Below are 72,089 nucleotides of genomic sequence, written 5' to 3'. Positions count from 1 at the left end.
GAGTAGCACTTAGGGAATGCTACTTTTAAAGTCATGCTAGCTTTACCCTGCCTTTAAGGTTATTCTGACAAAATACCATACCACATTTATTTATATAGCACTTTACATACAATCAGCATTGTGCTTTACAATATACAAATACAACAATCATCCAAAGACCAATCATACAACATACAAAGCCACAGAATATCCAATACTCATCATGAAACTGTTGGGAAAGCCCGCGTGTATAAATGAGATTTGAGGCATGTCACCTATACTCTAAGACCTGAAGGGTAGGAGCTTGTTTTATACTCGGGGGCAGATTGTTCCAGAGCCTAGGAGCTGCCACAGCAAAGGCCCGGCTGCCTCTGAGCTTCCGCCTGGTTTTGGGGACTGAGAGGAAAAGCTGGTCTGATGATCTAAGTGACCTTGAAGGAACATAGGGTTCCAATAAACTTGATATCAGCAGACAGTATGTCAGACTCCGTGTTAGTACGAATTTGCATGAATTCGTTCATCTTGATAACTCCATTTTGCTCATTTTCTCATTGGATTTAAGCAGTAGAAACAACTTCCATCCAACACTCTGACTCTACTAAAGTAAGTAAGTAAGTAATGCAGTTAAATCACTTCGGCGTGTCTGCTTTTTTTGGGTCTAACATCAGAGCACTGGGCCTGTGTCTGAAATCGATGTTTACAAGTAGTGGGCTCAAGGCATATTTACATTTATTGATGTGGGCTGCCGACCCAGTCACAAGTTGTTTATTGTTAGCCTGCTTGACTGTGACTGGTGACCAGCCATTCTTCACAAATGGAGGCCCTGCAAGTTTGCTGCTTGTCTCCCTGCTTTAGGGAGCTGTTCCATGCCATGTTCACAGCAACACAACCATGAGCTAATATGTCATTGTTGTGGATTTGATACAAACAAACAAACAAAAAAACATCTTAAATGCTGTTCCTGTCCCCCCAACACCCCCCTCAATACCCCCCCTCCACCTAAACGATGTCTACCTCTCTTACTGTGTGGGTATGAAGTGAATGGGCCAGGCAGGCTCTCCCCTCTGCATACATTTAAATTAATTGGGGGCATGAGATGCAAACTCAAGTTTTCATCTCCACAATCCAATCAGGTGCATTTAGCACACCAAAAGACTGACAGTTAAAATGTGTGCGCACACACACACACACATGCACACACACACACACACACGCACACACACACACACACACACACACACACACACACACACACACACACACACACACACACACACATTGGGAGTGTTAATTAGTGTGCTGAGCCCTTCTGTGCACTGCTTCTAGTTAAAGGTATCTGCAGTCTTTTTTTCCTCATTTTTGGTGCTGACTGAAAATTATCACCTTACCTAATGTCATTATTGTGTCTGCAAAACTGTGTTTAAAAAGATACATCATTGTTTCTATTGTTTCCCTTGGTTTCCTGTTATATTGGTTTACAAATAATTACTGTGCAACATATCCAGATTTGGACTCATAGATCCTGTATGAAAATAAAACCTCAGACTTGTTCTTTAAGAATGAATGGAGGAAACTTTTCTCTCCAGACTTTTCATGTTTCTTGAAAACTTGAAAACCTTTTCAATTAGGTTGTCAATGATATGTGGATTCTGATAACCACAGCACAATCCGATACAATAAAGTATAAACATTAGGAGACATGCAGTTTGTTCCAACACAGTGTATTAAAGTTAAGTTGGATTCATCAACCTAATGCAGTCTATTTTAACTTAATGTCTTGGAAGAAATTAAAATCTTACTTTTTCCAGTTCCCTCAAATTCTGTGACCAGGAAATGGGCCAATACTCTGATACTTGACAGAAGTTTTGGCACTATTAGAATTAAAGACACTGAAACAAAAGTTTTCAGTTTAATCTGAGTACCAACTCTAAAGCGAGGACAGATAACACCCTTACTCTCTGCCATGGCACAATACAGAGTAAAAGCATATCTCCCAAGCCAAATACAGAGCTTTTTGAAAGCTAGACTTGTCTCTGGCTTTTTTCATTATTGCTGCTGCACCTTGTATCGTTGGTTGTTGGACGTTCCTATAGCTCTACAGAATGTGTTGAAATTTTCAACCCTCTGGGCTATAAAATCTGTTGAAGAGGCCTGAATAATTTACTGATGATTTGAAACCACATCAGTGAAAGTGAAAGCACTCAAACCTCATCGTAATATGCTTGAGGAATGTGAAGTTTTTGTCCTTGACTTTTGCATAAAATGGTCGTGACACACAGAGTGAAAAAAAAACAACAAGTTCCAGCATAAAATAGAAGAAAAGATGTTGCCAGAAATCCAGAATGACTCATCGGTGTGTTGTCCCTGTGAGATGAAAGCCCAGGTTATCATGTTCTGTACGTCTGCTGCATGTTTTCTATTCCATGTTGTATGCACAGACACACATGCAGGTGTACTGTGCTTGAGTTGTTACAGAAGAAGATTGGCCTTTTCTTCTTCCTGAGAGAGCAGCCATTGATCTTCAGAGTCAACACAACACCTCACACCTCTCTGATATTTGCACACAGTTTGCAAACAAACGTTAAAACAGGCACACACACACACACAAAACGAAAAAATGAACACAGCTCTCCCTTTACATGGACACACACACACACACACACACACACACACACACACACACGCACAATGACACCTTGACCCGACAAGATTTTCATTTAGATAAACAGAGATGCAAAACAGTCTTGTGTCCTGCTCACCTTGTTAGAATTGAAGACATCACGTGCTTTCTCTGGGGTTGATTCACACTCACTTAAAAAAAAGAGCATCCTCCTCTCTGTGTTGGACAAGGGAACATGTTTTTCTTCTCGGGGTGCTGCTTACCAAATGTTCTCCAACATGTCTGGCTTCCTTTGGTGAACAGAATTGTGTTTTCACTGACCGCCCACTTTACACCTCCCATTCAACTCTATTTAAATCACTCTTTTCAGCAGCTTATGGCAAATAAGTCGCTCTATTTTTGCTCTCGCTGTTTTCTCAGTGTCTGCCCACTTCACGTCTTCTGTGTAGAAAATTAACATCATGTGCAAACACCGGTCAGAACAGTTTGATGGAGTAAATAAAAGCTTTTATTGAAGACACAGAATGGGCTGTGTATGTTGGGACGGCTATGTTGAAGTTGTTCAGTTCATATCGTCTCTTAGATTAATTAGCCAATTTGTCCGTTCATTATTGAATCTTTGTCACAATAATTGTTTTAGAGAAAGAATTTTGTTCTTTTTAAACTTTTTGATCCTGTAGCTGTTGCCCATGAGCACCAGAGTGAAACCAAAATAGACTGTTTGGTGACACCTCTGCCACAGTGAAGCCTCTATTATATCTATAAACCCCCCTGCTCCCCATTACACACTTTGGTTAGCTCATAGCTACGCAGTGCATGCAAATTTACACACAGTGTGCATGATCTAAAAACTTACGTGACATTAAAATAAGCAACAAGCCTGTTATTTTTCTTTTCTCAAGTCCTTGACTCACCTCCACCTCACACCTACTGTACGCTATGTGCCCCGCGGTCCGTCCCATGAACAGCTGTACACACATCACAGGAGAACTACAGTACAAGGTCACAAGGGAATAAAGAGAAAAAAACGTGCAAACAACATGTTGCTTTGTTGCCAACATGATCACAAGTCTGTATATTTAGTTTTATTTTGAAATTGACCGGATGTTCTGTGCATTTCCTTGTCTGAATTCCTTTCAGGCTTGTCATATTCTCTCTAGCTTGATGTGTGTTTGCAGCTCCAGAGCTAGACGCAGCGCCCGCTGTGTGAGCACAATGATTGACTAGAGTGGCAGCGAACTACGGTGTAGCGCGAGGCGCTGACGGACTGCAGTGTGCACAGAGTATGTTTAAATTGAGGGGAATATAGCTTTCATATGGAAGGGGAGGAGTTGGTTGCCCAGTGATGTAAACACGACTCCGACAACAATACAGTCAGTGGGACTTGAGTTCCTTGGGGCGGCAGTAGCTCAGTTAGTGGGGACTTGGGTTGAGAAGCGGAGGGTCATGGTTTTAAGTCCCGGTGCGGACCATGACATGGAAGTTGGTCTGGTAGCTGGAGATGTGCCAGAGTACTTCCTGAGTACTGTCGAGGTGCCCTTGAGCAAGGCACTGAACCCTCACCCTCTCTGGTGCCCTCCCTTTCTAGCAGCCCGACTCTGACATCTCTCCACTAATGCATGTGTCCAAGTCCTGTTTGTGCATGTGTGGGATTCGAACCTATGTGTGTGACAAGCATGTCTCTCTATCACAGAGTGTTCACCAGAATTTCCCCTCATCAAATAATGAAAAAATAATATTTAAGATATACTTGATTTCTGCTGTAGTTATGAGTAAAATGTTGCACATGTTCATGCAGGTTTTGTTTTCAGTTTTGGGATCATGAAACCATTCCTCCATCATAATCTCTCTTTATTGAAGCTACACCTGCCTTACAGCTTCATATCTACAAATATATATTGGTGTCTCTCACCTCTTCCAAGCTTCTTCTTTCAATTTAACGCCCTCACTCCTGCTCTCACACTCTCATCGTTTCTCTGCCTTCAAACTGTCGCGCTCACAGATGGGTGGTCTTCTAAGCTTTAACCCTCTCACCTTTAATCATTATCTGTCATCCTTTGTGCGCTGGTCCCTTTTTTTTTACACATGCCTAGGTATACATGGATGCTCTCTGCGTTTTGTCTTTCAAATACCTGGCTTTGAAAGACATCAGAATAAGGTGTGAAAATATAATATATACTTTTTACGTTCAGTACGAATGAACATCTAAACCTACAAGTTTTTAGTTTGAAAAAGACAATTTCTCTTCTTCTTTTTATTCTTAATAATGTCTTGTTACTTTTAACTTTACAACTTATTTAAATTGAACTTGACTCGCAGTCATGAAGAAGTTTTAGACAGACTATTTGATTTCTTTTTTTTTTCCCCTGCATCATATGTGAACCCATTCACATTCACGCCTTCTTGTCTGCAGAGCAGGTCAGTCTCTCTGGAGGAATAGATATAAAAGGAGTAGCTAAGAGGGATTGTAATCAGGTGTGAATTATTTCGCCCTGCACAAAAAAACCCCAGGGCTTCTGACAGGTATTGCTTCAGTGTTGAATGTGAGTTCTTTAGTTTGAATAGGGGTTTCCTAAACTTCACAGCTCACAATCCCTAAAGCAAGGGTGCCAGGGACCAGGGACCCCCCTCTGTCCCTGCAGATGTTAGAGGCATATAACAAAGTACGCTCACTAATAAGTCACTGTTAAAGCTAATTAACAATACAAAAGAATGAAATCTTCAAATATGCTCCATTATATTGCATATATTCATGTCAATATGCAACAAGCACAAAAAAGAATAAGAACAAAGTGTGAAAAGCTTTGAGCCATTTAGTTCTAGATTAGCAAGTACGAGAAGAGCAGGACTGCTCCAAAGGTGAGAAGGAGGACAGTGGATGAGAGAGAAGTGATGACAGGTAATTTTTCACCTTTCCTCTCCTGACGGCTGATGTTATTTCCCATCCTCCTCGGACACACAGCGGATCTAATCTAAGGCTTCTCTGGACGCCCCTTCTGCAGCCTCGTAACCAAATGAAAACCTTTATTACAAACACCTTACACACACACACACACACCTGCACACACACCGACTCACCAAACAATGAAAGAACACGTACCACATATCCCTACAGAAAAATGAAAAAAAAAATTATATAACATTGGGTTTAGCAACTGTTATATTATGTGCAGCGTTATAATAAGCCATCTAAGGTCTACAAATGAATCAATGTTCCAAGCCCTGAGTGGTACTCATATAATTGTGTGGGTGGTGTATTTAGTGTGCTCAGTGTGAACAGCATTTATGTTTAGTGTGTGTGTGTGTTCATAAAGCTGAGGGGGTACACTTGAGACATATACAGTAGACAGAAACACCATGCATGAACATGTACACGTACTCACTCACTGGAGAGCCGTGTGTGAGACCATAAAACTAAAAGCCCACAGCAGACATCTACTTTGAGTACTGGTAAATAATTATTCTACCATTTCCTGCCTCTCTGCCCACATGGATTTTCTTCGTCTCTTTTTCTCTATAGTCACCCTAATATCTCATGTATGTATGATCTCCAGACTGTGCTAACAACACATTTATTCTCATTCTTGAAATAAGATTGGGACTTTTAAAAAGAGACGCTCACAAAAAGTAGAAGGCCCACACAGAGATTTGAGTGAAATCTAAATGATTGAGAGAGCGGGATTCAGAGTAACAGGCGGCTCTGGGTAGAGAACGAGGGTCATAAAGGAATACATGAGGAACTCAGAGTGACTGGAAGAGAAGAGAAGTGAGAGAAAGAATAAAACGGGATGAGAGGGTGATGACAGATAATCATATAGGTGTGAGAGAGGAGAATCAAGGTGACTGTTCTCTTAACACAGCTCTGCTATATCAGATTACTTTAGTCTATTAGAATGACACAAAGAAGGGTCGTGCTCTGGGAACTGTGGGAAATTGAGTCTTTGTATGCACTAGGGGTATGTGTCTGAATGAGAGAATAACATAAAGGTCAAAATCAGACATCTGCCTCTGACATTTCTCACATGCACAAAACCAGATCCTGTGATATGCTTTTATGTTATCTCATCCCCCACACTGTTTACACAAATCTATCATAAAATCACAACATTTAATTGCATGCATTGCTATAGTACACATTTATTTACATCCTAGCTTGAGAATTGCCTTGGCTCTATATTAGTGAGCCGTGGGCCACATACGGCCTCCCGAAGCTTCCCTTCCAGCCTGACACAATGCAAAGCATTTCAGGTAATTAAACAATAAACACAGAAATAAAACTCACAAGGCTGAAATACTCACATCAGATGTATAAGGGGAAACTAAATTTCCCTCTGACACCAACTTCTTCACATTGGATTTGACAGCTGTCAGGCTTATGTGCAAGCATTTTTGGTATTTTTCAATTTATTTTTGGGCCTTCATTGGAGAGATGTGACAGTGGAGAGAGAGAGAGAACCTGAGCCGCACGCTTGGAGGACTTTACCCTCTTTACATGGGGTGCATGCACTAACCACTGTCCCACAAGCACCCCATCCATTTTCTAAAGTCCAGCCTCCACAGTGTCCACCTACTCAGTGATAATATTTTCAGCTCCCAAGACACTCGAATCAAGAATATTTGTTTGAACTGATTCAAGATCATGCTCTAAAAACCTTCTGTATAAAAAGAGCTGACGAGCAGGAGCAGCATCATGAATGTTTGTGCTGATTGTTTGACTTCTATGTTGTCTATAAAACCCACAAAATCAAACTCATATCAAGGTTTCATCTAAAAATTCTGTGTTTATTTAGTTGGATCTCTGAACAAGATAAATGACTGGTTTCATTTAAATTCATAGCTGTAGGTCGGCTGTTGAGTCCCATAGTTTCTCCAGGTCGGTGTCAATACAGGTCCTCTCTCAGCTGCAGGCTTTACCTGAGTCTTGTTGCTCTATTTAAAAGAGACACTCTGTGCACACCACAGGCATCGGTGCCGATTTCTTTTCATGCTGGTGGGTGCCCAACACCAAATGTGACTTTTGTAAAGCAATTAAACGCATGTATTTTGACACCTCCATATAGGCAGCAGCGGCGACCGATCTGAACACACACACACGGTCAGATACAAGTACACTGCACAACACCAAAAGTAATAATTAATTACTGCTACCCAATAAAGCCACATGTTCAAATCAACAACAACACAGAGATATGGGCTATTCCAAGCTGGAAGGCCACATTTTCCAATGTAAGCACACTTTAACGTGGTGCTACAGGTCAGTAAACTATAAAAGCACACATTTTTCAGCACCTGCTCCAGCCATGACGAGCTTAAGACCACCAGAAAACCCAGTTCAACACAGCCTTAAAACATTCGTTATTTCCCCCATTAAAAAACATTCCAATGTAATATACAAAACAGAAAGATAATGCAGAAGAGGAACCTTACCTTACTTATGCTAAGCTAAGAGTCTCATAGCTAACAGTATGCTTGCAAGATTCATACCTTTGTGAACAGTTGACATGCACTAAACAGTTTTTAGAGCTAGAACTGACCATGTGATTGTCCCGACACCTTAATACCTTCCGATCTGCCATGCTTAATACATGGACTTTAAATAAATATGGATGTAATATGTAAAATAGGTGGGCCTTGAGGCCCGAACTTACAGCTAGAATGCACCCACGGGCCTGTCAGATCAGCCTCGCCTCTTTTTATGAATTACTCTTAGCTTTTATATCATCAAAACAGATGAGTTAAAACAAACAGTACAATGCATGCTATAGCTGTTAAACTGTAATGGGTTGACTAATCCCGAGACACAACATAATCTGTCTGCCACCCTTGAAACACGTAGTGTGAATGTCTTTGAGCCATCTTTTACCTGAAGTTCACGGAGGAGCTGAACATTTCCCAACCAGAAAAATGTGTTGAAAACATGTTCCCAAATCCTTTGAACGAATAACAGCGACACTCAGATAAACCTGCCCTCAGGTAAAAAAAGACTGTCAGACTGTCCAAAGGTTTACTGTGAGAATCATTGAGGCCCCGCAGCTTTCCAACTGAAAGAAGCACAACCTGAGCAGTATTATGAGCTCTGAGCTCTGAAGTCTGACAGAATTCAAGATTTAGAGTTTCTCTCTTTGGATACCCTTTTAAACACTGAGGAGAATGGACTGAGGATGTGGGAATTTATCACTCATATCTACCGGTTAAAAGCATGTTTCTATTATCAGATCGTCCTTTCCAGATCAAAACGACACTACAGCTGTGACTTCACTTTTCCTTTACTATCTAAACATAGAAAGAAAACATATGCACTTACGGTACAGTTTCAGATATTGTAGGATTGCTCTGAGTGGGTTTACTTTGTCGTTGATCGTAGATGGATATCATGTAATATTGATGGCGAGTTTCTAAGGGACTTTGTTGCTTGTTTCTGCTGAGTGCTCTCTCCATGGTGAAACAGAGCAAGGCTGCACATAAAGAACATTTTCCATTAATTCCACAGCATCATTAAATAAAACCTGTATGGACAAAAACACAACATTTTTGTAACCATTGACCCATTTTAATATGCTGCTGAAGAGAAAGGCTGGTTAGAAATTGAGTGCATCACTTGCTTTGAATGACAATCTGGTGATTTGAAATCAGTCCATTTTCAGCCTATTCTGTTGTGATTGATTTTATGGCTGGTCCTCTCAAATGTATCCGGTTCTGTTAAGATGTCAGATTAAAAGACATGAGTTACATGTTTCATGTCATAAGCACAAAGACACAAACACTACTGTAACACCATACACTCACAAGCTAACATATTTGTAGTGTAGACATGTAGCCAATCAGCAGAGGCGGAAAAAACATTGACATTAACTCGTTCTCTGTAAACAGTTTTTAATCATGGTCTTTTTATTATGACGTGTGCTGCTGCCCTCTTGGCCAGGTCACCCTAGTGAAATAGATCTTGAAGTACAGTACATCTACCATTTTTTCTTCATCCACGCTGTCCCTATGTATGACATAAGAGCCCACTTTGAATACATTCAGTTCATTTGCTGTTCCTCATTTTGGAGCTGCATGTCTATAAATGCTGATTACTCCATAGGCACTGGATATATGCCAGTGGTTCTCTTCCTATATACGTACTCTTCTTCCTTGCTGGACTGTAATTCTCCTCTAATCAAGATCACTTTTATGCGATGAAGAAAAAATATAGAGAAAGAAATCAGTCCATAAAACTCTAGTCCTCAGAAACCTTCCCTGGGAAGCTGTTGTTTGCTGTATATAACTTTAAAGTTCTCCTTTTGGTTCACAAAACACTTGCAGGTTTGGCTCCACCGTACATTTTCAATCCCAGTAGATCTTCAGTCACATGGTTGAAATCTCATCCATGAGCCTAGGCCAGGTGAGCTGGCATACAGTATTTCAATGGCTGAGGAATAGAACTGTTTTTCTTGGCATTTCTAACCAAACGATAGCCTTTTCTTTCCCAGTCAAGCATTTCATACAATTTATTTGTATGTTTGAGATGATACTCTTCAGTGGCACCCGCTACTTCGTTGGTGGCGTATGAATATGTATTAGGGGGATTAGTTACTTCTAATGGTGACTTTATGTTTGTAGAGAACCCTGCCGTTAGTGTGTTAATGGTTGTCAATGGGTGTGACCTACGGAGTGAAAGTGCTGTGAGGAGTCAGAACACTAGAAAAGTGCTGTACAAGCTCAAATACATGAACCATTTAACATTTATTTGGCCGAGGTCAGACATTAGACAAAATATATCATACATTTTAACAGTGGTGCTAATATTCTGTTAGCAGGTACAGTCTACACATTTCTTTCCATTATGGTATCTTTTTAGACATTACCTTCACTTGAAACTGTCAGACATCTACATTTCTTCATAGGAAAGAATTACCCTAAGATGGCAGACAGATTTAAAATCCTGCATTCACAAAGCCAATCTGAATGACTTCATGAAAATACAGTGTACTAACAATGTCCGTCTTAAATGAACATGCATCACAGGAATTTAGAGCCATGCAATGTGATGGCAAAACAATACTTAAAACACGCCATAGGCAAGTTAACAGCTTTTAAGTCAACACTTCCCCATTAACGCATCTGCTGGATGCCTTATGACAGTATTTTTGAAGTCCCTCTCAACCACCTTCACTCTCCTTTCACACATGCTGTAGTTTCCAACACCTGGGTGGGCTTTGTACGATGGTTTTGTGAAAGCCTTTCAACAAAAAACAGCTGCCTGCTGAGGCTGAAATAAAGGAGATTGGGAAGGTAAGAGGAGCTTAAAAAACCGCCAGGAAGTTTAGTCAGCTAATTCTTTGCAGAAATTTTGAACAGTCAGGATACAGCAAGGTCCAGTGTATGCTGATTATTGCCGAGCATTACATTGCAGTATAACATTAAATATTGCTAATTACAATATCTGTTAAATTAGTTTGCAACCCATGACCATGTCTGCTCCCTAACTGTGATTTTTTTAAATCAATTTTCTCGCCTGGTTTATTCTGCACGGCTTTACGCCTCCACTCAACACTTTATTATATTTAAAAGTAATCCTGGATGTTTGGTAGTAAAAGTCAGCATCATTGCTGTTTTTATATAGGACGTGACAACCTTGCACCACACTAGTCTGTCACACCCAGCAACCGTCAGCGCCTCCAATGTCCTGTCAACCAAATGTAATCAGGTTTAGAAAACGAAATTAGAGGCTGCACTTTACATATCTGATTTGATTATTTCAACAGAAGTGCTGGATGCGGTGACAGACCATAATTCACTTAATGCAGCACTGCTTCAAAAATATGCCTATAAATAGCCAAGAGTGTATGTTAATTAATGTTACAGCAGGACAACTGTATATTAAATAACTTATTAGATTTGTGCCAGCCTGCTGCATCAGAACATCACAATGCTGAAACATCAATAAAAACAGGAATAAACAATGAGACTGCAGGGTTTATCAAAGAGGTCAGCAACAGGTGTGACACAACCGCCAGATTAAAATGGTAACTGTCTCTTTAAATCACAAGTAGCATTGTATGACTGTCGAGAAAGAAAATAACAAATAAACTCTCAATTCTATCTTTACACACTTTACAATACCATTACATAGGGTCACATATTAGTCACCTTTTCAAGTTTAGATAACTCTCAGAACTCCCCAGTGAATGTTCTTGCCAAAAATCCACTCTGATCCTGTATTTGATCATGCCTATAAACCCCTTTATCTCTGCTCAGAACAGGCTGTTTCTGTGTCTGTAGCTTTAAATGCAAGTGAGATGTATTTGACCACGCCTCTCTCTGGAAGGGCTATGGTGAGTTGGGGGTCATGACCTCTGATATGTCAGTATTTTCTTTGCTTTTCCGGTAATGGTATTATAACACGACATTAAAGTATTAAAGGGATCGTGCATATGAACACATATTCAAACACTAAGACCCTTTCTCCCCCTTAAAGAAGCCTGTTTCATGGGACATCTAACTCATTTTATGTAACTAGTGAAAGATGTTTTACACTGTGCTTTTAGATGTCAAGCTTGTAACTGAATTTGTGTGGTTTTAATCTTCACTTCGCTCCTGCATAGATGTGTTAACCTGCTGCTGAAAACACCACATTTCCTGACAAATCGCTATCAAAATATTAGCATCTCAACACCTTGAAAAGTGGGGATTTGATAGAATGTGTTGTTTTTAGGCGCCGCAGGGGAGCACACCCACTTAATGTTGCTGCTGTTTGATGAAACTTTTAGATGTGCTGTGTCACCGCTTTCGTTGTAAACACTGACACGAGGGGGGCTGTGGTTAGGGCACACCCCAGGTACGGAGGCTATAGTCCTCAAAGCGGCCCAGGTTCAAATCTGACCTGTAGCTTCACTTCGGCATGTTATTCTCTGCTCTGTTCCTAATTTCCAACTCTTTCCACTCTCCAAACGACACGAGGAGGAGGAGGCGGAGCTGGAGACTGCTGGCTGTGCTGTGAGTGCACCATGATGGTTCACATCAAACCCCACTGAGAGCATCTCTGAACTGTAACGCAGCATGAAGTGGCTGCATTGGTGAGCTCATTGGGACAGCACATACAACACACAAACACAAATTGATAACTTTTCCTATAAAAGGGTGGTTATGTCCAAATTGACTGGGACAATATGCTCTGCTCAGCTTTATGCGTGTCGGATGCAAGCTCTGTCGTAAATGGACAAACATATTTTATATTCAATTTATTTGCAGCAGAGAGGATCTTCTTGGATCCTTCTTAGCAGTGTTTCCTGTGGAAGCAAAATCATTCACTGTTCATCATTCAAGTTTGGCTTGATGAAGATCAAAAGGAAACCAAAGCAAAGCAACTCGCTTAGTGAAGCCTGCTTAAAACAGAAAACTACTGGAGCAATCATGTGACTGAAAATGGACTGATGTCACACAGGCAACACTTTTTGAAACTCTTTTAAATCAGATACTCTACAAACTTGCTCATTGCATAATCATATTCATAACCACTTCATTATTTTTTTTAATTTAGTTTGTTCACAGCATTGCCTAATTCAGAGCTATGACCATTTTAGACTTTTGAAATTCTAGACTTCTCCTACCAAAAAGTGCTCTGAAGTGTTTTACAGCTTGTTCCCTGTCCCGCTGTGTCAGATAGAAGTTAACCTGTAGTAACGGCATAAATAATCTTACAATGTAATGTGATGTAAATACCCCGTTTTATTAAGAAGAGCATGGAGAGATTAATGCTGCATTCAAATGCAACTCTGTTGATCCCAGTTTCTGAGTCGTAATATCGTTTTTCTGACTTCAGTGCGTTCATGTTGTTTTCAGTTTGGAAACTCTGAATGTTGTTACATCAACAAAGAATGTGGATGCTACAAAGAAAAGGTGTGAACGTCTCTTTTACAAGTTATATTCCAGCACAGAGGTAATGTGCAATACATGAATTAATCAAAAGTATCTGATAAACTAAACATATTTTGCCCCTATGAGATGACGAATATGATGGAACCTAATTCCTCCCCGAGTGTCTGGTTTGTTGTTCCGACTTGAGAAGGCGTGCGCGTACATTTTCCAATCTCAGGAACTTGTTTTTCCAATATGTTACGACATCACATGAATGCAGGGCTGTGCATGCAAAGACGTGAATGACCATCTGCTGTTGGTGGAATAATTGGTATGAGACACAGTCTTGCTGACAGCTCCTGTGTCTGCTTCATCATTGGCTCCTAAAATGCTAACTCTATACTGTTCCAGTGGTGGACTGCATACCCTGCTTATTTAGTTTTCCCTTCATGTTCAGTCATCTTCTATTTCTAGAAAATGTATAAAATCTACAAGCAAGAAGAAATCAGAGCTAAAGCTCCCATATGAAATACAAAGAAGCAAACAGAAAGCAGAGGGCAGTCGGTTTATTTCTCTTATTTCTATTTCTTTGAGACAGTCAAGAAAAAAGCCAAACTGTACCTCAGGCAACGGTATGACGCAATGAGGATGCATGCTCACATGAACTCATCCCTACACACAAACATTGCTACAGTGTAAGTACAGGGTCTCAGGAGGGAGGCCACCTATCACCAGACAGCACATCCCACTGATGCCTGGTTAACCTCGATCCCTCTGTGTTTACCTGCCTCCATGTGTGTGAGCATGCATGCATGTGTGGGCGTGTGTGTGTGTGTGTGCACGTTTTGTTCTGGAAGACTGCTCCTGTCTGTGTGTGAGCTCTATGCTTGGGTGTTTTTGTGTGTGTGTGGGTGTGTGTTGTTTTGCAGAAAACTGTGGGACCTGAGATTTCTCCTCTGAGATGTTCTTTTTAGCTGACAACAAATCCCAGAGAATGTCTCTTTGTACGTATCCGCAGCACTTTATGTGCGAGTATCATAGAAATGTATTCAAACATTATTTCCACTCCTTGTCTATAATTAACACTATACCTTTAAGTAGCATGTTTCCTTCAATGTCCAATCTAATTGTATTTTTGGTCGGCAGCGGCGCTGCCAGTCAACAGGCAAGGCAGGCAACTGCTTGGGACGCCTGTCCAGTAGGGAAACCACAACAGTGGCTCAGAATGTGCAAAGTTTACAATGACACTAAGAAACCTCCCTTCGGGGACCATCCTGACAGCACTTACTCTTTCTGCGCTGCTAAGCATCGCTTGTTAATGCTTCAAGGGTGTTAATAAGTACTGTCGTCTTAGTGCGGCCTACTTTCCCATAGGGAAACAAATAATTTAAGATAAATACAGTGTTCAGGTGTTTGATTCTAAGCTTTTCAAAACATGTTTTCTAGTCATTCTGCGTCATGAACACTGTTCATTTTAGAAGAGCAGAATTAGTATTTTTTTAATAACTAAAAACTGCATTTGATTGTTCATATTTGAAATTACAAGGTTTTTTATTGTTTTTTTATGTTTACATTTTGAAAATAATGCTTATGTGAACTTTTGAAATTATAAAAGGTTGACATTTTACAATTCTTTTCTTGGTGTCAGATCATTTTTAACATAATGGCGATGAACTCTGGTTGGAGGGGCCCACTGTGAATTCTCGCCCAGGGCCTCAACAACAGGATCACCCCTGCTGGTTGAGTTGCTTTACACTGTGTTGGAAGAATAATGTTGAAGGTGAACCGCTGTGAAGATGGTATAATTAATAATGATGTTAGTCAAAATCAGCGATGCATCTTGTTACATGTAATTAGTAAGTGAAAACTACTGCTTGCTGCTAATCTGATGACCATGGATTATCCTCTATCATACTGTTTCCAACAGACTGAGACTCTGTTAGTGGTGGTAGGTGACCAGAATTGTTAAGGTTTAGAAGACTACAGAGGATCATGGCTGACCCTCCCTTGCGTTGGCATTGGTGGCGTTTTCTTATCACTACAGACTGACGTCTTCTGTTGGGGGAAAAAAAGGCCCACTAAGATTATTTTAACTGATATACACCTGACAACAATAAAGGTTACAACAATGGATGACAAACATTAAACAGTGCTTAAAAATATACTATTCACAAACCGAATAATCTGGAATAAAAACTTAATAATTGTATTATTGAATAGACAGCAAGGTTGGACATGTCTTTGTCTGATTTGCATGTGAAAATGCTCCTGTATGAGAGAGCTGAAAGCCGAGAGGTTATGTTGTGCCCCCCATGTACTGTGGCTATAGTCCTTGTCGCAGCGGCTGTGTTCAGATCCAACCTCCCTTTTGTCTGTCCTGCATGTCATCCCCTTCTCCCTACTCCCAATATTTCCTGCCCCTCTTTACAGTATAGCTGCCCTATCCAATAAAGGCAAAAAGGCCCAAAAAATAAGTTTAAAAAATGCCATTACATTCAGTTACATACTGTAGAAAATCAGCTCTTTGTTTGTTTTTATTATTGTGAAAAGAGATCAATAGAGAGAGAAGATAAAATGACTTCTTCCTGTTGTAAAGTTTGGGCATTTATATATGGGACCTAAATAAGACAGTACACTGGAGAAACTACAGTCATTTGCACCTATAGATTCATAATTTCTTATCCCTTCCACATTGCTTTGTTTCGTGATTTTGACTGAGCGTTGTTCATTTCTGGGATAGGTCGGGTGTCCATGTTGAGCTGTTCCAGATGTCTTGAACAGCAGAGGTTAAGCTCTGGTCTACCTACAGGCTCTGTCTTGTTTCTTCAGACTGCCTCTTCTGTCAAATCACATTTCTTTGACTGAAAGGTGCCCAGCTGTTGGGAGCTACATTTTCTTAACAGTTACACTGCGTGTGCAATTTTGAGAAGCTTCGTGCTGAAGCAGCCTTCACTTTAATTAAGTTTAAGGACAGCCTTTGTTCCTTCAGTAAGTTCTGCATGGTTCATAATAAATGACACAGAACATGCAGCATGCATGCATGAAATGGAATCAACCACTTCTCAGCTGTTAATCTTGTTTGCTCTGCATGTTGTGCCAAAAAATCCAAAGTAATGTGATGTGATAATACTGAGGAATTTATTGTATTTGCACCCACATCTGTTTTTAGCCCCTAACAACACCACATATTTAACACCATGTCAGGTTGTTTCTGTTTGGTGAGTGTGAGGACTAGATTTGACCTGCAAATAGAAACAGTGATTCTTGTTCCTTTCAGCATTCACATCTTCTTACCTTCCAAACACCAGCACATTTTAGGCTATCAACAACAATCCTCTTATCAGACAATATGCCATCCTGCTGATGCCATACTTTCATATGCCATTCTCAAACGCAGGATTCAAGGAATTAGTATATTACACTCAATTGCTTTTATTTGATCTTTTTTTTTTCATAATCTTAACCCAAAATAAATGAACTTTGGTGATCTCACTTCCTAAATGTCATGGCTGCACTGCGCAGCCTCAGAGTCTGAGGCTAGAGAGCATCATCGGCCAGCAGGCAGACAGACAGACAGACAGACAGACAGACAGACAGACAGACAGACAGACAGGTACTTAGACTGGCAGGTGGACAGACAGGCAGCCAGAAGAGAAGATAGGTTTAGGTGAGCTAAAGGCTGGTTAATGATATCACTGATCACAAACCAACACACATGGATAAAACCTACACACCCACAGACCCTGATGGACCTGCAGACGCACGCTGAGGTGGACATAGTAGGTGTCTGGTGACAGCTTGCAACTGTCTGTCAGTTGAGTTAAACTGCAGTCAGGCCAGTGTCACCCTGACAAACAATGAGCTCTGTTCCTCCTGTGAAGCTGGGACAACCTCAGGCAGCTTACACACACACACACACACACACACACACACACACACACACACACACACACCAATTTCAGTTGTGGTTGAAAGAAAGAGAGGGAAATTGGGATTTGAGTATATGACAACATCTATATTTGATTGTACAACAGACAGGCCGATCATGTGAGAGAGAGAGAGAGAGAGAGAGAGAGAGAGAGAGAGAGAGAGAGAGAGAGAGAGAGAGAGAGAGAGAGAGAGAGAGAGAGAGAGAGAGAGAGAGAGAGAGAGAGAGAGAGAGAGAGAGAGAGAGAGAGAGAGAGAGAGAGAGAGAGAGAGAGAGAGAGAGAGAGAGAGAGAGAGAGAGGGAGTAGATGTGGCTTGTCCCTTGCATCCTGCATCACAGAGAAGTCCTTTTGGCCTGTCATTCAACGTCAGCTTGTATTAGAGACTAAAGAAAACCCCTGGGAGAGAGAGAAAAAGCAACAGAGAGACGGGGGGAGAACTGCAGGAACAACAGTCGGGGGGTGGGGGGATTTAGAAAAACAGACAGGGAGAGAAGAGACAGAAGGAGAAAGAAACCATGAGAGATAAAACCTGAAGCAAAGGGCAAAGAATGGTGGGGAAATGTAGAGGGGGAGGAAGGAGGGAACAAAGTGCAACATGGAGGAGAAACAAAGAAAGGGCTGTTACTGCAGAAAAATCAAAAGGAGAGTGGAAAATAAAACAAAATAAAAAGAGCAATCAGGCTTTTACTTTGTAGTCTATGCATTCAACTGTAAACTTTCTGTCTGATCCACTGATGAGCCAAGGCACATCACTGTGAATCCAACATTTTCTTTTCTTAAACATTTGTTCCTCGTAAGGTACAGAAGACAAGATCAGATGTACTCGATAATTCTGCAGGAAATGTTTGTATGCAAGATTTTACATCCCATAAGGCACTTTCACATACATACAACTATAGCACTCTTAATCCATCAAATATAAAAAAATGTTACATAGTTAAAATAGGTGAATAAAGTGACAACTATATATATCAGCTAAAGGCCTTCAAAATATTATGGAGTTTAAAATATGGATATTAGAGGTAGATATTTAAGATATAATAGATTATTTTGTAAGCCTCATGCAAGTCAAATATATCAACCTTAAACTGAAAAACCTTTTCTTTCAGAGTGAGTCTGACTCATCAGGATATTCTGAAAAATTATTCTCATTTCTGTTTCCCTGCTGGTTAACCCAGTGGTGCTCATTTAACACACGTATGTACACACACACACACACACACACACACACACACACACACACACACACACACACACACACACATTCAAGGTGCATCCTTCCTATAGTATCCTACATAACTCTGTCTTTAAAACTAAGCTGTTTCAGTGCAGCATTAACAAAAATCCCTTGAACTTCAGATTTTAGATTTCACATCAGCTTTGGGGATCATTAGACATTCTAGCACGGTTTCATCTCTACAACTAATAAGAGTCCTTGCTGGTTGCAGCAGAGCATTTTAACTCCGTTTTGAGGCACTCTTCTGCTTCACTGATGGTGACGCTGATGAACAGTGAGGATTTGGAGCGACTCATGTGTGCTCATCCTATGTCTCCCCCTTCAAAGCGGCTGCAGCTCTGTGAGGTTCTCCTTTAAATTACAGAGAAGACACTGTTAGGTAGGTATAGATAGATAGATAGATAGATAGATAGAAAGAAACGAGACAGGCAGGTGAAAAGCAGGAGAGCAGGAGAGAGAGAGATGCTAGATAAAGCGGTGGGGCGTTGAGGGGGCGTTCGGCACGCAGTGATTGGAAAATATCGAAGACGCGTACGCGCTAATCCGATGATAGGTCTCCGTTACTGAGGGGAGGGAGGGGTCTGTAAAAAAAAAAAAAAGTAGGACCGGGGCGGGAGCATCTTGCGCTCGCGCGCCGCGTCCCTTCCTCCCGTGCCTTTTGTGTTAGAAACTCTCATATCTCACATATCAATAATTCAAGCCCGGGAAAGAGAGAGAGCAGACGGAGCTCCCCCCGCGCGCTATGAGTTCTGCTGCGTCGTCACTCGTCCAGGGCCCCTCCGCACCGCGCGTGAATCCCGCGTATCGTGTTTCCAAGTGACAGAAAAGCTGCTGAGAAGTGACAAAAAAGGAAGAGGGCAGGTGAAAACTGGTGACACGAGCGGAGATATAGAGGTTGTTCAAAGATTATCGCAAAAAAAAAAGGAGATACGCCTCAAAATATCCTGTTCTGTCTCGTCCAAGAGATTCCGCGAGGGAGAAAGTGTTTTCTTTCGGCTAATTAATTCAAGCTGGTGGAGTGGCATCTATAGTTGCAAACAGCAGCCTGCTCTAGGTTCGTCGGGGGAACACGGGGAAACTCTTGCCACCTTACTTTTTCAAAGGGGAGTAGACCCGGGTTTTGAGGTGTGAAGACAGAAGTTGTTCTTGGTTCTGCTCCGGTATGTTGGCGTTTTGCCTGCTGAGTGCCGTTTGGCTCGCGGCGAGTCCAGCCCGCGCTCAGAACGAGACAGAACCAATCGTCCTGGAGGGGAAGTGCCTGGTGGTGTGCGACTCCAACCCGACCGCGGACCCCACGGGCACGGCACTCGGGATCTCTGTGCGCTCGGGCAGCGCCAAAGTGGCGTTCTCTGCTGTCCGGAACACTAACCATGAGCCCTCCGAGATGAGCAACCGAACCATGGTCATCTACTTCGACCGGGTAGGGAAATATATGATCATATTTTAAGTCATGTAATTGCATGAAATAACTAAGAAACGCAAGGTTCTAATTGTGTTTTCCGTTTTATAGTCTTATTGTAAATAATACCACACTTAAAGAAGGAACAATGTAAATTAACGCATTTAAGTTTTAAATGGCATATTTGCGTGCATGGCGTGCAGCCCACAACCTCGTGACAGTTGTCAAAAAAGCATGGACAGAGGACAAACTGAGCTTTGGATGGATGGAAAGTAAACCAAAATAAATAATTTGAGATAGTTTTGATCTCGTTTTCTGTCCCGTTGTCTTGCCTTAACTATTTTATATTGGCTTTATGCACATTTTTTAAATAAAGAAGAAACACTTTGAAGTTTATGTGAAATAAAGGCCGGATTAAGTCTGAGGTACAGCTTTAAGTATATTTAAAGTCCTCTAAAACAGGTTAAACGAGCTAATGGATGCAAAGGTCTTGTATTTGCAGAGAGCAGCTCCATTCTGAAAGACTGAAACTGGAGCGGAAATGATCCGTCTCTGTAACGATTCTTTTTATAGGCAATACGTTTCCGAAGTGCCTGCGAAAGTAAAGCATGGTGGACCAGACCTTTGAATATTTCAACTTTTTATATAGGAAACTGACATCTTGCCAAATAATTTAGTAACGGCAGGTCGCGAGGTCGAGGTCCTCACCGCCTCCCGTTAAAGGTTAATTCTCCCTCAAACTGCCGTTCAATTACACGCCATAGTTCGCCTCCTTCGCCTCCTTCCATAAAACCAGACATTTGGCTGCAGAAATGCATAATTGAAAATTTCATTTGAATGATTGATTAAGTTCCCTTTCATTCCCCATAAAGTTTGGAAGTTCTTACAAGGGGAAAAAGCCGAGATAAAAGCCTACAGTGTTGAAGTTATTCTACTACAACACTGAATATGTGGTCCAGGGCCTTACGAGCCTTTTATAGCCCTCTATCACACAATGCAAAGATCAGAGCGGGATGAAGGCCGTTCTGGAACCCCAAAAGAAAAGCATGCCATATAGTAGGTGGATACTTAAAAAAACCCAAAACAAAACAAAAAAAAGATTCTCTAAGACAGGAGTCTTTTAAGATGAACTGCGAATTAATTTTGTGTTAGGGGTTTGCACAACTTTATTAAACCAAACATTTTACCTGCGTTGTTAAATGTTGCCAAGTCTGGACTGCTTTGCTTATTTGGCAGGATGTGCAGGTTAGGCCCAAAAAGAAGTATGCGCCCTTGTGATATTGCAAATACTTTTTGAGTGCAATCATTTTGAAAGACAACCACCACTCTTTTCTTTCTTTCTTTCTTTCTTTCTTTCTTTCTTTCTTTCTTTCTTTCTTTCTTTCTTTCTTTCTTTCTTTCTTTCTTTCTTTCTTTCTTTCTTTCTTTCTTTCTTTCTTTCTTTCTTTCTCCAGGTTCTAGTAAACGTTGGGAAGAATTTCGACGAGGAGAGAAGTAATTTCATCGCGCCACGTAAAGGGATTTACAGTTTTAACTTCCACGTAGTGAAAGTCTACAACCGCCAAACTATACAGGTAGCACATTTTCATTTTTGTCCGTTTCATGTTTGTGTTTGCTTGTGTGTATGAGCGTGCGTACTTCCCCCCTCCTCCACTCTGCGCTGCTTTTCTTCTCATAAAAGTTGAATATCACGCGCGATGGAAGTCATTCGTAGATGTTTGAAATGTGTTTCCCGGGAGACAACGAGTGCGGGCCTCAACAGATGAAAGCTAGTCGACCGCCACCCGTCGGCCCAATCATAATTAATCAATACACGCTCAGGGGATCGCGCCAAAATGAAGCGCGTGCAGCCGGCAGGAGGACGAGGTGCTGTGGTGAGTGCGAGGAGGGGCACGCGACTCTCAGCAGCTTTACTTTTCAGCACCATGGACAGCGACGTCTCCTCCACTCTGCCTCTTCTCATATAGAGAGAGGCAGCAGGCAGGCTGAGATTTTTGATTATTTAGAAGATTAAAACATTAAGTACATTTTGAACAAAGCAAACAGAGGCAGGCGTTTTAATTTTCTCTCTCTTTCTCACAAACAAATAAGAGCTCACATGGGTTTTCATGTAGGAATAACGTGTTTGCTGCTTATTTGCTTCTCACACAGTCTCTCTCACACGCAGCCTGCAGCCCTTTTATCCTTGTTATCACCATGCGTGGATGCCCACTTCTTATTCTTTTGATGTGTCAAGTGATGAGCAGTCTTAAGCTCATTTCCAGCATTTAACATGCACTTGATGAAGCTTTACAAGCAACACAGCGTTAATTACAATGTATCTCTTGCAAATTAAACTGTTGTGTAATTATGCTGTTGGTTCCCTGCGGCTTCAGCATTATGTTTTGCTACTTATGCTTTATCATTGGAGTCTTGAATTAATTATCAAGGCAGTGACAATAACAACTACAAGGAGGCTGGGCGTGCGATTATGTGAGAGGGAAAAGCTATGTCGAGCCCGCCGCTTACTCCTGGTCATCTTTGTGTGACTGAACGCTACACTTGACTAATAGTTGCGTGGTAATCAAATCGGTCAAATGAAGCAGAAGACAAGGGAAATGGAGTGTCATGCCACCATTTGTTCTGCATTTTGTGGCAATGTGCTGCTTTTGTTTTTAGAAAGTTTTGTTAATAAAAAATAAAGAGGGATGAAACAGAAAACGAATTTAGAAATGTTTTAAATCTTTATAATCACCAGACCAGTGAACTTCTTGTTTTTCAGCCTTTAAGAGTGAGTCCGGTTTAGTTTGAAAAGCAAACGATTGTTTTAAACAACATTCATTCTAAAGGAGTAGAAAATGTGAGGTTTGTGTTACTGGCATGAAGCAGACAGGTGTAGGTTGTCCTCTCTCCTACCAGCATTCAGCCTGCGTGCTGCTCACCTTCAACCTCCTCCTCCCATCCATCCAGCACATCTGCTGTGTTGAAAACTCCCACTGTTTGATTGCCTTAGAGGCAGCTACTGTGGTGCATGCAAGAGATGAGAGACAGCAGGAAAAGGAGGGCAGCGGGGATGATGAAGAATTTCAAACAAAGACAGGATGAGAATGAATGAAAATTGGTAAAAGGGACAAAGTAAAAAGAAATGGAATGAGGAATGGGGAATTTTTGAAATATGAAAAAAAAGGAGAGCTGAGTAAAAGGGGAACGTAGAAATGAGGAGCTGAAAGGTGGGAGAATTGGAGAGGGCAGAAGAGAAATCAGAGAGTAGAGGAAAAGGGGAAAACAGACACGTCAGATAAGAGCAAGACGGATTGAAGGTAAAGAAAAAGAAAAGGTTAAGGTGAAGAGATAGACAGGAAAAAGCCAGACATTGTGAGGAGCTATTGATCAGTGGATGCTCGGTACAAAAGGAAAAAAAAACACATTTTCCAACTCTCATCAGTGGGTTCCTTATGCAGGGATCTGTCTGTTTGTGAGGGGTGAGAGAAGTGATGTGGGTTTCAAAAAGAAGTAAAACCTATCACACCTCCCTTTTTTGTCCTGCCAATTATATTCAGATATTGCAAATTCATAATAGCGTGTTCTCTGAGCCAAAGGGAGAATTATCAAACCATCCACAAGGCCAGCCATGGGCAGTGACTACACCAACTAATGGTTCACTTTCTTACTTTGCATTAGGACAATAAACATATCAAACACTTCCTTTTGTTACATGATGTGATCTCAAGTACAACAATTTACATTTCCTAGACGTGCCAGTGCTCTCTCTGTTTTAAATTAAATGTAATCAAATCAATTTCCTCTCCGTGAGTGAGCATCGTGTACCTGCAGCTTTAATGGAGAGTTTGCAGTTCAGAACGACCGTGCACAGAGTGATTGGTCAGAGTTTACTGAAAATAGTTCTGAAAAATGATGGAGAGGAATATTAAGGAAATAGACATATTATAGTACTGTTTATTTTTGATTTGCACTGGAAGTAGTTGGTATTTCACGCTGTTTTTTGAGCACCTGAGCAGTCTGAATTAGCATCCAAAGAAGCCTCAGGTCACAGCAGCTCTGTCGGGGTGAAAGCTTTACAAGGAGCATGTCTAAAATGCTGCATGCTGCGCGTATATCAAACCTTTCATTTTCCTGTCAAGAGAAGAAAACCCAGAGGCGCTGCCTCAAGCTGCTGATAGCACACCGCTCTGATAATAACTTATTTGAGCTTTTATGCTGTGCTCTTTAGTTATTAAAACGTATTTTACATTTGGACTCAGAGCAGCTGCTTCTTATTCCCTCTTACAAAACAGAATCCTTTTGGCTGATTCACTGCCAGACAATGTTTGTGCTCTGGTTTCCAATACACACATTTTTATTCTCCAGCTAAGGTCACTGGGTCACCCCGTGTAGTAATGAGATATTTCTCCCCTGAGAGATAGCAGACATGCTTCGTTTTCAAATGTTGTCTACTTCATTTAGAACAGTAAATACTGTCTCTGATAATTGTACGGCATGAAGATTGCTCGCCGGAACAAAACAGTTGAATTTAATTTCAAATGATTAAAATCATGCCTCTTTGTTTGTTTTTTTACTGAGTGTTTTGTTCAACAACTTCCTAATTGGTGCTCTGCATGTAAAGGTATAATCCGACTTTCAGAATAAATGTCCGCTAGATGTCGCACTTTAACAACAGTTACTCAGAGCAAAACAAAGCTGTCGCTATAAGACGACACTGTGCATGTATTGATTATCTCCTTGACTGCTGTGATAAATTCAAAACACCTTCAACATAACTAACGATATTTGCTCACAATAAAAACACAATCACTGTTGACTTTGGGATTCAAGAGACTTCCAATAGGGACACATAATCTCTTCATTCTCAAGATTGAACTGGCAATGAAACTCAGTATTAGTCCACAATTATTTTGTCAAAGATACAATATGTAGAAGTTTATGACACTATTACATTCAAATATCTAAATTAATAAAAAAAAAAAGGACCAAACCTATGTTTTATGTGTTGTGACATTACTGCAAATATTTCCATCACTGATCAAAGACAAAGGGTACATTTTTTATTTTGTAACAGGAAGTGTCTTGTTGTTGTGGCGGCCATGAAACATCATGTCTGTACAGTCGTTACCAAGGAAACACAGGTTGTTGCATTGAAGACCGCTACATAAGGAAGCCTGAGCTGTTTCTGAAAGCTGCTGCACTGTTTGAGTATGTGTTGCTGTAAGTTATGCATCGTATGAAAACATAATCTCTTCCTCAGGTCTGATTTGCCTGGTTCTCTTTACTATTGTGAACACAGTATTGGTTTTCATTGGGGTTAGGGGGGAAGCATAGAGAACTCCCATGATTCCCCGTCTCAGGCTCAACTTCATGTTTTTGTAATTGTTTTGATTAAGAATTTACAAACTCTGCTTTCAAGTTTCATCTCCAGTTGTGCACTTAACCAAGTAAAAGACTGCAAAAGAAAACTAGCTTGTGTAATCTTGACAACAAGTTTCCCTTTGTAATGTCTAATGTAAGACAACAATGTGACAGCCAGTTGACGACGTAGATTCCTCTTGCGTCTGAGATCACGTTGGATCACGCAGGATGTTGTGAGATCTGGTGTCTGTGTAATCGCTGCTGTGAAATCGTCACTACAATCAGCAGGTGTAATCTTGTGTTCAAATCTTCCAGTGTGCCTTCCAGGATTATATTACTGAAAGTCTGTTAAAACTGACCTCATGTCTGTGGTCTGCTCTCTCACAGTTTTAAATTGGTTAAGATTTGACATTTTTGACCACAGTACAACATACTGAAGCGTTTCTTCCCACGGTAATACTTCTAAAGCTATACTGTAAGAACCAAGAGCAGATTATATAAGTAACAAATATGTGTCACTACAAGTACAGTGTGCTCCAGCTATGTACCTGAAGGAAGTGTGCGTCCTGTGCTGTCGATGTGTTACCCAGGAAGTGTAAAGAGAACAAGCAGCAGAAACAAACCCTCTTTTCTGGTGTCATCGGCTCAGACAGTGCTCATCTTGTACAGTGGAGACGCAGGGAAACAAGAGGCAAGTCGGAGTCACATAAATAAGCACCTTATCTGTTCCTGCGTTCTCTTGCCTTTGAGACGGTGGGAGGAGAAAGGGGGAAGAAAGGACATGATAATGGAGTCTGTTTGCAACTGGCCAGAGCGACTGTATATTCTAGGAGTTGTCAGGCTCTTTCACAAAGACGATGTACTTCAGCCTTTCCTTTGCAAGCTCGTTTCAAGGGCAAAGATGAACAGCTCTGCTACACAGAGGTCATTTACAGCTGTGTTGCTGTAAGTCTCATATTCAGTATTTTAATTTTGTACATCACCTTTTTGACTTTTGTGATCCCTTTGTCCGTTTAAGAAGCCAAAGATATAGTCTTGTGAAATATCTCACAACTCATCAATCTACTTTAATTTCATTTTAATAGGCTGTTCATTGCTGCACTTCAGCTGTTTTCACACATTCCCTCTGGAAAGGTTCGAGAGAGTTTCATTACAAGCGACCCGTTAAATCTTCCAGACTGTTCTTGCTCACAGCAGGGGGCTGTGGCTGCAGGCGAGACGGGGGGGGTCTAGGGAGTCCGACACTATGATGACAGTTTTAACCTTTAATAAATGCAACATAAAGTTTGATATATATATTCAGGGTATCGACGAGACATTTGAGAGAAACATAGTGGTGAACAGAAAGCTTCATGAAGCAGCTCGTGTCGGTCAGAATTTAAATGTCCCTCTCACTTGTGCAAGAGAGGTAGGTGGTCTCAAGAGGCATGATGTTAAAGGATGACGCAGACACAGCCGAGTCCGAATCGTCAAACACTAAGCATGAAGGTGCTCTGTGATGGCACCGGTCGCCGCCTGTCTTGTGCTGGTTGTAGAATGTAAACGTCTTCACCTACCTCTACTCACTTGCGCTGAACTTTCCTAAATATTTCCTGCTGTGTTGTTTACATCAGCTCTCCCCGACGTCACGTGAACATCTTACTGCGGGACTGGCTGGAAAAAGTTTGGATCAAGTCAGAGTGAAAAAATGTGGCTGTTTGCATTCACACATGCAGCACACCTCAATAACGTTGTGAAGTTTTGCACATGTGAGAAGGGATTTTCGAACAGTTGACTATAATGTTACCAATACTAATATGTTGAGCAACTCAAGGTGGATAGCTGGAAAAATGTGCACACAAGTTCACTTTGTAATAATTTCCCCTCCTCTTGAGCTCGTGGGTCATACTAGGGCCGTTTCTTTCTGTTGTCTTCAAAGTAAGACTCAGAAGAGTCTTGGGCTCATGGGAAAAAGAGGGATTTCTTCCTGTGGTAGAATTGTCTTTTTAAAAGGTTAAATCTAAAAGCTCACTTTCAGTTAATATAACAGCACTCTGATGTGACATCTTAATAGATCTATTTGGGGAGGAAATGTGGTGGTGACCATAACAGTGACTCATTCATTCTCAAATCATCCTTTGTCAGAAATCGAAGGATCTCATTAATGGGAAACAAATGTGAGATTACAATTACAGAGTGGGGATGTTGAGTAGGCGAGTTTAAGTGTGACTCATACATTCATTCAGCCTTTCTGTGTGCTTTTCTTCTCTTCATTAGTTTTTGTGTCTGAGATGAGGCCTCTAAGCTCCTCTTTGAAACAATGACGTCATAATGTTTACATGCACACCTTCCATTAAGGTCCATATTCTGGTGAAGGCAATATTCCCAAAAGGTTTTTACGTGACTCCTACGCAATCAGAATATTGTCATTATTTCACTGAATACAGGAATATGGTGTGCATGTCATCGTAGTCACTGTCTGCTATGTGTCAAAAACCTCTACACGCGTACAAACCAGGATGTCAGGGGCTCTGAAAGCCACAGGGTTGGTTTGTAATTTTCCTTTTTTGCAGAACGTTAAAGTTTTGGGGTGGCTGTGGATCAGTACAGTCAGTCAGCTCTCGACTGAAATGTCAGGGTTCAATCCCCAGCTCCTGCTGTGTGAACACATGTCCATGTGTCCTTGGGCAAGGTACTGAACCCAAAGTTGGTCCCATATGTATGAATGGGGTTAGTTTATACTGATGGACACTTTACAGAGCAGCCTCTCCCATCAGCGTGTGAGTGTGTGACCTGCAGTGTAAAAGTTTCTTTCCAGATTGTCAGTTGTTTGTTTTTTTATACATATATTTTTTTCAAAGAACCAACAGAGTCAACTCATAGGAATTGAAGGCATAATTCCCACAGAGAATGACATTTTAATGATGTGAAACTTTTAACAGCTACTGCCTCAGCATTTCAGGAAGACAGTGGAAGTCTTCCTGCAGCGCAGCCGAAGGTTCTAAAAGTCTGGGATCACATCCAGAACACAGCTGGCCTGGTTGGTCAGATCGAGCAGGTCAGGTCCATCTGTGACCTGTTAGCTCAGCTCAAGAAGTCAGGACGAGACAATCTGGGGTTCTGTGTGACGTGAAAGTTGGCTGAGGTAATAAAACCTTTTCGATAGCCAAGCTTCATCCACAACGTGTCAGCTTTGACAAAGTCATTCCTAGAAGAGTGAATGCCTATGTCGGGGTCTGCTGTCACTTTATCAGGAATATAGAGAAGATACACGACAGCTGTGGATTATTAATCAGTAGTCTATATGGTCAGAGTGTTCACTTCTGAAGAAGATATTTGATTGAGCTCATGATGGATGACATTCCTGTTGAATTCAGGCATAACAAGTCCTCCAGTCATTTTTAAGACACAATTAAAAACCACACTACCAACAATATTTTTATATGCAAAATTAATGTATTATTTCTGGAAAAAAGATTTTCACGTAAAAAGATCAACCAATGAGTATGGAGGCATGTTCGGGCAAATAAGGAAACACATATTGGTCAGGTCCCTCAATACTTAAATTACAAGAATTGTTTTGTATTTAATTTAAATTGACATTTTATATATTTTTTCAGTTTATTTTGAGTCTACATTTTATCTTCCTATTTGAGCCAAGTACAGACATTTTGACTTGATTCAGAGCAGTGTTAAAACAGACACAACATGTTTCTCACTCACATTTATTTAACTTCTTTTTTAACATCTTTTTCAAGTGTAATTCCCAGCTCAAACACTACTTTACACATTTGTACGCAGGGACGTTGCTCTTAATTCTGGTCCCCATTAAAATATCTCATTACATCTCACACAGCAAACCCTGCACCACCATTATAACCACACCTGCATTACACTAACCTGGCAACGTTCTGAATGAGCACATCTTTGTGTGACACTTTTTGTGACCATTTGACTTCAATGTTCGCAAGAAAGAAAATACATCGTCAGCAACATCTGCTCTGTAGAACAAACACATTTCACACATTTTACAAACCAGTGTGTGTGTGTGTGTGTGTGTGTGTGTGAGGGGAAGAGAACAACACACACTCTTTACACTCTAAGCATAACTTACTTGTAACTCCCTCACAGAAGTGAGCTGAACAGTCTCTCTGTTACCTTCTGCATAAAGAATCAACTCAACCATGTCCTCTTCCTTGACTCTCTTGACTGTGGGATCAAATGGACTCACACAGGGTGGACTCATTGTTGCATATTTAGTAGGGGTGAGAGGGGTCTCAGAAAGCCCCTCCCTCTGTTTGGGTCCCACCGGTCCTCCCACTACGACGCCCCTGATTGTACGCGTTGTTAAGCTTATTTTATTATAAGAAAGGAGAGGCTCTTCAGCTTCACTATCCTAATTCCTTAAGTATTTTTAAGTCGCAAGTGCTTGAAAGAATCACAGCACCATCTGCTCTTGCAGACGTTCTCAGCTGACTCACCTTAATACAGTTTGCAATTTTGGTTTGGTTTGACATTCAACAAGTTTTTCCTTGAAACTTAAGGAGATGTATGAGAAGTGTTAGCACTGGGATTTAACATTGACTAATGATGTTGTTCCCGGAGGCAGTATTGATGAAGACAGAAAAATATTTGACAATTTGTCATGTGTAAGCTCTCATCCCATCCTTCAGAAGATTTCTCTTTGCATATCTGTGCCTGATGTCTTCTGCACTGCAACATGACTTACTGTGTGTACACAAGAAGAAGAAGAAAAGATTTGCCAACTTTGTGACATTTGTGACTCATGACATTTCAGACAGAGACTTCAAATGAAATTCAACAACTTTTAGTGTACAGCTTGTATGCATGTTTGTGGAGGTTGTTAGAGGTATCTAATTAAGTCCAAAACATCCATTTTATTTATTAAAGACATATAAACGCAAGTTACACTTTTACTCATTTATTCATTTCATATTTTGGCCTGTCCTCAGTTTCACCCATGACTCAAACTAAGGTAACACTGAAAATACTCACCAAAACTCTGACACTGAAGTTCTGCTTTTTGTCAATATTTTAATTATTTGCTTCATTGCATTTCCTTCACTGACATGTCAACGTGTCTTCTGTGACAAAGCGTTTACTACATTTATACCTCTAAATCACTCAAAGGAGACCATACAGATACCAATTCAAAAAAAAATGAATTACATTTAGAATGTCCCTAAAAGTAAGACACTGATTAGAATGATGACAGTAGTGTCATCACCACTGTGTCAGCTTTGGCAATACAAAGCTCTATTCACAGTATGCACAAAATTCCTGAAAACGTCCTGAAATGTTTTGCTGAACTTCATATGTGACAGCCAGGTATTAACTCTGACTTTACCCAGAATGTATCCCCCCCAAACGATCACGTAGTGTGTTGTTATCATCTGTTATTAGCTAACCAAACAAAGGTGCACCTGGAGGCGTCCATGTTGCTTTTTTGACTTGCAATTGGAACACTGTTATTCAGGTGTGATGTCATTCCCAATTCTGAGCTCTGAGGTCATTTGCTCCAATAGAATAGAAGCAGATGCATTAAAGGCAGGGTTGGTAATTTTCTCCAGATACACTTTTTAAGACTTTTGTTGAAATTGTTAGTTCATGTGTTCTGACGGCGAAACAGAAAATCTGTCATCAGTAGCATGGAAAAACTTCGACTAATGTCTGCACTCGGTATGAGTTCTATGAACCAATCACACCTCCCCGCCTCCCTGCTCGCTCTGTACCCCATGCATGCATGAGCCCACACTCGAAGCATGAGCTGAAAACCGCTTCTGGACCAATGACATTAATGCGTTTGAGTTAGGGGCGGGGCTTTTGAGGTAGCACAGAGGGGAGGGGGTGAGTGAATACGGAGAACGAAGAGGATGCTTTTCAGAATCATGCTAGTTTTTGAAAATAACCAACACTGCCTTCAAGGTAAAATAAGGATTCACAGCTGTCACTCTCCTGGAGAAGAGCTTTTAAAAGCTGTGAGGTGACTGTGGCCCTTAAGATAAGTATACTACGAGACTGAAGAAGCAATGACTGTCACTTGTTCTAAGTGATGGGATTGTCTGACACAGTATTTGAAAGGGAAAGTATCTGATCCAGAGCCATGCTCACACCTCCGTCAATCAACAATAGCTTTCACAGAACAGATTAAAGAACATAACATGCAGAGTGCAGATGCCTTGAAAAGGTCTTTTTTGTCACTCAGCATACCTTCTTTATTTAGGCTGTGATTTAAACGTTTGAAAGTCCCCATAGGGTTCTTTATTCTCACTGCAGAGAGGATTTAAGATCTGAGATTCTGCAGCGCATTACGCCGCTGTAGAGCAGGCACGTTGCACACAAGAAACCAATATAATAATTGACTGCGTCTTTTACATACAAATGTACCCAAGTTGGAAAAAGTGCTCATTAAGAAGAGCTACACACAATAACACAGAGATGGTCCACTGAGAGTTGGAGGGTAATTACGTTTCTGGATTGTATTTCTAGAAAGCACCTCTCTGTTTCCACCAGCACTGCTCAGAAGGTGCATCAACAGAGACAGACATTTGAAAGAAATCAACAACCAGAGCTGACCTACATAACGTCTCCTGGCCAGCACAGATGCTCCAGATTCTAATCAGGAGAGTGTCTGCTGCAGGAAAAGTTTATTTTCCCAAAATGCAAAGTCTGTCACAAGAAAATATGAGATTGAACTTCTAAACGGTTGGCAGCAGGCAGCTGGTTGTATAATCACTTTAACACCGTTGAATGAACAGGATCTCCATTGCTGTACCTTTGTATACTTCCAGCACTGCTTCATAAGGAAGCAGGAATTGTACTAAAAGCAAACACTCGTTTGGTAATTTCCTACCTTCTCTCGTTGTAATGGGTGAAGCCGTTTTTAAACGGATAAGGTTTGTGGTGTTGTCTGTTTGAGCCTCACGTGTCTTCTGGTGTAATTATAGGTTTAAAGCTGCCAATGTTTGTTGTATTTAGAAAAAGATATCAAAATGATTAATTATAATGTGATAGTTCTTGTTCTCATTTTATGGCTCAGGCCTACTTGCATCTCCACTCCTCTGTAATGAGACTCATACTTTACCTCAAAGCTTCATGTGCTTCCTCTGTGTCGTCACCACCATGTAAACATGGATGTAGTCTCAGCGATCTCACCCATTGGTTGTTGACACTTTGACACCCATTGGTGGTGGTCATATCAGAAATGCTGCTTCAGGCTTACTTTAAGAGCTGGCGGAGGGGTTTTTGAACCAGGTAGTAAACATGTTTATCTCTGCTGTAAAAACAGGTGATTTGATGTGACTCCAGAGGCTGTTTAATCCAGCCTCAGGAGGAGCCTTCAGGAACTGCAGATTTGGCACTTTTGCGTGTGCGTAATTCTTCTTTTAACACTGGAGGCTGTTGATTAGTCCCAATGTCTACACCTGCTGACGTCAAACAAGAGAAGCCCAGAGCAGCCTCTGCTGGTTAAAAACAATATATTGTGATTGATATTTTTGAACAACTGTTCAGATTTTTTCTATATTGTAAGGTATCATTACATCCTCACAGAGGAGGAAATGTCCATGCATTGACTGAATTATTTTGGCATCTTCTAAATGGTTTTGAAACAAAGAGAATGGCCGACCAAAACTGTTACACAATGGGACAATATGAGGTGTACACAATGCTAGTTATTTTTTACTAGAAGGTAACAGTTTTTAACCCAAATGAGTTTGTAGAGTCCTCACAGATAACCTGCAGTCATGGTATGCATGTCACTGAATGAGGTAAGACAGTATTCAATCTACTTCTCCTGAGCTGCATCCATTGACACTTTTAGTTTTTCTATACGAATACTTTCCTGATTGAGGTTTTCTCTTACACTCTACACTCTTTCTCCCTGAGTGACATTTTCTGTCAAATTTAAGAAACTTCCCACTATTGAAATCTATAGTAGAGGCAGAGTCACAGGCGCAGAAAGACACACAATGTTGTTTGAGTCCATCATGATGACTGTCTCTATCACACTGTAAAGATGGATGTGTAAAAAAGAATGGAGAGGACAAATACATGTAGATAGAGAAGACGGGAAAGGAAGTGGCGAGAAAGTGATATGGGAAGAAAGATGTAAGAAAGGCAAAAGACACATCTAAATATAAGATAAGAAAAAAGAAAGTGATGTTAAGACAGCAGAGCCGACAGGAATTGATGATGCAATAACAGGATGTCACCACGTTGTTGGCATTAAGTGCTGCGCCCAGACGACTGCATTTCACACCTTCTCTCTCTCTCTCTCTCTCTCTCTCTCTCTCTCTCTCCCCCCCCCCTTCTGTCCGTTACTTAGCCAGTTAATTGGTGCTTATGCATTAATGAATGCAGATCGATGGAGGCCTGATGTGCAGCCCCATTATCATGCTTTCATAGTTTTGGGAGGTAATTGTAAGGGTTTGGTGCTGACTGTTGAATGTGTGCACGTCTTTGTGTGTGTGTGTGTGTGTGTGTGTGTGTGTGTGTGTGTGTGTGTGTGTGTGTGTGTGTGTGTGTGTGTGTGTGTGTGTGTGTGTGTGTGTGTGTGTGTGTGTGTGTGTGTGTGTGTGTGTGTGTGTGTGTGTGTGTGTGTGTGTGTGTGTGTGTGTGTGTGTGTGCTCTAAGGAAAAGGTGGCAGACAGCTGCACTGGCACAACATGTTCTTCATTCACACAGGTGTCTGTGGTCTGGTGTGTGTGTGTGTGGTCTCGTGTGTGTCTGTGTGTGTGAGTGTGTGTGAGTGTGTGGTGACTAAAGTCTCATTCTTTTAAGCCACTGTCACAGTTTTATTAGAGCCATACATCACTGGGACACAGCACACACTGACCCGCTGTGGCTCTGTGTGTGTCTGAGCAGTTAAATCAGACAGAAAGACAGATATTTGAGCCATTTTCAGACTTGCACGTTTTTTTCTGTAAACACTCTGAATTTCACACGTTATCCTGTTGGGAAAAAATATATAATTTTCTACAATTTTCTACATCCCCATAGGTATGAATTAAAGCTGTCATGATTCTGGAAAAAAACCTCATGTTAATGGATTCTAATCAGCAGGCACAAAGTTATAAAAGCTGTTTTGACCGCTGCCATCATTTTGAAGCAGGAGATTTGACTCTGAGGAATGGCTTTTAAAATCTGAGAAAAAGAACAGACTTTGGTGTGATGCCCAAATAAAAAAAACCAACAAATGCTCCCTGTACCAAAACAAACGTGTTTGGGATGCTACATTTAACAATCTAAATTTACACATCCCCTCTTTGTATCAGCTGTGCCAACTGTCAAAGATTACACAAGCCCTTTGGCTCTGTGTGATGGAAACCTCATCATGTTTTAAAACAGTCAGCTTAACAATTCTTTGCAAGAGACCTTTTGTGTGCATTGCAAAAACCCATTTTGTAGGATCGTAGAAAGATTTGAGGTCTGACAGTTGCTTCAAAAGCAAAACCACAAAAGGACATGTTTGTTTAATTTACTTAAAAAAAAGATATTGCCTATGTTAGGTCTGCATGCAAGGAGAAGGAGTACATATGTTTTGGTGAAAGGGGGAAAGCTTTGTAAGTGAGTTCCATGTGAGTGATCAAGCTGACTGGTTGGATGGGCGGGAGGTGGAGTTTGCCTGCATGATTTTAGTGTGTGTGTGTGTGTGTGCGTGCGTGCGTATGTAGCTGAGGGTAACAGAGTGATGTGGCCATGCTGGCTCGTCTTTGTCTGCGATCTCTGTCTCTGTTTGGAGGCATTACATGCACACTGGAAAGGAACCATGTCAGCCCCTCACCCCTCCACCCCCTATATCCCTCTGTCCCTCTCCTGTCTGTTGGTTAGTTCCTTTGGCAGACTCTCACATCCTCCATACTTTTGTGGACTATTATTTTCTGTGTCGCTGCAAAAACTCAAATCTTTCCAAGAATATGCTTCTTATTTCTCGTCAAAAATGTCATTCCACTTCATAAAAAAATCGCCATACAATTCCACATAAACATTTTGTTTTAAGATATTACAAGGAAAACATGGGCCTGAATTGCTGGTCATGGAAAAGCAGCTGCTAATAAAGCAATCAAAATGTACTTGTTGAGTGTCCTAATAGCAATATGCAACATCTCCACCTTAAAATAGATGTTAAAATAGATATACATAGTGCTGTTCTGCTACCCTGCTTAGGATGTTTTCACACTTTTGCTCTGGTCCCAGTCATAGACCAATCGGTCACATTGTTGCATAATTACCTCATGTTTGGTCTTTTTTCAGTGAGGGACATTTACAGGTGGACTAAAATGTGTGATACACAGGGAGCAAAATGCTCTCTGATTACAATCCTTTGTGTTAAAAGGAGTAAACAAACAGATACAGCATGTCCATGTGTTTAGATTTTCATTAGCTACCAGAAATGTCAGGAATCGGCACAACACTATCGAGGCCAACTGGCCAGGTCTACATTCATCAGAACAGGGGAAGGCACCTTTTTTCAACTTGTGCTCTCATTGGCTATTTTGTGCTGGGAATAGTGAATGGAACCAACTCCTGACTATCGGGTAGAGTGATTTAGATAAGTGTATAATTATGGGGTGTTTATGACTGTGTTTTTATCAGTGAGCAGGAGCTTTACAATTACCGACATCCTGGAATAGTGAATTCAAGGTCTTAATTGGCCAAATGAGGTGTCATCCAAAGGGCCTTTTGGATGACACCTCATCCAAAGGGCCTTTTGGATGACACCTCATCCAATGGCTCTAGGAACTACCTAAATAAAGGCAAGCAAATATATATTTAAGATTCTCAATTTCCTGATCTGATGAAATGATTGAATCTATGACTTCAGTCTGTAATAGATTCAACACATAATGCTTTCTCAACTAAATGTACTGTAACCGATGTGTAGGCGACACAAACACACTATTTGTTATTTCAGCCATTAAAACATGTTTGGCCTGTATTTTTCATCTCCCTGCCACCTTGACCAGTGATTCAAAAAGTTAATTCAGGACACTGTCAGTAATATGGTGAATGTCAGCAGCTGTAGAGCAAAGGTGGTTGGCTGTAACAAGCAGGTGTTACAATGGTAGCTGCAAAGACTGCAAGCAGGTTTGTAGGGACGACCCAAGACGAGTTAAACTTTAATTAAGCAAAAGTAGGATTTATTCGATTACTTGATTAATCGATCGGGATATTCGATAGAATACTCGATTACTAAAATATTCTATAGCTGCAGCTGTACATTGGAGAAGGCAGTTTATTGTATGCTAGTTGAGTTAGGGTTGTAGAGTTTCAAATTTAAAGAGCTCAACATGAGACAACTTTTTCAGCACAAAATGTATTATTGCAAATCTGAGACACAACTTTGACAGCGATGACGTTACAGTTGAAGGACACCGTCTGTTCTGATTAACGTCTGTTGGGATATGCTCAGAAATCAGATAGTGGCATTTTGTCCGACCACTTTCTCTTTTTCTCTTTCAAGCTTCATCTCGAACTTCCATCTCTTTGCATCAACAGTGCTGAGAGCGGCTAACGAGCTGGTTTGTGAACCCACTTGTTAAATTGTGATATACACAGGTGTCCTGTCTTTCCCTTTATCTTTTCTACCTTCTCCTTTCCTTGCATTTTTATCATGATCTGGAGGTTAATGGGGTTAAGTGGAAGTCTTTGGCTGCACTGTCTGCATGCAATGTTCTATTTAGTCAAGTGTCTGTTATCAACAATGTAAGAATATGAGCTCAGCTTGAAATGTTAGGCGTGGGAGGAACAACCTTCTCTGTATTTATGCACTTCTGCTAAAGGAAATGGTGAAAGTCAAACAGAAAGTTCATCTTTCTGTACATTAAAGAATGAATAGTGGGCGGCTGTGGCTCAGTTGGTAGAGTCGTCTCTCAACCGGAAGGTCAAGGGTTTGATCCCTCGCTCCTGCAGCAACATGTCCCATTTGTCCTTTGGCAGGACACTTAATCCTGCTGCTCCCTTCAGCAACGCAAGAAGTCGCCTTTACATTGTTTCTAGTAGAAAAGCTGATTCTACCCGTACAGCAACAAAGTGTTAAACAAATTTGAGTTTTGCTTATGCTGATTTATTTGCATCGGCCGATGTAGTTAATCATGATCGATTAATTATTTATACCCAAGTACACCTAAAACTCACCCTCTAAAACAGGGGTCATCTATAGGAGGCCCGCGGGCCAAATCCAGCCCGCCAGCCGCCTGTTTGTGGCCCCCGAACTGTTATTCCTTCGCTGTGTTTTGGTTGGCTCACGTGTATACCGGGACTGATCTCCATGACAACAACTATATGCAGATAGCCTGGTACTGGGTCACTCACTGCTGCAAGCGCAGTTTTAACTTTTACTTTCATTTTTGCAGCAGTTTGCATATTGACGTTTTGCCGGCTGTAAGTGCCTGATTTACTAAGATCCCAATTAAAGAGTAGCCTTCTAAATTGCATCTTCACTCCAGAAGATTGCACGTTTGGTTGGTGGGCGTTTTAAAGATGATCTAGGCTACTAGGAAACCGTGCATGAATAATGATGACCTGTGTATTCTGTTGCACGGATGCTCAGGAGCGCACTCGGGGCATTCTTGCGCACAATCAGCTGACCAGTGCTGTGTGAGATCGGACATACAGTATAAACCCTTGAAAGAGGTATCGAATAAGGGGGTACAAGCAACGGTGAGGTCCCCCAATCTAAGCGTCTTACAGCATAGCAGCAGGCCGGGTAGAGGGAGCAGATGAGCGCGATAGGAGAAGCGCACGGGACGAGATGGGGAGAGAGGGGCAACATGAGAAAAAAGAAATGCCCAGTTTAAAATGTAATGTTGGTGAGAAGAGGGAAATAGGATGACATAACAGGCAATGTTGAAGTTCTTTAGAATGCAGAGGCTGTGAATATTCAGTAATATTAATGTAATCATGGTGTTTCTCTTTGTTAACTATTATTGAAGAGAAATAAAAAATAAATGCATATCATTTATTTTTCTGTCATATAAAGCATGTTAACTAGTGTGGGGGAAAAAAACAATCTTTACTCTTCTATTATTGAGCCTATGTCTCCTCCTAACTGTAATAACTGCAGTCTGTTGTGTGTAACACTGCATGGGATCCTGGATTAGCACGTTCCTTTCAAAGGTGTTAAATTCAGACACCGTCACAATCACCGTTTTTGCCTGGTTTAGTAAATCACAGTGCGTGTACTAACTTAACTTCTTTACATTTTCTCCTCCCAGTATTTTGCACACTGAGGCAGAAACGCCCCATTGCATATTCAATAAGGCAAACGTACTAAAGGGACAATACTTGTTGTTTTGCTCATATGAAAGACCAAGTCTGCACGCTGTTTGTCGATCAGATAGCTCACATAAGATGTGCAAACCTTTAATAAATCAGGCCCATATGACACAACCACAAAAATGGAAATCACATTTTATTTTAATTTGTAGGTTTGTTGTCGTCTCAAATACAAAAGCACATTTTGTATTCAATACTACAGTATTATTGCATGTGGCCTGATCGGCCTTAATAAATGGCCCTTTGAGTCATTGAAAAAAAACTTTATGGACTTTTAAGATTTGTATTTGAGGAGCCCTGCTCTAAGGTAACATTTGAAATCAACCTTCCAAAACCTGAGGCTTTTCAGAAAGACTGCACAGACTTTCAGCATAAACTCAAATCCTTCTGTCTCAGCCTCTGTCTCAGATAGAGACATTAAAGATTAAAACTATTGTCTCTAACTATGAATTAAAATGTCCTTTGCACTCATGTTCATTGTCTTTGAAAAAAATCATAAACAACAACAAAGCAACAAGGAGACGTAGACGTGTTGTCAGCGCTTAAAGGGAGAGAAACATGCCACCATCTCTTCAGGTCTAAACATTCACTGGCCAACCATGTTTTTCACTGGCCCAAACAATACATTTTGTTTTACATCCATTTGTTTTAGTACATTGTTTAAGAAATTAGGTTCCATTGGATCCGATCAAAGACTTAAGCTAGCTATGGGATGACGTCACAATCTTTAAGCATCTGATTTTTGATCAATGGAGACACAGTGAGAGTGAGTGAAGAAAAGTCGAATCAACCGTTTGAGCGTGCATCATTTTTTTAGTTGAACAGATTCAGATATAGATATTGTAATATATTCAACAGAAAAACAAGCATTTCAAAAACTGCAATTGTGATCGGTCACAGCCTCTACGGTGACTAAAGGAACAATGTGAAACATAATTACACATAAAAACAGCAGAAATCTATCTGTGTAAATGTCTCTCTGTTTACTATGAGTGAGAAGCTTGAGTCCCGCTGGCTGTGTTGTTGTCCGGACTGTGTTTACGTTAGGTTCACATGGACCGGATAGCTGGCTCCTTTAAGTTTTGGTCAAAAACTTGAGAAAAAAAGAATGACAAAGCCTGCTCACTGTTACATTAGATTTTTAGATCATGTTCATTTCGTGTGAAGCTAAAAGCTAACAAAAGTATGCTAACATTAGCCTGCTAACACAACAATGCAGGCCACAGGCTATTGCTGTTCGACAAATAATGCAATGTTTTTTCGCAACATGAACTAAAGTCCTCTGTGTGAACTCAAGTTGAGTTGGGGTGGAGGTGTCTCGCTCGAGGAGAGCGGAGGCTAGAAGTACGAAGTTTTTTGATTTGCACACATGTATTTTTAGAATGTATTTCCTAACATCTGCCCCCAGAGTGCTTAGAAACTTACTGGCTTTGGTGACCTTTGCTCCACAATGTGCACTGTTTCAAGCCACTGTGAGTCATGCCAAGTTTTGAGGACGACTGTGGAGGAGAAAAGGGAGAAAAAACTGTCAAAGTAAAGAGTTTCATGCTGAATAAAGTTGTATCAGGACGAGACTTATTGCTCCTTTGGTTCAATAAGTGTTCAACAGGAGCCAAGTTCATGTCAGACAGCCACAACTCTGTCATAAAGTCATACTGGCTGATGCACCTTTGGCCTCCACATCCTCATTACTGAACGATACACAAACTTTTTCATTTTCAATTTAAAACTTTTATTTATCCTCGAAAGCACGCTGAGGTTTCCCTCATTTCCAAGCACAAAAAAACCACAACAAACAATCATTGAAAAACCACTGTGATCCATTAAAAACGTTAACAGTAGAAGACATAGTGGCTTGTAATCAAATGGACTTTTCGTGTAGTGAGCCTAAATCACTTTCTTTTCTACATTTTGAAATGTTTATTCTGCCATGACCTTAAATTTTTGATAATTATGAAAAATTGTTGAAGCATAGTATGAGTGTGCTCATCAAATTCACAACCTGGCTGTTCAGAGCAGACACACACACACACACACACACACACACACACACACACACATTGACTGAGTCTGCTTGAGTCTCTGTGTTCAGTTTTCTATTAAGAGGAGCCCAGCCAGGAGAGCTCTTGACTCTGACAGGCTCTCCATCTCTTGAACACACATACACACACACACACTCACACACACACACACACACATCTCTCCTGACCATCGGGTAGAGGGATTTAGATAAGTGTATAATTATGGGATGTTTATAACTGTGTTTTCATCAGTTGGCAGCAGCTTTACAATCACCGACTTCCTGGGTGTGCAGACATGTTTTCACAGATTTCGAGCTCAGGTGTGGAAGTCAGTCTCAACTTGTTGCTGAACTTAACATGATGTGTTAAACTTATGCAAAGATACGAAAGTGTTGTTTGAAGCTCCTGTAAAGAGCTTTTAGAAACTGAAAAACTAATGTTGATGCCTTCTTGTGACAGCAAACAAGAGGAGCTCAGAGTGTAAAACTCTTTAATTCAGTTTTCATCTACTATTTTACATTTAGGTATTTACTTTGGCTTGTTTAAATCTCTTATATCTTTTTTCTTCTCCACTTTAAAATGCACATTTTAGTGTTTGATTTATGGTTTTTAGAATTGTTTGATATCTCATTTTATAAAACCATCATTTGAGAATTACACTTTTATTAGTAACATCATTTTTATTTAACAAACAGTTTAACATGGTCCTGTTTGTATCATTCTTATTCTCGGATTTCTTTGATTTCTTTGTCTTATTTTTATCATCCATTTTTAGTTTATTCCATCCAAAAATCCATCTTTATTTTATTCACTTCATATTGGTTTGAACTGCACTTGAATTTGTGTGAAAGGAGACTTATAAATAAAGTTTGACTGATAATTAATCAGCAAACACTTTCTAAATAGATGCGTAAAATGGTTTTCTGTCATACCTAACACTACTAGTTTGTGCTATCTGTCAGTTCAAGTGATTGACTACAAAGTGCTGAATCAGTCTACACATGTCCCACAGCTAAGATTCCTTGATGACAGATATTTTTAACTGTAAAAGACTGGCTGCTCTCAGGATGTTCACGTGTAACGGCACAACAAGCCACTTTCAGAGAGGGAGTCATGAAAAGTGACACTGTAACATGAAACGTTCATATATGTGACGTCTGGTGTAGATTAGTTTTTCGCCCTATGTTTAACTACCTCATAAAAAGTGCCATGCTTTACTGGTGGGGACAAAAGGTGGTGCATTGCACCAACATGTGACTCTGTTGTGGGTTTGCTTTAACACTGTGATCTTTCCCATATCAGAACCTGTTCTACGTCATGATTGGTATAGACCTGGTGATGATGTCCTTCTTCTTTGTTCACCTTTTACCACCTCGTCCTTTTGAGTTCAAGATATATTTTTTAAAGATTTATTTGGGGGCATGTTATGTCTGTATTTAGAGATAGGTCAGTGGATAGAGTGAACAGGGCCACAGGCGGGATTCAACCCGGGCTGCCTGCTTGGAGAACTGTTGCCTCCATACATGATGCGTGCACACTAACCGCTCAGCGACTGGCAGCCGACAACAATCAGATTTGAATAAAAGAATTCAGTATTAAGGCTTCTGATATGAACTTGGCATTTGTTTCAAGAAAGTGAGGAAGTCAGGACAGATTCATCTTGGTTTCTTTAAATAATAGCTAGTTGATGTTCTCCAATGAGGGTGAAAAACTTCAGGATAAACATCAGTGTGAGCTTGCTAGCAACATGTTTGGGTTGTCATGTTTGGATATTTGTTTCAGGCCTGGATGTTTAGTGTGTGTATGTTTGCTGTGAATGTCCAACAATAATATATGTTTAAAAAGTCATCAGTGGAGGAATGCGTAATGATGTCATTACAGCATGGCCATCACAGGAACAAAGTCTAATGAGGCTGTAAATTACAATGACCTTTTTATTTTTTATCGACCCCACAGCCGCTGCGATGAGGACTACAGCCTCCATACATGAAGCTCGCTTCATCACTGCTAGGCGATCAGTATTATAGTGTTATCTGAGTGAGCAGTATGCATGATCACACCCTCTGTAGTGGACCTCAAACGTGACAGGTAGTGCAGCGCCGCTGGTAACTTACAAAGAAATATATCCCATCATGCATTGTGGTGCAAAGCTTTGACTGCGTCACCCTGGGCAGACTGATGACAGGAGCAGGACCAGCAGGACCCCAGAAACACGGGACAGTTTGTAGGTGATGTCATTTGAACTGAAGTCTCAAGGCTGTTTTAATTTAGAGTGACAGACGTTCGAATGAGTCACGTGACTTCTCCTTACAAAGATGACAAACACAAGACCAGAGCCTGGATGCACAAATAATCAAGTAGCGGAACAAAGTAGTTTCATTATATATCTAAGAATACATTATTCTATATGTATTTCTTTGAGTTTCTTGTTTTGTTAAAATATGTCCTGTCAGTGTATGTGGTTATTTATTATTGATCTCTATACAGCATGGCTGCACATCTCAGAAGGACAACAGTAATGACATCAACAGCAACAGTGCCTGAAAAAGTTTTATGAGCAGATGAGTTCATCATATAAAGTCCAGACTAGAACACTCTAATGAAGGGAGAAGAGTGAGCGAGTGAGTTTGTACTAAACATGAGTTCCTCAAAATACAGTACGTTACGGATGGAGGGATGAACCTTTGTGTTGGCGATTTCACTTCTGCACCAAACTCCCAGACACTTCCTGAAGTTTTCAGGCTGAGCAGCAGGTGTGATCTCAAACATTTGTAACTTCCTCTTAGCCTAGACGTGTTCCTGTCGGCTTCCTGGTATGTTTTGTAGTCGGGGAGAGCTGACGTGAGAACGCAGCATGTGGAAACTTCTCTGTAAGCGAGGGGGAGTGGGCGGTGACATTTATATCCTGTAAGAGACACAGGACTCGACTGTATGCACACGATGTGTGATCTGTGTGCACATAATGAAATAGATTCCTCGTGTCTTCTGTTCACCAGTATGTTTCTCACCACTCTTTAACTACACTTAGCATTGATACAAAGGCAAATATTCCTTTAGAGGTTTTATATCAGACTCTGTTGCTTCACCCGCAACAACCATCTCAGGAAGATTTCAGAGGCAAGCTGCTTCAACGTTTGAGGAATGAGTTGAAACTAGGATTCATGTGTGAAAAGAGCTTTTGTCTGAGACTGTGTGTGGATTTGTCAAAAAGACATTGTACTCTTTCAAACAGCAAGTTCACTTCTTGGATGCCAAGTTTTCTCTTTAATCCAACAAGATAACAACAAAGATCATCAGACTGTAACTGCGATGTCTCCTTATCTACAATAAGCAGTTTTATAAGCTTGTTTTATTGTAGGGATTGTGTTGTACACATTGTTCATTTAATTTAAGTTAATTGATTCCCTCATGTTCATTTTCAAAGTTTTCCTACTTTCATGTCGTGAATGAAGAATTAAAATGAATACCCCCCCCCCAAAAAAAACAAGTCCAAGAAAGCACTACAATTCCCAGTAAAGAAACCCCACTGCCCAGTTCAAATAGTCTACTCAAAAAAAGATACAGTATCCCGACATTTTCAATAATGGAGGACAGATGACATAACACAGTAAATCATGAACTCACACTCCCTTTCGTCATGTTAGTGTCAAAACTGAGGATGGACAAACAGGGTTATTAATATTTATGTGTTTATATCTTTAGTTATTTAAAAAGAATTTATTTTAAACAAAGGCAAAACATCCTCTTAAATATATGTAGTCTGTAAATCAGTGGTGAGTAGAATGTGTTATATATCGTATGTTAGTGTTGGCGAGAGAGAGAGAGAGAGAGCCAGCTTAAATATTCACACCCAATGTGCCCAAGGGCATGATATCAAATTAAGTGGCTCCGCCCCTTTCTACCTGAAGGCAATGTGCTAAGAGATACGAGCCCGAGTTTACAAAGCAGGGTTTTAGAAATGGTGTGGAAACTTTCCCTCTTCCTCACACTTTATCAATCGTCATGTAGTGATAGGTTATGAGTCTACAACCACCCCTGGAAATGCAGAACACACAGCCTGTGTGTTCTTTCTCTGGCCTTATCAGGCTACCGAGAGTTTGCTCACAGACAGGCAGTAATCTCACAGGTTTGAAAAACGTGTGATCGTGCATAAACACACACACACACTCCGAAATTCATCTCAGTTTGTTTTTAACACTGCATCGATGCCAGGGGGTAGCATAAAACCTTTCCTAAGTGAAACATACGGGGAAAGAAATCCAAGGAGCGCCTGTGTTTCTGCTGTTTCTCAAAGAAAGAGATAAAAGCTGCTGTCTTGTAAGTGTGTGTGTGTGTGTGTGTTGTCTGGAGAGGGAGGAGACACGTCACTGTGTAAGAAGATGTTATTCCCCTGTGAAACATTTGTGGAGTCAGACACAGTGTGGCTCTGTTGAGTCTTTGTGCGTGTGAATGTCTCTTGTTAAATCTTCTCAAATTGGTAATTGAACAAATAAATGGAAGTACGAACGTTCCTTCAGATAATTAGCAGACTGCACCGCACAAAGCTGCTCCATGTTTATACAATAATCTGTTTTAATTAAATCACACAAGAGTTGGTGATTTTAGTTCTTATAGAAGCGCCTTCTTTTCCACCGTTTTCATTAACTATTTCTCTCTTCCTCCTCGCCCAGGTGAGCCTGATGCACAACGGCTGGCCCGTGATTTCGGCGTTCGCCGGTGACCAGGATGTGACACGTGAGGCAGCCAGTAATGGCGTTTTGATCCAGATGGAGAAGGGAGACCGGGCCTACCTCAAACTGGAGAGAGGAAACCTAATGGGAGGATGGAAATACTCCACCTTCTCTGGCTTCCTGGTGTTCCCCATGTAGAGGAAGAGGAGGAGGAGGAGCAGGGGATGGAAACAAAAGGAGGAGGAGCTGGTGAAAGATGAAAAGTGTGACGACGGAGAAAAGGCTGATGGAGGAAGAAGAGGGCTGTAGGAAAAAGAAGAGGACTTGAATAAGATGGCGGACAAGAAGAAGACAGAAGAGGGAATGTGACAACAGACTCTGATTGGACACTGGAGAGGGAGGAGGAAAGAGGAAGGATGAGGGATATAAGAGAGATGTAAGAGCGTGGCACAGAGCGATTATTAGAGGATTAAATGTGAAAAGAATTTCAAAGCCAGTACATTAAAGTGTATGGCCAGCTTTTTCACTCTCCTCCTTTCATCCATCCTTTCATCCATCCTCTCTCTGTTTTTCTCTGTGGCTCGACTGCAGCTTTGGACAGCCAAAACTTTTTTTATTCTCTGCTGAAAGACGCAATTGATCATTTATATGTTCCAGAGTGTTCTAAAGCCCAAGTGTAACCCTCCCTGCCTCTCTCCCTCTCCTCCACATTTATTCATTCAATCATTAATTCATCGATGTCGATCAACATACGCTTTGAAGAATGTTTCTTGAAGAACTGTTCCTGTCGTCTCCATTTAGCTGTGGCCATATTTATGTCTGTTTTTCATGCTTGAGATAAAAAGCACTGATTTAAACAACCTCAACCCCAAAGCTAAACAATAATTTTTTAAAGGGAAATAAAACTGTGATTACCAAATCAGATGCTGGGGAACGTATTCCTTGTCTAGACGTATTTTAAAGTTATCCTTACAACTGCTGGCTTTTCAAAATCGTTGTGTTTGTAAGACATTCGACCCCTCCTTTCCATTTCTCCCACAGCCATGAATAACATGCGAAAATATAAACGTGATACTGTTGCAAAACGTCTCAGAGAAAAAAGATTTTTAAAACTAAATTGCATAGGAAATTGGGTTTACACCATCTAAATAACTGTTTTAATTGTCATTATGAGGAAGTGTGAAACACAACCCATTTGTCAAATAACAAAATGTTGATACTGAATGTCTCGCTACACAATATCTTCTGATAGCAACCAATCTTAGAAGCCATCAGCAATCATCGTTTCATAGATGTTAGACGACTCTGGGAGCCGAGGCCAATTTCTCTGTAATTCCAACACAGTCAACAACTGTGTTGGAATTACAGAGAACAAACAACTTCCAGGAAAGACTTCCTTTTGCATGCAGCGTTTATGTTGCAGACCTGTCATTTATTGGTCCATATCATCCCAGAGTAATGCCCACACAAACGAGAGAATACAAGTTATACAGGTGATTCTAAACAGCTCCTTCTATATGGTCAAAAGTTGAATTCTTCCTCTTAAGTTTAAAACGTGTTCAAAAAGATGACAGTTGTTGCTGCTTCCTGTTTGTATGTGCAGCCAATATAATGCATTGAGTTCCAGGCTTGCTACAGCTTTATGTAGCCTTACACAGTACACCAACAATAACATTATTATTATGATCAAAAGAACTTTGAATCAGTATGGGTATCGGTGCACATGTATCGGAATCAGATCAGAACAGAAAAAAGTGGATCACTGCATCTCTACAGCATACACAATGAGCATGGTCAATACAGCTCGAAATACAAATGTACTACAGATGAAAGCATGAAACCTTTCCATGCTGAAAGTAAGACCTCTGGGTACAGATCCTACGCTTTTCTGACAAATCTTTAGAGAGGTTACATTTTAAGTAAAGCATCATTTAGTTTAATATGTGGTTAAAACATGAAGGTCTGTTTAATAAGGCTCAAATCTTGAGGTAGGTTTAAACAACAACAAAAAATCATCTGAATTCGTGTGAGACTTGATCTCATGGGCATGTGCGGTTTAGCCCAATTATTTCATGACCCTCACACTGAGTCAAACGTCTCTGTTAAAAACTGAGGTTCAGTCTGACAAGTGTTTACAATTCTTAGTTGTTCTGAGGATGCAGAGTGTGAGGCTGATGTTTGTGGTGTTTGGGGATGAGAACAGGCTGTGCCTCATGACTTCTCACTTGCTTTAACCAAAGCATTTTTGTTAGCTCAAACTTTAGACCCGCAGTCAAAGATCTTTGCTTTGGAGGCACAGTCACCCAGCGCACAACTCATGTGAGGCACAATGAAGCGCTTCCCACATGTAATCCCTGCTGCAAAGTCTCTGCTAAAATGTTATAAGGAAATTTAATCTGCAAGTTATAAATGTACAGAGGTGGGAGGCAGCATGTTGCTATCTGACTTCTATCAAAAAATAAAAGCTGCAAGCTATTAACATGTTCAAAAAGATGGCTGAAGAAAAAAGTCAAATGAAACAGAAAATCATCAGAACCTAAATGTGTAGTATGCAGTGTCAAACGTGTAATTTAAAAATATGTGTAATGAAAACAAGGCCTGGAAGATATGACAATTTGATTTGATTAGCAATAACCTAACCAAAGTCATGATTAACACAACCATCCAAAATAAATCAAACATCCAAAGAGGCACCAGTTAATCAGAGGGAAGCTGCTTGCTGCTAGCTAGCTAGCATATGACTGCTTCAAAATGGTGGGAAAACATTATAACCAGACCTCCACCTGATAGATTAACTGAACGCATGCTGGGTCGCTTGTTTCTTTAAAAGAAATTCATCAGGATAAATTCAGACTTTTCCAGGGTGTTTATTGCAATTGCTCATCTGAAGATAACGATGAATTTTCAACTAATGACGCATCGCTGATAAAAATCTTATCTCCATTCCTGTACTCGATACTTAACCGTGACTCTCCTGTGACCGTATGAACCTCACGCTGGTGCTGATACAACTCGCACAGAGAGCAATGCTACACTCCACTGTCGTTGACATCCATCTGGCAGCCACACCCACATTTAGATAAACCTCCATCCTTCATCTACATCTTCACCTCCTTTCCCCGACTCCTTCTCTTCATCCTGCCTTCGTCACTGCTGCTGTTTTTTTAAGATACAGTATGTACCCCTCCCTCTACGGGATCCTCTCTTTGACTATGCTGTTTACCCACAAGTGCAGATTTCTCTCTTGTCCTGTTTTGTATACGCCTGTTGTCCCCTCACTCACCTCTTTCTCTTCCTTTGCTTCAAGGTCCATTCCCCTCTCCTTCCTCATGTCTGTACTTTATCTGCTGCTGTACTTGTTCGCCTCCCAGCACGGATCCTTCCTTGCTTTTCTTCAATGATGGACTTTGGGACAATGAATCCAACTTACAACCACAAACTTTATGTATACAAATAGATATATAAATATATCGAAATCTAAGCCACTGTTTTTATTCTACTGGTATTATGATGATAATATTGACAATACAAATATTGGAAAACTGAATCTGGTTGATGACTATAATATCTGTATTTCCGTACTTCAGTGTTATATAAGAGAAAAAATATTCTAAGAGAAACTTACTAGTGATTGTGTGTGGAAATCTGAGGCTGCTGTCCTTCTCTTCTGATTAAAATCATGCTTCTTGTTTTTGTTTTGGGTCAAACCAAGTTGTGGCAAAAAAAAAGTCGAGACTACTTATAGAAAAACCTAAAGTGTAAGAGGACTTTTATTTATATATAATATAATTTATATTTTATGATTTTATTTCATTTTTTATCGATCAAGTCCATTTATCTACTGTTTTCTTATTTATTTGCTCTGATGAAATCAATAAAATTTAAATGGTACTTTTATTTTTCTTAAACCTACTTGAAGTCTGGCTTGGCACTTTGTGTGGTTGATGCTGGCATGAGTACTGAGAGCAGCAGGAAACAAGCTCAGCCACAGGTGTGTTAATGTTATCTATCCACACAGTGGGCAGTGTCTCCTCCTCTCTTTATCTCTGTGGATCATTGCTCAGTAACATTGAGACTTTTTCTCCTCTATATTATTCTTCCTGTAGCCTGTACGACGAAGCAGGATGTAATGTGATGTGATCAAGCTAGCTCATTAACTCAGGGCTAAAAGGTGCTTCACTTACAGTGGTACATCACCATGGTAACTTATGATGGTAGCTCGGACAGAAAGATGTCAGAGAGTCTTGTGAAGTATTTACCACTAGGACTTTTGTGTTGTTTGAGGCCAGTGGCCTCTCCACCTTTCCTCCTTGTACTCTATGAGTGTGTGTCAGAGGGGTGATGAAAGTACGAGGAGGTTTAGATTTAAAATCAGAAAAGGACTCAAAAATCAAACATTAAAAGGGGTTTTAATTGATGTACAGAAAAAGATACTTTATTTACCCGGTATGATTTCCACTACCTCTATAAATCACTGAAAGAATGAATGTTCGACTTTTTGTAGTAGTTTCTAGTAGTAGCTGTTGTCCTTAAGTGCTAGCATGAAACAAAATCAAATGGCTGTTTGGTGCCAACCCTGCCATACTGAAGCCCCCCACTCTCCTCCAGCGACACAGCTACAACACGCCTTCCCCCTCGACTTCTCACAAAGGAGTTATCAAATCAAACGCATCATAATTAAGTACCATTCAGCTTGAGCGGGGGACAAACCTGAGACCTGCATTGTTGTGTTAGCAGGCTAATGTTAGCGCTCTTTAGTTAGCACATAGCTTCTTTTTGTATGTAAACTGACACGGCGTGACAGCGATCTAAAAACGCTTTTGTGTTATTCTTTTCTGCATTATTAGTGTCTAAAACGTTGCACACTCTGCCTTGAAAGAAGATGAATAGCAAAACGACTTTTCTCCTATATTGTTCGACCCTTCTTAAAACCTAATCCACTTAGTTGTAGGTTAATGTTCATGGTAAGAGCTCAACCTATATGTAACACCCACTTCATCTCTTAATCACAGAGGTCTGTGAGCTGATGGTGAGAGGAGGATGGAGCGAGACCAGCTAACATTTTGTTCATATGATTGTTAAAGATATCATTTACAGTTGTTTCTACAGCAGAGACAAAATACTGTATCCTTCTTCTTTTTGTTCTTTTAAGATGTAAATTTGGGGTACATTTGGCTTTGAATGATGTTTTTCATAATTCATTTCTTTGTCTGATGAACTTTGCTCGATAACTTCCTTTCATGTTTTTTCCCTCCATCTCTCATTTTTTCCACACTTGATAAATGCAATAAGTATTTCATGTCTTTGCTTCCGCTGTCCCTCTTTCTGTTTCCCCTGGTCCCTTGAAACTTTCACGCTCAACCCTCATTTACCGTTTGTACATGTTCTCATTTTCTTTGGATGCCTTGACTATCTCTCTCTCTCTCTCTCTCTCTCTCTCTCTCTCTCTCTCTCTCTCTCTCTCTCTCTCTCTCTCTCTCTCTCTCTCTCTCTCTCTCTCTCTCTCTCTCTCTCTCTCTCTCTCTCTCTCTCTCACACACACACACACACACACACACACACACACACACACACACACACACACACACACACACACAGACACACACACTCACTCTCTCTCTTCACTCTGTTGGTTTTTAAGTTTTTGTGGTTCGTTTCTCTCCAGACTCTAATGAGCTCCAGGGGGAAAATTAGAGCTGGAATAACAAGCAAACATCAACATCTTCTCCCCTCTCCCTCCTGTTTCTTGTCTTCCTTTCCCCTTCATCCGACTTCAATTCTTATTTTCATGCTTTGCTTTATTTCCTTCCTGTCTGCACTTTAACACATCATCTCTGCAACTTTCCCATTTACAGGCCGCTCTCTTGCTATTTGCTTCCCCTCAACTCAGGCCAGTGTCCTTTATACTAATACCTTTTTTTTATTTCCCAGAGCTTTTTTTGGCTTCATTTTTCCTCTTCCAAAACTTTGTTGGCACAAGTATCAGATAGCATTCCACGCGTCATTTCTTTAGACAATGAGAATTGGCAGAGTTCTGACTACAGCTACTTTTACGTCACAATTTTAGGGTGCGATATTTACTACCCTGTAATGTCTGGCCTTTAATGTCAATATCATGGAGGCATCATGGTGTCTTCAGCGGAAGTTAACAGCGGCGTTACAGGGAGAGACCTGCAAATCATAAAACACCAAAGATGGCAGTGGAGAACAGCACAGTGTGTGTGCAGTGTTTCCCCTATATAGAGGATACCTGGGCAAACGCCCAAGTATATTTCTGGCCATCGAAGTACACTTCCGACCTGTAGTATTTCATTTTTCATTTATTCAAAAAAATTGCTGTGTGCATGAGAGAGAGAGAATGCGAGAGTGCACGCACACTCATGGAGCTTGCGGCTCTGTGCAACAGAACAAAAGTCCTGTTTTAAATAAACGTCCCTCTTGACTCCAGTAGAGAGATAAAACAGAGCAAAGCTACAGTCTACTGACCTGTATGACTGCATGTGCTGCACAGTGTGGTGACAATTGGTTATTTAAGCTGCTATCACCTTTTCTGTTGGGCAATGCTCTTTGGAGTTCAGGAGGAATGTCGGCCTTTCCATAGCTCAACATTACTTTCTCAATGAGTTTGGTGTTTCCTGTGACTCTTGCATGCAATGTGTCGCTTCAAGTTGTACTGTCATCAATTGAAAAAAAACTTCTGTTTCTAGTAGTTTCCATCACATTCCAACAAAGAGTGCAGCTCTTGATCCCACATGTGGGCTCATTGAGCTTTATCTGAAACAGTCTATGGGGATAATCTTACTATCTACACAGTCATTGGATGAAAGCCAGGTTGTAGAAAGACAACTGTCCTACACTTTGGAAAACAGCAGTTTATGAAATGCGGATTATCATCTCAATTTGTGCGACAAGTTTTCACAGTCCTGTACAAAGAAAGACCTGGTGATGAATTAATTTACAACATTTTTGAGAAACTTTGTCAAAGCTTCTGTCATTAAGCTGCCAACTGATGCTGCCATGAAGAATATGTGCAACTACAAGAACAAACATTGAATCCACTAAAAAAAACTGACCGTAGTCTCAGTCAAGAAAACAACCAGAGTGAGATATCCACTGTTAACTGTCACATATATAATGCATACAATGCTTTGTTCAATACAATCCTAACGTATTTAGGAAATGACTAATTCATCTAGTTCAGAAGTCATTTTAAATAACCCCTCTCAACTTTAGAGGGGTTTTAATGAGATCTTACACCATGTTTGTCCACTCTGTGTAGCTGCTTCACTGCCCACAAAAAACCATTGGGTTATCAAAAAGAAAGATGATGGCACAGATGGCCTGCGGTTATTTCTCGCCCCATTTAAGAGGCTATAGTCCTCCAATCGGGTAGCCCTAGTTCAAGTCTGCATGACATTCCCACATTCAAGTCTCTTGACCAAGTCACCAAAAAAACAGATGAGTCATGATTTTTCGACTCATTTCAGTCTTGTCCTGGCATTATGACTGATTTATTTTAACAGCCATAACCACCATTGTTTATTTGTAATGCTTCTGTATTTTCATGCAGCTTCATTTTACCCAAATCATTGTCAAGAAAAAACAGTCAACTCAAATGCACAAGAGGGTGGTTCTATTTGTGCACGATCAAAGGTGTGTGTAGGTGAGTGAGAGTATGCGTAGAACACACACACACACTTTGTTCCAGAGGCCTTGTCCTCCAGCAGTAATTTAATTGTGGCGGAGCGAAGGACACATAATTGTCTGCAGCAGGTCACTGCATGCCAAACAAAATATGTGTGGTGTTTGTTCTGGCCTCTGTCCTCCAGACCAGTGTCTGTTTCACCACAATATTTTTCTCTTCCTCTCCTCTTCCTCTGTCTTCTTCTCCTCCTCTCTTCCTCTCCTCTCTTCTTTTCTCTTCTCTTCTCTCAATGTCAAGATAAAGCTGACAGTTGAGTCTGATGCAGCATTATAATTTCAGCTCTATAAAAATATGTGCACACTTATTTACAGTTGCCAAGAGCACACACACACACACACACACACACACACACACACACACACACACACACACACACACACACACACACACACACACACACACACACACACACACACACACACACACACACACACACACACACACACACACACACACACATCCTGCTGCCATGCACACTTTTGCCCCGATGCCCTCTCATTCAGCCAGATGGGCATGCAGGCATATACAGTAGACAGCCAATGAGAAGCAGCAGCAGAGGGAGTCAGGCTGACATCTAGACAGAAAATGAACAGTTCAGCATATTCTTTTGTCCCGATGACAGATAACCTTTTGGGCCCGACCAGCCTCACCCTTTCCTCAGGTCACACTCTCTCACACAAATGCAGACACATCCATAGTCGCCTGATCCCAACTATTTTCACATCATCTGACACCGAGTCCCTAAGGCCCTCCCCCCTTTGTCTCTCCATGTGTCACTCAAACAACAGGAGTACACACATAATTCTTTGTGTGGCCTGCCAGAGTAAGATAACACCAATTTAAAAGTCCTTCGATGTTACAGTGAAAAGCAAAAAGTGTATTCATAATAAGCACAACAGAGCTTTCTGCATACAGATGATGAATGTGAGGGTAGACATTTTATATAATTTCTGCAAATGTGTTTGAAAAGTTGCTCCTAAAGAAATATTGTTTTCATGAAAGTGGATTCTGCAACTGAAGCAGTGTACGGTAGTGGATCCAACATGTGTCATGAGCTCTGACCTGATGCATCAAGTACGTGTGAGTTTTGTCTGAAGAACATCTCCTTTTTACTGCCATGAACAGACTTGGATGTGTACAGGGGAAACGGTCTGTGTGGGTAGAAAAAAAACAAAGGAACTTTATTCAACTTAACAACAATTTCGGCTGTTTTCTCAGGATGGTTCTTTGTCTTAGTGAACAGATACCTGCATAAATCCTTTATAGATCCAAATCTGCTTAACACTGTGTGGTAAAAGCCAATCAGCATGTATCTTCCCTCACTACCTGAAACGCGTCAGAAATCAGACAGATCTTCATTTAGCATTTTACAAGTTGGTCTCTTCTCCTCTTGTCGACAGACATGACAAAGGTTTGCTTTTTACTAAACAAAACTGCATCATGATGTTGTTGTTGCAGCAAACTTGATTAACCTAATTGCGAGTAATATCAGGCCTGGGCGATCAGTCCATATCGATAATTATCTTAACAATTGTCAATCATTCTTTCTTTCAAAATTTAAAAGAACATTTTTACTCCTGGGTGAAAGTTGAAGAAACCAGATGGTTAATTTTTTAACTATTCTTTATTATTTCAACATGACTAACTAAAATGAAACAGGGTCACCATCATAATCTCAGTGCAGTTGGAAAACGCTGATGTCACAGTTTGCTGCTGGGGAGTCACACTTAATGCCTTGCTTCTTACTGAGCGTCTACATAGACTGTTTATATTATCAACATTACGGTCCACACTAACTCTAGTTTGGGACGCTTGGACATTTCTATCCTTCAGTTCGAACGGCTGATATTGTTTCAAATGGGTTAAAAGGTATGGGGTGTTGCCTATTTTAGCACTTTTTAGCACTTTTCTTTCAGATTTTATTTTGTTACTCTGTCAACATTCATGTCCACGATGTTTATTCCTGCTTTGACTCGGTAGGTTCTGCGTTTTCTTCAGTGTCGCTTTCGCTAATTCAGCTGGGTTTTCATTCTGCTCCAAACATCTGTAAGTCCGCCTACCCATATCCCTGTGACGTGATTGGCTGTTTGTCGTCTTTTTCTTCTTCTCTTTAATGTCGGGCGGCAACTAGTGTTCGAGAGGCATTGTACCTTATGTCTATGTTAGAATTATCTCCACTTAAATGTTAGTAGAGTGTAACCTCCCTCCTAAATTAGAAATAACGGTCAAACTAGGCTGTGTTTGAATTTTTACAAACCAGTGCAGATCTTTGTGTTTATATTTCATAACCTTTTATGTTAAAGACAAAAATGACTCGAGTGAACTCCCATTGAATACACTGAAAGTCACAAAATATAATTCAGCAGTGAGAAGCCGCTAACGTGACATGCCACACTCTTCACTGTGTTAGATGTGGCTGTAGTGTAACACTAACAGTCTGACTGTTGGCTTTGTGTTATGAGCGCAGGTGATTGGGGAGTACAGGTGACCTAGCAGAGTACAGAAACAAAGAAATAACACGGAGCATAACAAGGAACAGAAAATAATCAGCACTGACGGCTGTTCAGTGGTGATGCTAACACTGGAGCTCCTTTTCGTAGCAATGACTTTCCAAACTCAATGGACTTCATGTTTGTTTGTAATAAAGTCCTCTAAACTTGAATTTGGGGCAGCAGTAGCTCGTTCTGTAACGAATGTGGGTGGTCTGGTAGCTGCAGAGGTGCCAATTTACTTCCTGAGCACTGTTGAGATCGCCCTTGCGCAAGGCACCAATCCACAACCTTCTTAGGGTGCCAATCCCTGTGCAGCCCTGTCTCGGACCTCTCTCCTTTGATGCAGTTCTGTTTTTGTCTAAGCGTATTCAGGGATGCACCGATGCATTTATTATATTATAAATATATTGGCCTATTGACAGACATTGACGCATGGGGAAAAATGTGTGGCATGATCCAATATCATGAAGCTGGACTTGGAATGTTCCGTTGTAGTTGCTCATAAAGAGTCTGGTGACAGCCACCTGACTAAAGAGTTTGAAGGACATTCACATGAATAAATGTCATAGTGTGTGTGTGAAGATTTCCACCTGTGTATCAGAGGTCCCTGCTCTGTTTATGAGGCTGACAAAGTCCGTGAGCGGAGTCAAAAGAATCATGTTCTCCCCCTGCGTTTCCTGCTGCTGTACACATCAGTGCTGCCGCAGGTGGATCCCACAGGGATACAGTCGAGGATCAAAGGGGACTGCATCAAGGCGTGCTGATGTGAAGAACAGGGAAAGCCAGGGATTTGGAATAAAAGCCAAACAGCCGGTGCACAGTGACACGCTAAGTGATCAGAACCAGCTGCTTTCATTTATATTTAGTGAAACTCCCATTAAAATCGATATCATTTTCTGTTTGGTCAAACATACATAAACAGAAGCAGAGATGTAGAAATGAGCGGAGCTGTGTTAGCAGCTTATGGAAAACTAAAGTTTATCATGAAGTTGCTTTTCACTTAAGCCAATGCAAAAGTGTAAAAAACTGCAGTTCCTTAAATGTTCACTTGAGGCAGGCTCCAAAAGCCCAGTAAGTGTTCCCAGCAGATTTACAGCCTAAGAAAAACCTGATTTATAATTTTGACTACATGAATTTTAGTATGTGTTCACACTGTACCGGTAGGCTTAAAAAAAAAAAAAGACTTATCTGTTTTGATGATATAGGCAAAGAGTTGTGCTTAACTGTTCATAAATAGGGCCATTCAACTTGACGAACAGGTGGATGCACTGTGGCTTTTACCACCTCAGCTCCACCTCTTTTCCTGATACTATTCGATCCCAAGTTGGGTTTTAGCTTTTTCAACAAGACGACCGTTATCATTGGGCTTCATACTGCCTCTTCAGAAACCAGTTGGTAAATTCACTGAGACTATGTCCATGTTTTATACAATCCATACAATCCTAAACCCAGGCATATTTATGGGTTAAGGAGGTTGTCCACAGCTTTGCTAAAGAAGCTGTTTCTTAGTCTGTCCGTGTGCGTATGGTCCTGAGTTGTGTTATATTTATTGGTCAAGCTGCTCCCTGGCTCACTCCAGAGTGAAACTGGTATCGCTCTTCGGTTAAGGCTTCACTTTAACAAAACAGACAGACCCAAAATCAAGGACAAAATACCTTTGCTCTTTAAATTAGGTTCAACAGTCTTACTAAAGAGTGATGAGAAAATAGAGAGAGAAAAGAATACACCCCGAGAGATTAGATGATGATGAGAGAGGAAATGGAAATCGGAGTGGAGCAGAGAAAAAGAGTGTAGAGGAGTAGAGGAGAGAAGAGTGCTGCAGTAAGAGGCTCTCACACCAGACTAATGTGTTTTGCAGCATCCAGCAGGTGTGTTTCTTGGATGGATGCCCGATCTGGCTGTTTAAGTCTGGGAGACAGAAAGAAACATGAAAAACATTCACTTTGGGCGGCTAGTGTTTCAAGAGTAAAAGTCCTGTTTATCAGCTGCATATACAATGTTAGGTGACTGACTGGTAACAAAGTCAGAATTGGTGTTCCAAAAACAAAAACAAATAGGAAACTCTTATGAATGATGTAAGATTAATCATGTGAGCATCTCAAACCTTTAAACATAAGCAGTGGGATAGATAGTAAAGATATAAAGAAAGATGGTAACTTGTTTTTAGCATTAATCTATTTTTATCTAATTTTATTTTAATGTTTATTATTATCCAAGTTAAATCACCAGATTCTCATTCTGCCACATTCTCTGCTTGTTTGTGCACAGGAAATCATAGAGACTAAAACCTTTTTTATGACGTTTGACTGAAGCTGATCAGTACTGAGCAGTTGTTGATTATACTGCAATGAGTGAAAAAACTAAATAAAGAGAGGAGACATCGGAGGAGATGGAATTTACAGCCGCTAAATCAGTTAAGATAGAGGACATGGACGAGGAAAAGCACTTCTGATATTTTTCAGATCTTGGCAAGTAGATTTGAGGAATTGGTTCGTCATCTGCAGCCATTATCTCACATGAGAGTACACACAATAACACACACACACAGACACACACACACACAATACCATACAATGCTACCCAGCAGACCAATCCCAGGGCTTCAGTTGACTTTTTCAGCTAGGTGAAAGTCAAGCTTCGTACTAACATAGGCCTCTGCATAGGTACAGCGCTACACAAACCTAAGGTGTAAATCTGACCGTTTTAGATGATGGTTGAGTCTTCCATTTCAACCTGAGAATTAAAGACAAAGATGATTTGTGTACCCACTGCAACAGAAGGAGCCTCTTGTTTATAGACAGGAATAAATGCTAACTGACGGATGACGCTTAGAAGAGAAAAAAGGAAGAGCGACCAAGCAAGAAGCAAAGTTAACAATCCTGCAGAACTTTACAATAACAAATTGCAATGTAACACGTCAGGTTTGCTTCCTAATACAAAAAGAAATCCATCCTACCATAAAAAGTTGTCTCTACAATTGGCTGTAGAGGCTAGTAAAGAAACGGTAACTTGTTAGTTGTATTGGTTTTTGACTTCTTAAGCACAACAGCACACTGCTACACTCAGAGACCTTTGGTTGGTGTCAAAGTGCCTTGTTGAATGGTAGATTAATAACACTGCATTATCTTGCTTTTTAAGACATACAATTACAATTTTTAGCTGATGACACAGAGACACTTTATATTTTAGGCATTTGACTTTCTGAAGTGGCAGGTACATTTCAGCTTTTAGAGGAACGCAAGACTACTAAGTTGTTTTTATTCGAGGGGAACTTCTAATCACTTCCTGAAGACATGAAAGCAGGATAATAGTGAAATAAGGCTGAATAGAAGACAGTGTTCTCACCTTAAAAAATGTTCGACACAGCCTTCCACCAGCTCAACCTTCAAAACCGCACCAGAGACAGAGTCAGGTCAGAGATTGGAGCGTTATACTGTTATAGGTTATTGCTCATGAGTCGGCATCTGACCTGAATATTCCTTCACATAAAGACAATGTTTAAAACGAGGTTTGAAAATGACAAGGGCATTCTTCTGACTGTTAAAAAACATTATATGTTAAGAAAGGAATTCAGGGGCCTCAAACCTTTTTCCAGTGAGGCGTCTGTGTATAAATTTCGAACCACATCTGCGTTACTTTTCTCCCGTTACAATAATTCTGTGTGAGCGCTGAACACTGACATTTAAAAAATAATAAAAAAAAGATATGGGTTGTGGAATCCTCAAATATGGATGCACCTCCTCAGAGTAGTGTGCAGGGAGACTCCTGTCTTTCTATGCTTAGGAAGATTAATGGCTTATTGTTTCAAAGGAATTGCTTTTACTCTGTAAAGTAACCATTGTGAAGACATTTGGCAACCCCATATGCATCACTGAGGAATTATTGCAGGCCTTGCACATGAAAAACCTTGTAAAAAAAACCCCATTTGTTATTTATTGAGGTTTATTTTGGTCTTAGGTTCTATTGCTGCTGTATTGATCTTAGACCCAGTAAGGCAGACTGAGAAGAGATGAGACAGGTGAGAAAGAGAAATAAGATGTAGAGGAAGAAGGAGGGAGATACAGAAGGGTGGAAGAAGGAGAGTTGTCATGGCCACTGGCAGTGCCCTCACTCATGCTCAGATCCGGCCATGACAGATCGTTGGCAGGACAAGGCGGGAAATGCGTGTACGCACATCTGCGTCTTCCAGTAAGGGAGGGGAAAGAGAAACAAGCTGAGTGAAGAAAAAGGGACTGAGGTGAAGCAACCAACTCAAAGAAAGGAGATAAAGATAAGAGGAGAGAAAAGACGAGCTGGGGAAGAACTGGAAGACGACACAGAGTGAGAGAAGAGGGCTAGAGACGCCATATGGCATCACTTCAGGAGAAGAGGGCTCGTATGGAGATTAATCATCCAAGAAGTGACCCATTCAGTCCAGTGGGTGACCATTAAACACAGTATCCATTCAGGGTTGAATGGGTTGTTTAACATCTAAAATAAACTAGTGGAAACTACTTGAATTAAATAAACATTTTACTGTTTCATTTAAAAATGAAATGTGCACAACAGCGATTCTATTCAACTCACTCCATCCTTTTCTTCTTTCTTCTACATGACTTGTGTCCAATCTGCTCTTTTTATCCTTGTAAATATCATCTTCAATGACAGAATTTTGTCTTTTATTGCCTTAGTCATGATTTTCTCTTTTCCACATTGGAGGAGATATTGCCAGTTATTATGGGGTTGCAAGTTGTTTTTTTACTTTGAGGTGTTTTTGGGACACAATTAAAGAATAGGCTCGGCTGTTTTTAGTTCAAACTTTAGAAAAAAGAATCAACATCATTTATTTTATCTTAAGACAGTTTTACTACTGGTTATTTTCACATGAACATAAATCAGCTAAGCAGAGTCAACACAACTCAGCCATTGGACACAATTAAAAACCGGCAATTACGACGGCCGCTGACGTAGCAGCACATAAGAGAATATATAATCACAGTGAGGCGAAAAGCAGAGAGGATAATGCTTTTCCAGGGTGAACCTGTTTTGCTTTCTCCCGCTGATGAAGAGTTTGCTTGCTTTCTATTGGACAAACAGGAGACAAACACCTGTGGTTAGCTTGTGCTAGCTTGCTAATTTATCAGCTTTTCCATTACAACAATAATGGAAAAAAATAAAATAAAATAACAGACCTTGGGTTTGCTCTCTCACGCAGTTGGCCTTCTTTCTGTTGGACAGCAACAACAAAACTGGTGCTTAACTTTAGCTAGCTTGCTAAATTGGCAGCTTTTCCAATACAACAAATGTAATAGTCTCAAGTAGCTGTCAGTGTTGGTCCAAGCACTAAACGTACATGCTAACCCTGCCGTAGTCTGGTGTCAATAAACCGAGGCCTATAGTTTGAATGTTATGTTTGAAAGTCTTCAAAGGAGGCTGAAGTCCTGCAAGCAGGCGGCCCGGCATCAAATCTGACCTATGGCTCCTTTCCTGCACGTCACTCCGAACTCTCTTTCACTCTATTACATCACAAAAATAAACCTTTTAAAGGAAAAGAAGATGGTAGAGTAACTTCGAAGATCAGTGAAATAAGTATTAAGAAAAGAGGTGAGTCATCTGTGATGGGACACACTCATGGGAAATGTAGCCAGACAAAGAGCCCATTAAAAGGTTTCCTTTCAGCTGACAAGCTGAGTTTGAATTAAAGAGTTCTCTCCTCGACTACAGCAGGTGGCAGACATAAATACAGAGCTTTCCCAGCTCTCAGTTTGTGTGCCCTTTTCTCTCATTATGTCATAATCATCCATTAAAAGCAAATAGTTATATGTTATTAGTTAATAAAGCTTGTGGGCGGCTTGTTCCATTGGAAAGACTTTGAAGCAGGGCACATGTGATGTGCATCAGGGGCACGGCCACATTTTTTGGAGGAGCTGGCTATGTGATAAATCAATGAATGGCGTCTGTGAAACAGGTGTCTTTCTCTGCAAAGTCAGCTTCACGGCGCATATTTTTAATCTGTTTTTTATAATCAAATTCACCTGGTGGGCCAGGTATTATTGGCGGGCCCTAGTTGCCGATCACTGACCTACAGTTTGAAATATAAGTCATGGGACAACAGTATGTGAAAAGTGTTCCTTTGAACCAATAATATCTAGTCAATTGCATGCAACTGTGCTGATGACTGACATTTCTTAGCCAAATCAATTCTGAACGAATGTTGATATGCTGCTTGAATCAATAAGTTATGGTGATCCATTTATGCACATACTATGAAGATTCATTAAAAGAGAGTTTTTTGTCAGAATTGCATTAAATGTTTTAAAAAAGTTGACAACTCATTCATTATTTGGAGAAAACAGAAAATCAATGTACAATAAAAACATGAGCACACCTATATGGCTTGAATGTATTTGACTGAGATGGGCAGTCAAATGAGGCTATTTCGAACAAATCATCCAATATTCTGCTAATTAAAAAAAACAAAAAAAAACAACTATACGGGGTGAAATATACTGCAGCTCACTTTTTAACAGTGGGCAATTACTGCAGCGGCACCAACAGCTGTTACCTGCTCAAAGCAGCTCTTCCCCTCTCTGTATTGGCTGGGGTTGCTTCACCTGATGCTGCAGCGGCTAGTTCTTGATCGACTGTAATTCATTCACTGTATTCTGGCTTGTATGTGTAGCCCTAAATGACTGACTCCAACATCACGGTATTAAAAACGTTTGCCTCTATATCCAAAGTAACACGACTTTCTGACAAGATTTTTTAATGTGCCATCTCATCAGCTGAACTTTGACATAATGTTTGAAATCTTGCACCAACCCACAGAGATGACTGTGTGCCGGAGTGCAAAAATAAATGAAAAAGAAGTTGTAAAAGGCATCTGGAAATGGGGTGTGTCATAGTCTCTCTGTTAAGTTGCACGCCACATGTAAGCTACAGTCCTTGTTGCCATATTTTCAGCTGTCCTATCTATTAAAGGCAAAAATGGCCCAGAAAAAAAAAGCTAAAGAAAATAAATAAAAATGCATTGAAAAAATGTGGCAGAATTTGAAAACTAAGAAGATTTTGTTTCATTTACCATTAAAGCAAGTGAAATACTTGTCATTACATATTGTATATCTATATCTAGACATCTATATTATAGTAATACACAGCTGGTTGAAAATCAGCAAATGTCCCCTTTGACACCAAATAGAGTTTAGGTTTAATGAAAAATAAATACTCTGTGTAACATTTAAGCAATTGGTGAATCAAAACAGCAAACAAGAGAACATGACACTTGTGAAGGACAACTGTGTCAACATGATGCACTGACAGACAACATCCTGCTGTCTGAGCCACCAAGATCAACTTTTTCTACTGAGCATTCAAAATTACTGGAGCTCTGTGGCTGTGTGTGTGTGTGTGTGTGTGTGTGTGTGTGTGTGTGTGTGTGTGTGTGTGTGTGTGTGTGTGTGTGTGTGTGTGTGTGTGTGTGTGTGTATCCAGTTGGTATTTGGAAATTTCCTCCCATAACTGCTGATCCATGAATAGCCCAGCTAGCTGCTTCACCACATGTCCTGTCATTGAGTGCCTAATTGGCAAAAACATACACACCGTTGCTGAACACACACACACACACACACACACACACACACACACACACATGCACAGCCAGATGAATAAGTATGCCTGTGCACATTTACACACAAATGCACTCACACACATGCATTTTGTTGTGCAGCCACGCACACAAAGTGAAACAAATAAAATAACACATACACACTGCAATCCTGCAAAAGGAGAGAAAAACACAATTAGAGGAGAAAAATGTCAGGTCTACTTCACAGTTTGCAGACTTCTCAAGCCACCCCCCCCCCCCCCCCCCCCCCCACACACACACACACACACACACACACACACACACACACATACAAAACCTTTGCCGTGCCGGGAATGGGAATTAACGGGGCCGGTAAATAAGGAACGTATTCCTGGGAGAGCTGCCCTCCGGTCACTGTGCTTTCAAACGAAGATGCTTTTAATCAGACATACTCCTGACACTCGTGGAAAACTGTGTCTATACTGTTAGAAGTGAAAGATAAGGTGTGGCTATTCTACTTGAAGGAAACCATTTGATGGCTTTGCCATCAAGGTCTTTTAGACTGAATGAAATTGCAGCAGTCGGATGAATTATGGGCCTTTGTATTATATTTTTTTTCCAAATGCATCTTGATTTGTTATTTGCTGAAACAGCTGTGTTTTATCTCCTCCAATTAGTGTGATAAATTGAAGGAGAAGAAACAAATCCTATACAAACAAATGAACGAGCAAAATAATAATGTTGCCTGTTTTTAGCAGTGGACGCCTTGTAATCCATCTAATGAGATTTGTTAGTTGTGGTAAAACAGTGTTAAGCTTGTTTTGTGTTGGGTAAACTGATTAGGATCATTTTGAGATAATGAAGTTCACTGGTGTTGATACTACAGTGAGAACCTTCCTCCAAATCAACAGCAAGAAAGATAAAAACTTGCATGCTGAGAAAGTCATTGTGTCAGCCTTTTTACGCTGAGCTAGCTCTTTTCTCTCTCTCTCTCTTTCTCTCTCTCTCTGTGACGGACTATCATAGCCAATTTCACAGTAAATTACTTCCTAAACAAGCTCGATAGAGACAAGCCCAGCAGTCTGGCACCCGGCGCTCGCGTGTAAACATGATTATATCGAGGAAGTGACTTCACATTTTCGAGCACGCGGTGACAGCCAATTAGGGCCTGCGTTAGTGCGGCTAATTCTTCAAATGCAGTTTTGGGTGAGGAGCGACAGTAAGGGAGGGCAGAGGAGGGAGCATAAGAAGAAGGACTGATAGAAAGAGAGCGGAACAATTAAAAGGGAAAACAATAGATGCAGCAAGAATTGGGCTGTAATTACCGAGTGTGTGCACCATATTAGTGCTGTTTATTTTCGACTCAGACGTTAAAAGCAGAGAGGGAATGTGAGTGTGTGTGTGTGTGTGTGTGTGTGTGTGTGTGTGTGTGTGTGTGTGTGTGTGTGTGACTGTGACGACTGTGATATTCAATTATACCTGCCATTTGAGTCTATTGGCTGTCTGTAGAGGGAAGCAAGTGAAATAAAGTTATTTCATTTTTCCTGCTGACAAAAGGAGGAGAGGTTTGTGACATCGCTCTCATCATGCACAAACTTGCCGTTGAGTCCTTCTGCAGGGAACAATTAGGCCCGGTCTTGTTCATGTGACAGGTTTTAGAAATGCACCTATAATTGCTCACAGGGAGGCTCTCATTGCTGCCATCCAGGAGGCCATGAGGCCATCAGGATAATAATTGGAGGAGCTCAATTAGTTTGTCCTCTCTCCTCCCTTTTTTCCCCCTCTGCGTCCATAAACAAAAAGCGCATTACACATCGATCCTCGGGAGTTGCTGCGGTAACAAAGCAGTGGCGGGTCTTTAATGAACTGTTTCGTGCCAGCGGCTTGAAAACGCTCCTCTTCTGATTCTGATAATTAAGTTCGTTCAAATCAGATTGAGGGGAGCGAGGTTTTTAAAGCCATTTTCACCAGTCATTTAATTTAGCTGCTCTGTGTCTGGGGCCCCCCAGGGGATGTGACTCGTGCCTTTCAGGGTTTTTTTTTTTTTTTTTTTTTTTGAGGACCTGGGATTCCCCCTCTTACTGATGGCTGTTTGACCCTCTTCTCTTCTGCAGAGTGATTTCCTTCAAGAAGGCAATGTTACATCTTTCTCTAATGTGTGTTGATGAGGCCATACAAAGAGCAGGTCACATTTCAATAATAATAATAATAATACGTTTGACTTTTATAGCACTTTTAGTGGTTGTAGGCGGTGTTATGGAGGTGAGTTTTTAGGGGTTTCTTGAAGACGGAGAATGAGGGGGAGTCTCTGATGTTTTGTTTTTGAATGAGTTTGAGAGGGTGAGATTTGCCAAAGAGAAGGCTCAGTCCCTCCAAGACCGATGAGGAGGGCTGCAGCAGCTAATTCTGCAAAACGGTAAAAATGTAATAATAATACTTATTACAATGTCAGACATGCAGGGATTTTTAAACATCTGGCAGCAACTGTCCAGGGGATGGAGTGGAGTATGCTATGCTGTATACAAACAACATGAGGATATTTATAAAGAAGATACATCTTAGCATGTTTCCCTGTGGGGTTTTTGACTTTTCCAGATAGCTCGTGGTCACTGTCCTGAATTCATGTCTGCAGTCGGGAAAATGTCACACACTCAGTATTAATGCCTGCAACCCAAAAAAAGTAGCCCAACATATCTTGTCTTCAACTCGAAAAGATATTGTAGATGTTATTAAAACTGTAAAGCTACATGTCTCTCTTTGAGCTGGGTGTTTCTCTTCTCCCTCCCCTCGTCCTTTGTGTCTATCTCTCTCCCAGTGCAGCTGTTTTTAATCTTGTCGAAGCATGCTGCACTTCACTTATGTGTGTAATTCTCATAATTCCCATGTTAAACGGAGCATAATCACACTAGCACTGAAAGGCAATTGTTCTCGACCTCAGAAAATGAAAGGAAATGGGGGGAAAATGACCCTGCACAGGTTATTGCTTTCTGTTCAGCGTGCGTCAACAACTCTTGAATTTAATGCATTCCTGCAGCGGTGAGTGGCTCGCTGGCCCTCTGGGGAAATAACAGTGTGAAGCCATCAGGGGATTATGAACATGTTAAGGAAGAAACGGTGTTGAGACATATACACTGTATACGACTACATGAGTAGAGGATTGAGTGTCGGCCCCAAGGCCTTGTCCATGAACAGGCAGGAGTGGTCTGCTCCTGATATATCAAGTCTTAACACGACAGGATCAGTCCGCATCATTCAAACCTGATGTACAAATCATGTATGCTCACAAACTTAATGGTTCAATAATATTGAAGCGTAGCAGACTCACACCTGACTTGGCCGTCACTGAAAGCTCTCTCTCTCTCTCTCTCTCTCTCTATATATATATATATATATCCAGAGGGGCCTACCAAGGGGTAAGTCCAATTAAAACACACACACACACACACACACACATACACACACACACACACACACACACACACACACACACACACACACACACACTCATAAATTTGAATGAAAGAAGACAATTATTCAGCCCATCGTTATTTTCTTTTTCTTTCTCTGATGTTTAACTTCCAGCTCTGTGATTGGTGGTTCTTCAATAAAATTACAGTAATATAGAAGGAGGAGGAGTTTGGTGTGAAAATATGTTTACTCATTTAGTAATAACATTTTTACATTTAGTTATTATTCTTTTACTGTTTTGTGAAATAAACTCAGTATAACAGACATTCATGACAGCAATGTCTCTGTCGGCAAATTGTTCACGTCAAACCTTTATTCCGTTGGGCTGATAGTCTATGAAAGGCTCTTCAAAAATATATAAAGAAGTTGTCAAAGCCATCAGACTGTAAAATAAGAGGCGAATGTAGAAGCTGATTCCAGACCTTTCAGCTGTAGATCATGATGGAGGAGTTCTTGGGATTGATTGTACAAATGGTAAAAATACAAATTAAAGAAAGGAAACGATGAGACCTCACCGTGATATCTTCATGTAGCCTAAAGGAGTCACAATGGCCAACAGCAAGTTAGGATACCTCCCTAATGGAGCATAGAGACTCCACGTATTGGACAGGGTGCAGGGTCGTGATGAAGGGGGATGAAGTGAATGAAATCTGAATCTGAAATACATAGTAGTTGTTTTTTTGTCAAGTGGGGTTGTATGAAGTACTTGTCAGTGTATTAGCTACAGGAGATGTCCGTCAGAGATTTGCGCTCACCTGCACACTCATAAACTTGTTTCCAGTCACTGCTGTTTCAGCATTTATCTATGAAAAAAACAAAACAACGTACACTACCTGCAAAGCCCTAAATGCCATACAGACAAAGTTAGCTTTTAGCTTGCGCCTATAGTGAAGCATATAGCAACTGTAAAAGCTGATATTTCCCTCCGGAGTTGGTGGAGGTGAAAACACAGCGATTATTGGACTCGTGAATATTGAACTTGCATTGATTAGGTGAACAGGTACACAACACCAAACCGATTGTTATTGTTGCTCTGCATCTGCTGGATGGGGATAGAGATTTACTAAATGCTTTTATGTCCAACAGTGGACAAAATCCCCAGAAATGTTTTTTACGTTTAAATCTTATGTTAGTGCTGACTTCCATTTTGTTTTATGTGCTCAATGTCATGCTCCCTTACTTTAACCCTTTCTTCCCCTCATGGTGCGAACCCACTGTTTTCTTTAAGTACATGCAAAGAAAGCTGTTAAAAAGTGACACTTTCAGACTAGTCCACGCCACAAGTACCCACAGTGATATACTGTTCAATGAATAAACCTTCTGGAGGGCAGTTTTTATTGAAAAGGCTCCTCACTTCAAGACAACAAGTGAGCCGAGCTGGGCGGTGGATCACCAGGCAGATTAGGATTTGTGCATCGGGTCTCGCTGTCACAAGTTGTTCTGAAGTTATTAAAATAAATTCTAAGATACATTATGCTACTCTCTCTGACAGGATGATCGCAAGTCTGTGGTTTTCAAATGTCAGTGTGGGCACGATGATTAAAAATCTTCAACCTGCTGAGAGTTGTAACACCCCGAAGGAGAAGTTATAAACAAGGTACATACAAAAACACATATAAATATATTGGTATACTTCAATATGAAAGAGGGTCAGCATTAGTGTATGTGTTTCTATAAGCTAACGGTTTCCCTGACCTTTTTGTCTAAATATCTACAGGATTGCTCCTGAACCCATGTGCAAACACTAATGGGATACTTGGTTGGAGCGACAACATATAAAAAATAATGACAAACAACTTAAAAAATGTCATTATATTTCCTTGACTCATTGTGTTGTACACCCCATGTGCCGAGAATGTCGTCCTTGCTGCAGCTATGGGTCCAGATCTGGCCTTGAACCTTAGCTGCATGTCAAACCTGACTCTCTTCTCCAAAGGTTTCCGGCCCCCTTCAGCTGTCCTATCCAATAAATGCACAGCAGCCAAAAACAACATCTAAAGAAATGTTGTTCATTAGTAAGAAGTCTCCACATTTAGACATTTCTGATATAAGCTAGCTAACGGTTAGAGAAAAGTGTCTGTAAAGTGACACTTTTAGTGCACATGCCAACATGCAGAATGTTTTTACACTGTGTGTTTACCCCGACACTTTCACAGTACATAAACCACTCTGTGAGTGTGCTTGTATGTATGTGCTTTGATTTGTTTCTGATGCTAAAGCGCTTTGGTAATTGGACGGAGATAAGCGATATTCAACATCTCCTAAATATTCACTCACGCTCACATACACCATTACAATAACACACCGTGTTAGATTATTAGGTTTATAGCCCAGTCGTTTGTCAAAAGGCTCTTTAGGGGCTGTAAAACTGTCTGAGTGCAGGGATTTGTCATCACCACAAAGGCCTACTGCTTCCATTAGTCATAAAATATATAGAGAGGCAAATACGGCCTGTTATGAAGACGCAGCAGTGAGACACAAGAGGAAAAAAACTGTGTGCTGGAATTGGACAAGTCAGAGGCAGACACTGATGCAAAGTTATTCACTAAAGTCCTGTGATTTCTTTATGGTGAACACAGAGACACTGAAGGGGGAATGAAAGTGAGAGAAAGTGAAGAATAAATTGTAAGAATTTTAGATGTCTGTTTGCAGGACGGCGTGTCTGTGTGTCTGTATGTGTATGTGTGTAAGTTCGCCCTTTGTTGAAAGCTGTAATTTCCCATTTTCAATACCCAGTTCTATTTCATTCTGTTCAATTGTATTCCCTTCAACTTCCCCGCTGACATACACACAGACACACAGACTGTGTTTCTATGAAGAAAGATGATGCCATTGAAGATGATGACAACTCCCATCTGACATTTACTAACCTTTTGAGCAGAGAGATGGAGATGGAAGAGGGAAAGAGAAAGGAGGAGAGGGGATGGACAGATGAGAGGGAGGACGCAGTCAGACTGGGGGAGGTGTGTGTGTGTGTGTGTGTGTGGGGGGGGGGGGGGGGGGGGGGGGGCAGGGGGTGTATGCTTTGCATTCCTATTTACTTTCCCTTTCACCTTCATATTGTGCTCAGATCCACACAGGAAGCTTTTGTTGGCTCCTTCATGTTCCTTTCATGTTTTTTTCTGTACGTAGCTTCTTCTGCTCTATGTGCAGTTGTTTGTCTGTGCTTGTCATAGTAGTTTATCATAAAAATACCTTTGCACCTTAGAAAAAGGACCATTCTTTTTTTGACAAATGTGCAAACGAGGCTCTTTTCTCCATGAGTGCTTTATAATAGTGGCTAAATATTGAGAAGGAAAATGTTGTTAAAGGAAATGTTTTAAATGAAAAATATGCAACCTTTTACACATACTGTAAATATTACAGAAATCAAGTATATCCTATGTAAGTCTCTCTCTTAGTCATGACTGTCTACAATGAGTGAGAAGGACGAGTCCCACAGGCTGTTGTTGTCAGAGCTGTGTTTACATGGGAGGGCAGGCTCCTCCCCTTCTGTATAAAAATGTCATTAGTTAATGGCTAGAGAAAAGAATAACATAAGCTTTTTAAACCATAGTCATTTCATGTAAATTTACCCTTTAATTAGCAACAAGCTAACTAAATAGTTCTAACAGTAACCGCTAACTCAACAATAATTGTAACTATTTGTTTTGTTTTCCTTCTAATCACAGTAATGACTCAGCAAAATAGACCAAATTAAAATGCTGTCCTGACGAGACCTGCACTTCAGCACTTTTGTATGCAGTAAATGGGACACTAGCGCTGAAGAAAAACAATTACAGAACTTCACTTTAGTGATGTGCAGAAATCTTCAGAATAACTCCCCTTCTACAGCTGCCAGAATAAAAGCCCTTTGTATGTATTTCAGAATCAGTTTTATTGGCCAGGTATGTTTAACACACGGAATTTAACCTCAGTAGACTGTGCTCTCTCTGTACAATGTAAACATTAAAACAATTAGCTCAAATAAAGACTAATATGTACAAACAGTATTTTGATGAGGCTTGGTCAATGACGCTGCAAACAATCCCGATAACAATTTGTACTTTAACCTATCATGTAAATTTGACTAATCCTTGCACATTTGCATTTGTTTTTAAGTGTAACAGCAGATACAATATACAATACAATATTCTATCTTTAACAACATTTTGTCTGAATATGTTCTTTAACACATCTCTTAATTCAACTTCAGTAATATAAGTAATACATCCGTCTTTGTGTTGACTGAATCCTCAGCAGTGCCCTACATTAGCCATACCTCTCTCACTGAGCCAATATCATGACAGCCAATACCTTAAGCTTCCTATCAATTCTTTGTGTGCTGTAATGGCTTGTCTAAGTTAACAGCCATCACTGGGGATTCAAAGATGAACAAAGGGTCAATTGGAAAAGAGAAGAGATAAGAGGATGGAGAGAATAAATGATATAGAGGGAAGGATGGGGGTGTGCACACAAGAGGGAGAAAGTAGATTGATATGATTTGGTGATGAATAGTGATATGGTGCTGATAGTTTAAGATATTAATAAATAAGTGGTGACAGCACATAATTATCAAAAGCTAGTGTATGTGACAAATAGAAAGCCTCAACAAGTACAGACAACACATGATTTAGATTTCATAATGTCATTTTGTCCCTTGATACCTTAAAGTTGCATTCATTTTTTTTTTTTGGACTCATGGTCGCAGCTATTTAATCTGAATTCACAAAACGTCTAATATAATCTCCATATAACAGCCGAAAGCAAACAAGTGACCCTTTGTTGACTCCCTGACTGAATGCATTAAAATTTTCACCTTATTTTTTTCACTACAACGTGGTTAAAAGGCTGTTTTTTAAAACATGGTTAATAAATGTGTTCCTGTCTTTAAGAGTGACACAAGAAAGCTACATCTTAATCCAGGTTTTGTTTTTGCATTACATGGATCAGTAGCAATTATTACTAAGCAATGGTAAATTGACTTAAGCTTGAATAGTTATTTTCTAGTTTTCGGACTACTCAAAGCGCTTTGACACATTGGTCACCTCTGCACATTCACACACTGATAGTGGAGGTTTTCAGGCGTTAGAGTCTATAAACTGAGCCACAGCCGGTGATTGATGTTTGTGTGATTCAAATTTTGCACATTGCTCTCAACTGCATAATAGGTCCTGTTGCCAACATTTAGAAAATATTAATAATAATAATAATAATGATAATGGTATTTTGAATTCATAAAGTGCCTTTTTAAAGGATGCTTTACATCAGAATACATAAACAAAACCATCCAGTTACCTAAGTCCAGTCCAGCAGATGAAATGTATTCGCAGCAGGTGAAATAGACAGTGAACCTTCAGGGTACTTGCATGTGGAGGTAATCAAAATGCCTAAATGGGTTTTGGCTTGCTTTTATTGTTGACCAGTACAAAACCCCAACAAATACTCCACATGATTTACCTATCAGTTTGAGCCATCCCTGCTCCTTTGGACTATTTCATACCTTCATGCTGCTGATCACAGTTGATCCAGTATTTCTAGGTTCTGTAAACACTTTCATTTCATT

The 72,089-nt window shown here is 40.5% G+C and overlaps 1 protein-coding gene across 2 annotated transcripts; it reads left to right on the top strand.

Moving 5' to 3' along the window:
- The first annotated feature begins 19,069 nt into the window (after window positions 1-19,069).
- On the top strand, window positions 19,070-49,402 carry cbln1 (cerebellin 1 precursor). 2 transcript variants are annotated; one of them, XR_013779320.1, is made up of 4 exons: window positions 19,070-20,024; window positions 21,458-21,577; window positions 45,316-45,751; window positions 48,623-49,402. XR_013779320.1 is itself a non-coding variant. In XM_079346873.1 (3 exons), the coding sequence occupies exons 1-3, from the start codon at window positions 19,767-19,769 to the stop codon at window positions 45,511-45,513; spliced, it is 576 nt and encodes a 191-aa protein (XP_079202999.1). In that variant the 5' UTR covers window positions 19,070-19,766; the 3' UTR covers window positions 45,514-49,400. The 2 variants fall into 2 exon arrangements, 1 of the variants encoding a protein (XP_079202999.1); XM_079346873.1 differs by having other exon boundaries at window positions 45,316-49,400.
- Window positions 49,403-72,089: the final 22,687 nt, after the last annotated feature.

The sequence above is a fragment of the Symphodus melops genome, assembly GCF_947650265.1.
Source record: "Symphodus melops genome assembly, chromosome: 6".
Taxonomy (NCBI): domain Eukaryota; kingdom Metazoa; phylum Chordata; class Actinopteri; order Labriformes; family Labridae; genus Symphodus; species Symphodus melops.
The sequence above is the reverse complement of the archived record's forward strand: the minus strand, read 5'-3'. Positions and strand labels throughout refer to the sequence as shown.

What these genes read in the sequence shown, in the direction of transcription:
- cbln1 (XM_079346873.1), top strand. Translation starts at nt 19,767, where the DNA reads ATGTTGGCGTTTTGCCTGCTGAGTGCCGTTTGGCTCGCGGCGAGTCCA. An exon ending in TGGTCATCTACTTCGACCGG is followed by an intron (nt 20,025 to 21,457) that starts GTAGGGAAATAT and finishes TTCTTTCTCCAG; the next exon opens with GTTCTAGTAAACGTTGGGAA. An exon ending in ACAACCGCCAAACTATACAG is followed by an intron (nt 21,578 to 45,315) that starts GTAGCACATTTT and finishes CTCCTCGCCCAG; the next exon opens with GTGAGCCTGATGCACAACGG.